The sequence below is a fragment of the Sciurus carolinensis genome, chromosome 9 (genome assembly GCF_902686445.1).
Source record: "Sciurus carolinensis chromosome 9, mSciCar1.2, whole genome shotgun sequence".
Lineage (NCBI taxonomy): Eukaryota > Metazoa > Chordata > Mammalia > Rodentia > Sciuridae > Sciurus > Sciurus carolinensis.
Genome location: NC_062221.1, coordinates 115,934,428 through 116,006,516, shown reverse-complemented (window position 1 = coordinate 116,006,516; position 72,089 = coordinate 115,934,428). Strand labels below are relative to the sequence as shown.

The 72,089-nt window shown below is 35.7% G+C and overlaps 1 protein-coding gene across 3 annotated transcripts; it reads left to right on the top strand.

Annotated features, from left to right (window-relative positions):
- The first annotated feature begins 30,796 nt into the window (after positions 1-30,796).
- On the top strand, positions 30,797-61,972 carry C9H21orf91 (chromosome 9 C21orf91 homolog). 3 transcript variants are annotated; one of them, XM_047564551.1, is made up of 5 exons: positions 30,797-30,815; positions 32,007-32,140; positions 53,899-54,432; positions 55,332-55,394; positions 57,318-61,972. In XM_047564551.1, exons 2-5 carry the CDS (start codon positions 32,014-32,016, stop codon positions 57,482-57,484), a joined length of 891 nt encoding a protein of 296 aa, XP_047420507.1. In that variant the 5' UTR covers positions 30,797-30,815; positions 32,007-32,013; the 3' UTR covers positions 57,485-61,972. The 3 variants fall into 3 exon arrangements, with proteins under 3 accessions (XP_047420507.1, XP_047420506.1, XP_047420505.1); XM_047564550.1 differs by lacking the exon at positions 30,797-30,815 and adding an exon at positions 30,861-31,101; XM_047564549.1 differs by lacking the exon at positions 30,797-30,815 and adding an exon at positions 31,116-31,572.
- Positions 61,973-72,089: the final 10,117 nt, after the last annotated feature.

The following is a 72,089-nucleotide window of genomic DNA, read 5'->3' as shown; positions in this document are numbered from 1 at the left end:
TATGAGCTCATGAAAATGGCCAAGCAACAGAGGAAACATGATTTTACAGAAGAGAGTCTTACTATTGATGTGATGCCCTTGAATCTGGAGGGGATGGGAGATGGAGGGGAGAGAGCTGATTTCAGCCTGGAGTATAGAGAGTCACCCTAATAAGAAAGTCAGAGAAGGAGGGCAAAGAGCAAGCAGTTGGGTAGCTGGGGCGGCAGAAGCAGACTGCAGGGATCTTTTGGTGGTTCGTATCATCCAAGTAAATTAGAAAGCAAGGTTTCAGTCAAGAGTAAAGAGGCAGGAGGAGGTACTGAGGAAAGAGAAGAAACAGGAAAATAATCTCTGGTCAATGAGTGTGTGCTGGACTAAGGGCAATACAGTGAGGTACCAGGCAGATTAAACATCAGGTTGTAGTTAATATCAATGCATTGAAAATGAGACAAATCAGCAAATTATATTTTCTTCTAGGCATACTTAGCCACAGAAGGGCAGACCCTGATAAACTGAGAGTTGTATTTAACCAGAGTTGGAATTTTGAAAATAGGGAAATACTCACAATTTTGCAAAAGAAGAAAGAAAATTTTACATAGAGCATGACTGTAAGTGCTTCCATGGGGGCAGGCAGTGAGGGACAGATGGAAAATTTATGGGTGGCAATGGATTAAGAAGCAATACTTATTTTCTTTTATATTCTCTAAGTTATTTGCAAAAATCATCTCATTCAATTTATCTTATGTAAGCCAGTATTTGAGACTACCTCACATAACCAAAGTCAGGAAGTAGAGTTGATCCCACAAGAAATTTAAATCTGAAAGCAATTAAAATTTTTAAAAAAATTTAAATAGACAATTCTGGGTCTTTCCCCCTCACTTGTATATATATTCCCTTCTGGGTTTCTGCATCATTGCCTTGAGTCCCTCTGCTTGCCAAACAAAGCACAGGACCCCAATGTGACTGCTCTTCTTTCAGCTTATAGTTCCAAAGACCATCATCACATGGCTGGGTAATTGTCTTAGATAAAACCCACAAGAGGAAAGTTGACTGACTCAACTTCAATCAAAACTCCTTATTTGGCTCAGTCAGTCACCCAATCCTACTTTTTCAGTGGAAAGTGGGGAAGAGACGTAACTGCAAATGAAATAGACCAAGCAGGATCCCAAATAGAACTCAAAGGAATACTATAATTATTATTATATAAGTAGTTTAAAATAAATATTAACAAGGAAGATGCCAAGAAATATTTTTAAAAATCATGGTTTCCCCACTTTTGCCAAAATATTCCTTCTTTTCTTCATGTAGCTTTCCATGATTGTGATTTCTGAAAATCTTCCTTTGAGTGCCTACCAGCACAAGTCATCATGTCCTTCACAGCATGGAATAAGCCTGACTGGCATAAATCATATTTAAGAGTAAAATTTACCTTTTTAAGTAAACATCAAAAAACTAGTGCAAAATGGATCTGTTTAAAACATCAGAAATTCTGAGGATTTCCTTCCTTCTTTTATGAATGTCCAGTGAATGATTACCACATATAATTAGGAAGTTAGATTGGAGACAATAGAAATAAGATAAAACTGAAACAATAGTTCATGCATGCATTTTATTTTAACGTTATTTTAGTTGCATAAATTACACATGATACATGTTTGTGTATTTGTAGGGAACATTACTTAAGCTTATTTGACAGCAGTCGCTGACACAATGGTTTAAATAAACCTAACAGTCTGAATGGAGAAACTGAGGAAATGGTAAAGACTCACCATGGATTGTAGGCCTTTGTAGTTACTGAGGCTGAGCTACAAGTTGAGGGAAAGCCTCACTCAACAGGCATCGCAGCAAACTGTGGTGTGAGCTTGCCTGCGCTGCCTCACCTCATGCTGTGTGCTGGAGCTTGACCTTCCCCCAGTCCTTTGTCTCAGACTTGTTGCCATACAGAACCACTTAGGGATACTTGGTTTGTTTACATTAGTACAACTATAGCTTACCTATAGGTTGATTCTGTTATGTTTTAACAAGCATCTTAAGCTGATTGGATAATGTGCCTTGTACATTATGTTTTAACAGCATCTTAAGCTGATTGGATAATGTGGATAATATGTCTTATACAATCATAAGTACAATTAGATCTGAACCTTCCGAGCCTGGTCTCCAATGTCTGTGTTTACTGGGAGACATCGCCATCCTCACCCCAGTGGGACCTCCATTTCAAATAACTACATGTATTTAAAAATTGAAATAAAAAATAAGCAAATAGAGATACAGAAAAGGTTCATTTAATCCTGTCTCCCTCATCCCTGACTATCCCCAATTCCTCAACCCTCTGCAGAGGAAAATATAGTTAACAGTTTGAGAAGAACTCTTTCAACTGTTTTCCTATTTAGGTTTATCTTATTATCCATTCTTCAGGTTTTCTTTTTCATTTTTAAGCTTGCCTTTTTTCTTTATGCTGATGACTTCCTGTCAGTACTCCTGGTAAGTTATATACTCTAATGGCCTTACAACCAGGAACATAAAGACCTTTCTAACAATACACAGATGATCTAATCTCTTAATACTCTCATGTTTCACCCACTTTTTAAAACCAAATGGTGAACTATGAAGAAATCATTTATAAATATACTTCTCTGAAGGCATAATCATTTTCTAGTATGTTCTTCCTTGAAAACAACTATAACTAGTCTTCCAGGAGGACAATCCTTTAAATCAAATCTTTAACAGTAAAACCACTCATGGCTATTTCAGGTACTGGGATCTATCCAGTCGGTGATATCCACTTAGAGGAACCATCTTGGTCATAAATGACTTGAAAATGAGATCTGCCCTACAGATTCAATAGTTAGTGATGAAAATAAGTGTGTTTACAAAATGTATTAGATATCAAGCACAATGTTCAATGTTCCTTTTTTAAAAATAGCATATCACATTCTTATAAGACCGTGTAGTGGTTTATGTTGTTACCTTGCTTAAACATGAAATTGTCTAAATTTCTCAAATAATAAGTAACATGCAATAAAGAAAAAAGTCTGCAGATTCTTTTCAAAGGAGAAAAATCCCTTGAAATATGTCTTTTGTGGACTTTGAGTCATATGTGTATATAAACAGACTCTATCACCTGAATTATATCACTTTGAATAGGCATTGGAGGTTTTCTGATTTTCAGTTTCCTCTTTAAATTGGAAATAATGTCTATTTTGCAGGTATTGCTGTTATGGTCTAAATATTTCTATCCCCCTAAAATTGTTTGATGAAACCTAATCCCCAATGTGATAGTACTAAGAAATGTGTCTATTAAGAGGTGATTAGGTCATGAGGGTAAAGCACTCATAAATGAGAATAGTGCTCTTTAAGGGACTGCAGGGACCTTGGTTTTTCCCTGCTACTATGTAAGGACACCTTGAGATTGTATCATTTTGTGAACCAAGATATGGAACCTCAGTAGGCATTAAATCTGTTGATCTCTTGATCTAGGATCTCCCCACCTCCTAATAACATGCAAGAAATAAGTGTCTGGCCAGGTGTGGTGGCACACACCTATAATTACAGTGGCTCAGGAGGCTGAGACAGGATGATTGTGAGTTCAAAGTTAGCCTCAGCAACAGTGAGGCACTAAGCAACTCATTGAGACCCTGTCTCTAAATAAAATGCAAAAATAGGGCTGGGGATGTGGCTCAGTGGTTGAGTGACCCTGAGTTTAATCCCCAGTACCAAAAAAATAAAATAAGAAAGAAGTTTCTATTGTTTATTAACCACCCAGTTTATGTCACTTTTTTACAAAAACCAAAGACTAAGACAATTGTATAATGTGCACACAACAGTGGTTTTGCCATGAGCCTGGCCTTTCATTGATTCCAATTCCAGAGAATGACAGAAAAATTCCATACATACTGGCAAAACAGCACCTCAAATGTCTGCTTCGTTTCTCAGCTTTTCTGCCTCAGAATTCATTCTGCAGGTATGATTCTTCTGCTTTATGCAGGACAGTCCAGAAACACGGGGGCATTAAGACGTATGAAAGGAACCCACAGTAAATGGGGAAGGGGAGTCAGTGAAAAAATGCCCCAGTCTTCTGTTCTTTGGAAGGACAATTCTGAAACCCATTATATAAAATTTCCTGAGGGGTTCCCATTAAAATTGAGCACCAATCATCCATAGAAATAACTGACTCAATAATGTACCCATAATTGGCTTCCTGGCTCATCTTTCAAATAACCTGCCTTCCCTTAAAGGTTTTTCTCAGGTTCAGCTATGAGAAAAAAGTAAATTAAGATGTTATATAAAGCACTTTAAACAAAGCTCAGTACAAAATTTCACAGTTAATTCATGATGCTGTCCTTCTCTGCATCTCTTCAGTAATGCTTGCTAGTGAATCAGCTTTCCAGTTTTTGGCAGCAACTCATTCTGGACAAAACAGTGCTCTAGAAATGGTAGTCTCATGAAGCTATTGAGGACTTGAAATATGCAAATCCAAATTAAGAGGTGCTGATAATGTAAGCTGAAAACATTTCAAAAAGTAAGGGGGAAAGATAATATAAATTATCTTGTGAATAATTTTTATACTGATTAGCTGATATGGTGACACTTTTGTTATTGGGTTGAATAAAATACATGATTAATCCCCCTTGTATCTTCTTTTCATAATATGGGCTCCCAAAAATTTTAAACTGATTTTAGTGATTGTATTATACTTCCATTGGATAGCACTGGATAGTCTTTGTGGAAAAGATTTATTATGTGAACAGACAGAGACAAAAAAAAAAGGAGAGAAAGAAAGACAATGAGTGCATGACTCAGCATATTCAGTAATTATAAGTCACAAAAAATTTAGGCTGATGTAAGCATGAAAGATTTTATTAACAATTAAAGAATCAGAATTAAAGGCTGCACAATCAGGTACAATGTTTTTAGACAGTTTGAATATGGCTGCAATTATTCCCCTTCCTATATCCAATCCCATGGGAACATACCTTTGAAGCCCCTCCTGTGTCAAAAGTTGAGTGCATTTTTTTTTTTTTTAACTCTGATTTGGGACTGGCCTTGTGACTTCCTTTGGTCAAGAGAAAGTAACAGAAGAGATCGCTGCATCAATTCTCAAAACAGGCTTCATGAAGCCTTTCCTTTTTGGAACTCTGCTCAGGTGCCATTTGAAGGAACCCAGGCTGGCATGGTGGTTGATATGGACATGAAATTTAGTTTTTCCTATAACCTCAGCTGACAGTCACCCAAACCACAAAAACAGAACTGCCTTGCTGACCAGCAGCTGATTTCAAACACATGAGTGAGCCCAGAGCTACTCAGATAAAACCAGTTCAAATTGCTGTTTCCACAGAATCATGAGCTAAACAGGCTACTAAGCTCTGAGTTGACATGTGTCAAAGATAAACCATCACAAGGGGGAAGAAGGTCCAGCATAAAATGAGCTCAACTGCAATTTGTGAAGAGGTAACTGAGCATTTTAAAAGGACAATGAGGTAGTTTTCCTAATTTCTTTTTCTGAAGATTCATCACTTATGTATAAAAATGCCTTAGATTTATGTGCATTGATCTTATATCCCGCTACTTTACTGAATTCACTAATGAGATCTAAAAGTTTTCTAGTGGAACTTCCTGGTTCCTCTAAGTATACAAACATATCATCAGCAAATAGGGATAGTTTGAGTTCTTCTTTTCCTATTCGTATCCCTTTAATTTCTTTGGTCTGTCTAATTGCTCTGGCTAGAATTTCAAGGACGATATTGAAAAGAAGTGGTGAAAGAGGGCATCCCTGCCTTGTTCCAGTTTTTAGGGGGAATGCTTTCAGTTTTTCACCATTTAGAAAACATTGTAAAGGCCATCTATGCTGAACCCATGGCTAATATCAACAACAGGTGTTGGCGAGGATGTGGGGAGAAAGGTACACTCATACATTGCTGGTGGGGTTGCAAATTAGTGCAGCCACTCTGGAAAGCAGTGTGGAGACTCCTTAGAAAACTTGGAGTGGAACCACCATTTGACCCAGCTATCCCACTCCTTGGCCTATACCCAAAGGACTTAAAATCAGCATATTACAGAGATACAGCCACATCAACGTTCTTAGCTGCTCAGTTCACAATAGCCAGATTGTGGAACCAACCTAGATGTCCTTCAATTGATGAATGGATAAAGAAAATGTGATATATATATATATATACACACACACACAATGGAATATTACTCAGCCATAAAGAATGATAAAATTATGGCATTTGCAGGCAAATGGATGAAACTGGAGAATATCATGCTAAGTGAGATAAGCCAATCTCAAAAAACCAAAGGACAAATGATATTGCTAATAAGTGGATGATGACACATAATGGGGGGTGGGAGGGGTTAGTGTTAGGGTTAGAGTTAGGGTTAGGGAGGGGGACAAGAATGGAGGAAGGAAGGACTGTATAGAGGGAAAAGAGGGGTGGGAGGGGTGGGGGGAAGGGGAAAAAAATAACAGAATGAATCAAACAACATTACCCTATGTAAATTTATGATTACACAAATGGTATGCCTTTACGCCATGTACAAACAGAGAAACAACATGTATCCCATTTGTTTACAATAAAAAAAATGTAAAAAAAAAAATAAATAAATAAATAAAATAAATAAAAGGACAATGAGGAAATAGGGGAGGAAGGGAAATGGGCAGAGACTTAGTTTGTTAATTGTTTAATTGGAGGGGAGGCAAACTTCTTTTGTCTTCAGGATAGCACACCTAGTCTTTAGAGCAAGGTACCCAAATGGCTGGGAAGTTGAGCAGGAGTTATTTCCTTAATATTTGCACTTCAAAGAGATTAGCTCTCATGTCCTTGAGAAGACAGTTATGGGTGACAGAAGATCTGCATCTCAATGGGGGATAAGAATGACCATACTTGCAAACTTCCTAGGGAAAGTGCTGCAAGAGCTGGAGTTCAGGTCCCATCTGTCTATTAACCAGGCTTGGGCTAGAACAGACAGTACTTCTCCTGGCAATCTTCAGGCTTCTCAGGTAGACACCTAAAGGGGTCCAGGGTCATTCTACTCTATGCCTGTGACTTTGAACTGGAAAGTATGTTGGTGTTTATTCAAGTCATTCAGTGTGTGAGTATCTGCATGCACGTGCATGGGGTGGAATGTGGAGTTGACAAAATCACATGCACTGGAGAATCTGCAATTTTTATAGGCCTAAGTTGACACCTTGTCAAAAAGAAGCCTGTCTAAAATTTTTTCAAAAAGATAACCTTGTAAATTGCCACTTAGTTTTGGGATGACTTATTATACAGCAAAATCTAAAGAAAATAATGTCTCAAATCAAGCCACAGAAGTGGCCCCGTGGAAACTTTACCACCCCTCCCTCTGAACCCAGAAACTTGAATTTGCACTGCTGAACCTCTGATGGTGGGCATAGCAGTACTACTCTTGCCCCTGCAAAGTGTTCGTAGCTCCGTCTGTCACTGCCAGGAGCACCATAATGAGCTGTGTGGTTCATGACATTTGGAATCACTACCCTCAATTTAAAGCCTAATGGATGGAGTCTAAGTCAAGTCCTAGCTTCACACTGGCATCTTAACTTTCTACAGTGCAGATGGGTTCTGTTCAACGAAACAGAATTCTCCAATACAAAGTGTGTTCAGGTCATCAAACAAAAAACAAATACTACTCCAGGTACCCTAATATGGTTTGCCTCCATAACTTACTGATGCTGGCCAACCATGCCTGAAACACAGTGTTCCTTCTCTCTCTTAACACCTCCTCTTCACCTTCCCTGGGAACTATTTCCAGACTTTCCTCTTCACCGGTCCTGACCAAATTATAAAAATGCATACAGGCATGAAACCTAGCAAAGTAATTAGAACTCCCACTGTTTCCTTAGGTCCTCAGATCACAGTTCTAACTATGAAGAATCTTTGAGTCACAGTGACTGAAATCTTTCATTCACTCCCCAGTGTCTGGCATGACGCCTGGAACATAGTAAGCCCTCAGGTCTTGCTTCTACACAAATAAACTAGAGATCAATTTTATAAAACAGGTTGGTGTCTGATTATGGAGCACGTCAGTGTAACTTATCTCAGGACAATATGGTTCCATTGAAGGCTTTTGTACTATGTATTAGAAGGACTCACATGGAGTCAGTGTGTAGGATGCAAGAAAGAGAGTGAGACTACAGCCTAGCTGGCAGGCTTTTGCAAAGTGTTGGGTATGTGAGTAGAAGAGGGTAGCCATGGCAATGGAAAAGAAGAGTTGGATGCAAATCATAAAACTAAGATGCTGGAATCTGATTAATTTTGGAGGAAAAAAGAAAGGAAGGACTATGTCATATGTCAAGTGACAAAAAGATGAAGTGTGTGTTTGTTTCTTTTCAATTGTCATAATGGTTATTTTCTTGTGGCCTTAAGACGATTTCCTCATTCCTTTTCAGAGGCATTTTCTAACTCAGGAAACATTACTGCAAAACAGAATAAAAGGATGCCATATTCTTTGCTTTCAGCTCAAAAGCAATGCTCTAGGACAGCAAAGACATTGGAAGAGTACTTGCAGAAAGAAGTCACAGGCTGGGGAGGTAGCTCAGTTGGTAGAGTGCTTGCCTCACAAGTACAAGGCCCTGGGTTCAATCCCCAGCACCGCAACAAAAAGAAGAAAGAAAGAAGTCACATTTCTCTCCACGCAAGCTCCAGTATCCAGCAGATAAGAGCCTTTTCAATAGGATGTGAAGAATTTATGGAGCAGCAGCAAAAGGCTTATATGCATATGCAAGAATAACTGAAAACTAACCCTGTCCTGGGGAGAAAGGTTGCAGGAGTGTTTGGTGTTTTGGGTCTACTGCATTAACTTGTTACTCCAGCATCAGGGCAGAAGTGGTAGTAAGGGGCTCTAAATAACAGTGACTTTGGGCCAATATTTAGATATAACTCTGCATGACATGAAGGGACAAAGAGACTCTGATGAGCTCTGATTGTACCTAATACTCATCAGTAAGAAGTGGACAAATAAACATTTCCTACTTCCACAAATAGGGCTTAGAGTTTACTTGGAAGATATGGCTGAAAAAGGACTTGAATTTTAAAACCAAATGCAAGCATGAAACTTTTATAATCTCAGAGACTTCAGGAGGTAGAAGATTTGAAAGAATGACAAATACCATGGCCAACTCCCTACAAGACCACCCTCACTCCCATGTCTCCATTCTTTCAAAAATTAAACTGGAAACAGGAATATCACCTTGAAGAAGAGAAAGGTAAACTCCAGAACTGACATGGTTTAAATCTTGAAGTGATCAAGAAAGCATGACAAAAGCTAAATTCACCTGGAAATGACTAGATTTAGTTTTTTTTTTTAATACCATTAAGGAAATAGGGCATATAACAGAAATTAAGTTCAATTAAGGGAAAATAAAATGCCTGTTTTGCATGTATGACTTTAGGGCCTATAAAAATGATACTTTAAAAAGGTATAAAGGAGTTTCCTAGATTTTTAAAAGGATTAAGGTCTCTCTTTGGAAAACTATGGTATATGTTATTTTAAAAAGAAAAGAACATAATAAAGCATTGTTTGAAATGCTTCAACACTAACTTGACATTAACAAAATGAATTGCTACTTTTCTCATTCCTGACCTACCCTCTGAAGCATATTCTAATTTTAATTTAATCTATGTTGTGTCATCAGGTGATTCTAGTCAATATTCTTTAGTGCATGGCAGTCCAAAGTTTTCAATCCATTCTTGGGTCAGCTGAAGTCTAGAGAACTCAGAAAAGATCCTTAGCTATTGAAATGGATGTGTTGTTAGGATAAATTCTACATTAGTCATTCTTAATTGGAGATGTGGAGCAGAGTCTGTTACCCAGGGGAGTGTCAGCAATAGCTGGAGATAATTTTGGTAGTCACAACTGAGGACATGCACTGGCATTTAGTAGGCAGAAACAAGAGATACTGCTAAACATCCCACAATGCACAGATAGCCCCCACAAGAAAGTATAATGGAGATAACATCACTATCCAAAATCAGGTTTCAAACAAACAAACTATACTATATTTACATGCTGGTGGTTGGACACTGGTACATACAATAGCACAGATGAATCAGAAAAATGTTAATACTAAGCAAAAGAAAACAGACCCAAAAGACTACTATACCAAAATACTTGAGATAATCAATTTAAAAAGATGAAAGGATTATTTTGGCTCAGAGTGTTAGAAGTTTCAGTCTCCCTGGTCAGCTGTCTCCATTGCTTTTGAGACTTTGGTAATGAAACTGGAGTTTGATACAAAACTCCACTCTCAGGACATACACAATTTAAATAGACCAATTTCAAGTAATGAAGTAGAAGAAGTCATCAAAAGCCTTCCAACAAAGAAAAGTCCAGGACCAGATGGGTTCTCAGCCGAGTTCTACAAAACTTTTAAAGAAGAGCTCATTCCAATACTTCTCAAAGTATTCCAGAAAATAGAAGAGGAGGGAACTCTCCCAAACTCATTCTATGAAGCCAATATTACCCTGATTCCTAAACCAGACAGAGACACATCAAGGAAAGAAAATTTCAGACCAATATCCTTAATGAACATCGACGCAAAAATTCTCAACAAAATTTTAGCAAATCGCATACAAAAACATATTAAAAAGATAGTGCACCATGATCAAGTGGGTTTCATCCCAGGGATGCAAGGTTGGTTCAACATCAGGAAATCAATAAATGTCATTCACCATATCAATAGACTTAAAGTCAAGAATCACATGATTATTTCGATAGATGCAGAAAAAGCATTTGATAAAATACAGCACCCGTTCATGCTCAAAACACTAGAAAAAATAGGGATAGTGGGAACATTCCTTAACATTGTAAAGGCCATCTATGCTAAACCCATGGCTAATATCATTCTAAATGGTGAAAAACTGAAAGCATTCCCTCTAAAAACTGGAACAAGGCAGGGATGCCCTCTTTCACCACTTCTATTCAATATCGTCCTTGAAACTCTAGCCAGAGCAATTAGACAGACCAAAGAAATTAAAGGGATACGAATAGGAAAAGAAGAACTCAAACTATCCCTATTTGCTGATGATATGATGGTATACTTAGAGGAACCAGGAAATTCCACCAGAAAACTTTTAGATCTCATAAGTGAATTCAGTAAAGAAGCGGGATATAAGATCAATGCACATAAATCTAAGGCATTTTTATACATAAGCGATGAATCTTCAGAAAGAGAAATTAGGAAAACTACCCCATTCACAATAGCTTCGAAAAAAATAAAGTATTTGGGAATCAATCTCACAAAAGAGGTGAAAGACCTCTACAATGAGAATTACAGAACACTAAAGAAAGAAATTAAAGAAAACCTTAGAAGATGGAAAGATCTCCCATGTTCTTGGATAGGAAGAATTAATATTGTCAAAATGGCCATACTACCAAAAGTGCTATACAGATTCAATGCAATTCCAATTAAAATCCCAATGATGTACCTTACAGAAATAGAGCAAGCAATTATGAAATTCATCTGGAAGAATAAAAAACCCAGAATAGCTAAAGCAATCCTTGGCAGAAAGAGTGAAGCAGGGGGTATCGCAATACCAGATCTTCAACTCTACTACAAAGCAATAGTAACAAAAACGGCATGGTATTGGTACCAAAATAGAAAGGTGGATCAATGGTACAGAATAGAGGACACGGACACAAACCCAAATAAATACAATTTTCTCATACTAGACAAAGGGGCCAAAAATATGCAATGGAGAAAAGATAGCCTCATCAACAAATGATGCTGGGAGAATTGGAAATCCATATGCAACAGAATGAAACTAAACCCATATCTCTCACCATGCACGAAACTAAACTCAAAATGGATTAAGGATCTCGGAATCAGACCAGAGACCTTGCATCTTATAGAAGAAAAAGTAGGTCCAGAGCTTCAACATGTCGGCTTAGGACCAGACTTCCTCAACAGGACTCCCATAGCACAAGAAATAAAAGCAAGAATTAATAACTGGGATAGATTCAAACTAAAAAGCTTTCTCTCAGCAAAGGAAACTATCAGCAATGCGAAGAAAGAGCCTACAGAGTGGGAGAAAATCTTTGCCAATCATACTTCAGATAGAGCGCTAATCTCCAGAATCTATAAAGAACTCAAAAAACTCTACACCAAGAATGTAAATAATCCAATTGACAAATGGGCTAAAGAAATGAATAGACACTTCACAGAAGAAGATCTACAAGCAATCAACAAACATATGGAAAAATGTTCAACATCTCTAGTAATAAGAGAAATGCAAATCAAAACCACCCTAAGATTCCATCTCACCCCAATTAGAATGGCGATTATCAAGAATACAAGCAACAACAGGTGTTGGCGAGGATGTGGGGAGAAAGGTACACTCTTACATTGCTGGTGGGGCTGCAAATTAGTGCAGCCACTCTGGAAAGCAGTGTGGAGATTCCTTAGAAAACCTGGAATGGAACCACCATTTGACCCAGCTATCCCACTCCTTGGCCTATACCCAAAGGACTTAAAATCAGCATATTACAGAGATACAGCCACATCAATGTTCATAGCTGCTCAGTTCACAATAGCCAGATTGTGGAACCAACCTAGATGTCCTTCAATTGATGAATGGATAAAGAAACTGTGGTATATATATACAATGGAATATTACTCAGCCATAAAGAATGATAAAATTATGACATTTGCAGGCAAATGGATGAAACTGGAGAATATCATGCTAAGTGAGATAAGCCAATCTCAAAAAACCAAAGGAAGAATGATATCGCTAATAAGTGGATGATGACACATAATGGGGGGTGGGAAGGGTTAGTGTTGGGGTTGGAGTTGGGTTTAGGGAGGGGGGCAGGAATGGAGGAAGGACTGTATAGATGGAGGGGAGGGGTGGGAGGGGAGGGGGGGAAGGGAAAAAATGGCAGAATGAATCAAACAACATTACCCTATGTAAATTTATGATTACACAAATGGTATGCCTTTACGCCATGTACAAACAGAGAAACAACATGTATCCCATTTGTTTACAATAAAAAAAAAAAAAAAAAAAAAACTCCACTCTTCACTTCTGCTGGTGGGTGTGGTCTTCACCCTTTAGTGTTAGCAGCTAATCACAGCAGGCCTACTGGCAACAATTTCTAGGGTCACAGATGGCAAAGCCAGATCTTCTCTGCTACTATCCAGCAGCATATTGCAGTTCTGTGTTGCAGCTCTAAATGGTGGGCTGTGCCCTCCAGTGTTGCACCAGACCCCAGCAGCTCAATGCCAGCTTGTTTCCAGGTTCTTTTCTCACAAATCTGGAGAATGAAATTCATGTGACAACAAAAGACAATAGTGACAACAAATTAACACCATGAAAGCAAATACCCAGTCAATAAATGGCTAAGGAACTGAACAGGTACTTCACAGAATAAGAAATATGAATGGTCAAAAAATTTATGAAAAAAATGCTCAACATCTCTAGCAATGAGAGAAATGCAAATCAAAACTACATTGAGATTCCATCCCAGTCAGAATATCAATTATCAAGAATATAAGTAACAATAAATGTTGGTGAGGATATGGGGAAAGAGGTTCACTTATACATTGCTGGTGGGGCTGCAAATTGGTGCAACCATTATGGAAAACAGTATGGAGATAGCTAGATTGTGGAACCAACCTAGATCCCTTCAACAGATAAATGGATAAAGAAACTGTGGTATATATACATAATGGAATATTATTCAGCCATAAAGAATAATAATATTATGGCATTTGTAGATAAATGGATGGAACTGGAGAATATCATGCTAAGTGAAATAAGCCAGTCCCCAAAAACCAAAGGCCGAATGTTTTCCCTGATAAGTGAATGATGATATATAATGGGGGTGGGGGGTGGGGGGGGTGAGAGAAGAATGGAGGAACTTTAGATTATGTAGAGGGAAATTAGAGGGAGGGGGTAAGAAAACTGGTGGAATGAGACAGAAATCATTACCCTATGTACATAATGATTACACAAATAGTATGAATCTACATTGTGCACAACCATAGAAATGAAATGATGTACCCCATTTGTGTACAATTAATCAAAATGCAGTCTGTAAAAATGAAAAAATAACAAAAAAAAAAAAAAAGAAAACTTGGAATGGAACCGCTATTTGACCCAGTTATCCCACTCCTCAGTTTATACCCAAAGGACTTAAAATCAGCATACTACAGAGACAAAGTCACTTCAATGTTTATAGCAGCTCAATTCACAGTAGTCAAGCTATGGAACCAACCTAGGTGCCCTTCAATAGATGAACAGATAAAGAAAATGTGGTATGTATATACAATGGAATATTACTCAGTCATAAAAAAGAATGAAATTATGGCATTTGCTAGTAAATGGATGGAACTAGAGACTATCAAGCTAAGTGAAAGAAGTCAATCCAAAAAAACAAAGGCAGAATGTTCTCTCTGATATGTGGATGCCAATTCACAAGAGAGGGGAAGTTAGAAGTTCATTGGACTACATAAAGGGGAATGAAGGGAAGAGAGGAGGGATGGTAATAGTAAAGACAGTAGAATGAATTGAACATATCTTTCCTATCTTCATCTATAAATACACAACATATTTAACTCCACATCATGTACAACCAAAATAATAGGATCCTAATTGGAATAAGTTATACTTATTCTATATCTGAATATTATTTCAAAATATACTCTATAGTTGGGTGCAGTGGCACATGCCTGTAATCCCAGCAGGTCACAAGGCTAGTAGGAGGATAGCAAGTTCCAAGCCAGATTCAGCAAAAAAGTGAGACACTAATCAACTCAGTGAGGCCCTATCTCTAAATAAAATACAAAATAGGGCTAGGGATGTGGCTCAGTGGTCGAGTGCCCCTGAGTTCAATCCCCAGTTTAAAAAAAAAAAAAAAAAAAAAAAAAATATATATATATATATATATATACACACACACATACACACACACACACACATACATACATACACACACTGGTACACACAATAGCAGTATGAAAAATGAAAAAAAGAAGGCAAGAGTGAAAGGCATAGGATTTATTCAATCATGAAGAATAGAAACAGAACTCTTCCAATGTCAAAAGGGAACCCCCATAAGTGTTGCCACCTAAGTGTGCCAGTCTAGGGGTTTACATAGGACTTAGGTCAATGCTATTGGTCCAAAATTATACTAATTAGGGTTTGGAAAACTGCTAACACTATGGGTCAAAATCTATGTCAATCAGGGTTGGGAAAAGTACTAATGCTATTATTGATTAACCCTTCAGTGTGAACTTCCATTCTGGTCTGCCCCATTTCTGTTTTTTCCCCGCTCATGGGGAAGCAGGAGGTGGACGTCATGGGATCGTGGATGCTCAGGGTTCAGGACTGTGGTGCTGTGTGGAGCAGGTGTCCGCACCCAGCCAGGTCAGACTGCCTCAGGGCAACAGGTAGATGTGTCCTGACTTGCTTCTGCCCTGGCTGACTGTGCTTCAGGCCCGCATCAGCATGGTGGGCTCCCCATGGACATAGCCTGTGTTTGCCACTTGCACTCCAGCCTGCCTGGGTCCACCACTCTGGAACAAGGGCTTGACTTCCCTAAGGTAGAACATCCTGGTGGGAACACTAGCAGAGGGAGCTCCTCACCTCATTGTGGCTGGAAAATGAAGGAGAGGAAGGAGCCAGTGTTCAAAGATCCGCTTCCCAAGCCTGCCCCTAGTTACCTAACTCCCTTCTACTAGGCCTACCTCTTCAAGGTTCCCCCACCTCCCACTAGAGCCACAGTTTAGTGATCAAGCCTTTAACACAGGACCTTCAGGAGTCACTTACCCAATCCATAGCAAGTACGCATTTAATGATTCCATTTAAATGAATTTCAAAATTGGTAAAACTAAATGATAGTGACAGAAATTAGAAAAATTATCCCAGGGTGGGGCCCAAGTAGGTAACAAGGAATTTGCTAAAGTGATAAAAACACTTTATATTTTGACACAAGTGTGGTTTACGTTGGTATTGGCAATGATGTGGTTTACATTGATTGTAAAGGTAATAGTGCATAATTTGTTATTGAATAGTAGACTAACAATCGGAGCATTTCACCACATGCAAATTTTACCTCATACCATTTTAACTTTTTAAAATGTACAGCAGTTGAGAGAGATGTACATTTTATAAACTTCAGGTATTAAAAATCACAAGGCATTTTGATGGAAAAAAAGTTAAATTGGGAGAAATTCTGTTGGGGTGTGCCATATTTCCTGTCTACCAAGAAAGATCTGTTCTCCCTATATCTTTTTAGATATGAATGCAGAGTCAAGATTATATGTGGGAGGTTGTTTCACTCAGGATCACAATGTTTCAACTCAGTGGAAATTCCCAACAGTGAGGTTCTTTCCTCTACTACCAAGAATTAAATCTTTCACTACCTGTAGTTGACTACCTGTATATTACAAAATTTTATTTAAGACAAAAATATTGGGAAATATTTGTTGTTAGTTATAGAATTGAATGTCACCCACTTCTTTTTTCTTAAGGTCCAAAGAAATGTGTCATTTAATGAATAAGTTCATCTGCTGAGTCTCAGAACATTCTAAGAGTACAAAAGAGACTGAATAACTGTGGGTAAAGGATTAACAAAATCTTTTGTCCTTTATGAACAAGCTTGACCTTGAGCTAACTTTATAGAACTGTTTCCCTGGAAACCTGAAAATGGTAAGTGGGAAGTGGTACTACTAGGCACCAATATTTCTTATGATAAAAAATGACAAATTGCATCTGGCAGGAGAGAATCTATATATGAACTATAAATACCTGGTGGGAAATCATAGCTTTGGGCTCTCTGAGTGCAATGACCCTTATAGCAAGGCTGCTTTCAAGGACTCTGGAATTGACACCTCAAGTGTTGTTATAAGAGAGAAACTTTTCTGTCCGAGAAAGGAGGTTTTTAAGCCGAGATGGACCATGTATATGTGTCTCATCTCCTTGCACTGAACTGTCAACTTGGCAGCCAGAGATTAGTCTCTTGGGTGGTGTGAGGATTCCTGAAAGAAGTCTTACTGAGGAACAAGGCATGATGCTGCCCTTTGGGCAAGCTGCATTTCCTGCCCTAGAAGCTTCTATTAGAATCTGATGCCAAATATGTCCTGTGGAAGTCCTGTGAGTCAGAATTTTTAGAGATACCCTGCTGGGCATTGCAATAACTCAGTCCACAACACAAATACTCATACAGAGTGGTGGGGAATGGATTTGCCTTTCGTGATTAATGGGGCATTTGCTGCTCTTGGAGTCATGTTTATATCTCTCACCATAGATAAGTTACTCAAAGTCACTCTTTAATGCCACAGTATAAAGCAGAGATGTCATCTGCTCTGGTACAACATAAGAATGTCACAAACATAAGGAATATATGAAGTATCTTTGATCTCCTTAGAGGAAAGTACCAAAAAAATCAAAAATATGGTTTGGTACAGGCAGGGCTGCTAGCATTATTTCGTCTGCATTTTTTACAATCTTCTGGGGTTTTTTCCCTACAGATATCATAAATGGTTACCCCTCCTAAACTAATGGTTTACATGTGTCAAAGGTGAATATCATAATTTCTCCACTCTATCTGGTTAACTCCGCTAGCCATCATCTATTGTATTTCACAAAATAAACAAACAAACAAACAAAAAGCAAAGGAAATGGTTAAATGCCATAAGACAACTTGGTAATCACAGCATAGAAACAAAGAATGGAAATGCTAACATCATTTTTCAACAGAGAAATAGAGACACTTAAGAGTTAAAAGTACTTGACACAAACTTTAAATACATAAAGGGACTGAAAAATTGCTCCTGAACATTTTCAAATGGACACATAAATTAAATGTACCTGGTAAGCTTTCAGAAATCACAGTACTACCCTGTCACTACTTTTCCTTAAGTTTTCTAGATAAAACTTTTCACTAGATAAACTGTTAATAAGCCTAATATTTAAAATAGGCCAGTGAATCTAATATTACATGACATACTTTTAAGAGATTAAGATTCAACTGAGCATTTGTCGTTGAACTTAAATGATCAAAAAAAAAGAGCTGGTACATTCAACTTCCCTTCTAGTTCTAAGTATAAAGCCCACATACTCATTTGGTACATCCAGTAGCTACTTTTCGCAAACATTGAACAGCTTTGCAGAGAAAATGGTGCAATATATCAATGACTAGATAGCTAATTGTGGATAATGAAGGGCTTTTTTTTAAACAAAAAATTACTAGTTTTTCAGATGATGAAATTGAAATCTTTAACTATCTACAATTGTAAATTATTTTCCAGACACACAAAAATTTACTAAGAGTCTACAGTCGCGTATATAAGCAGCTACAAATCAATTCATGCATTCTAACCAGAGTCACTTCTAGTTTCTGGGTGTTTAAGAATGGTCTATGGGGGATGTCAAAGAAAAAGTAAACCACTCCATTTTACCCTGTAATTTTCACCTGACTTTATCTTTGAATCTAGAAGAACCAAACCATATAACCACAATTACCTACATAGGCATCAACCCTTCTGTGGCAGCAAGACAGCCCCCTCAAATGTTGAATGACAGTCAAATCCATACACATCCATGGCAGAGATGATAGGATAAACTACCTATGTCTATCTTGATATTCCTAAAAGACTAGCAATTCTTCAAGTTACACTAAATTTGGATACTACTAAGCACTTGCTCTGTGATGATAGTGTGTCAGACAGATAACTTTATGATTATTTGTTTCTTTTCCCAATAATGAGGACATGCATAAACTATCTTATTAGTCTTTTTACATCTAGATTTTTCATAAAGACTGCTATGTCACAAAATTATTCAATAAATGAATAAGTGGATAGTAGTTGAATGAATAGAAGTACGGTAACCACCTAGTCTCAACCCCTACTAAAAATACTGCCTGTACCAGTTAGGATGTTTTCACCTGCAATCAACAAATAAAAGAATAGCAGACCAAAAATTGATTAAGTGAAGTAGACATTTATTATCTCAATTTAAAAAGAAGTAATTTCAAAGTTGGTGTAATGATTCAATTATGTATTAAGGGTCCAAGTTTTTTCTTTCTACTCTTTCAGTCTCACTATGTTAGCAATGTCTGACTTCATAATCATAAAATGACTACAGAAGCTGCAATATCACTTCATTGCAAGAATGAAATATAACCAAACAAGAGAGAAAGGGAATGAGTGGATTTTTTTTTTTTATTTTCAGAGGTCCTCCACACTACCATACTTTTGCTTACCTCTCACTAGCCAAGACTGCTTCTCTTGACCAACACAGAAGAATGGAATTTCCATAACCTGTAGAGAATAGCTATGACTAGAGAACAGAGAGAAGACAAAGATGCAATTCCTTTGCCCTACTCTACAAAATGAACAAAGTGGGAATTCTATTTGCATGGGAGAGAAATCATCGGCTATACCCTGCAGTATTTGCACAGTTAACTTACACCATATGTAGCAGATTGTGAAGTCAGCACTCTGAAATCATTCATTCATTTAACAAATATTTGTCGAGAATTCACCTTGCAGAAGTCACTGTTCTCTTTCTTCGGGAGATTTCAGAAAATAAAATACAGCTTCTAACCCTCAGTGAATTTACATTCCAGAGGAGGAAGACAGATAAAGAATATTTTGGGTGTGTATGTGTGTGTGTGTGTGTGTATAAGAGGTGGTATTGAAAAAAAATCAGGATAAGGCAGGAATCCAAATGGAAGTTTTACATGGAATGATAAGGGAAGATATCCTAAAAAAATGACAATAATTTGAAAAGGAAAAGGAAAAAGATTAAGCATTCCTCTATCTAAAAAGCTGATTCTGGATTTCAAATAAAGAAAAGTTCTTGCCTTATTATTCAGACAGCCACCATTAAAATAGAGCATGGCAGGATAAAAACATAAAAGCACAACTGAAATATTGTGTAGAAGATATCTAGAAAGAATTTGGGTTGTACTTAACAGCACAATGGAAGTAAACAAAGTAGGAGTGTACTATGACTAAGGAAATTGTTGAATAATCGAAGAACCTAAGAACCATATAGCCATGATTCTACAGGACTGTAAAGTGACCTGCAAAACATGCAACCCCTGATGGTAACAAATCCCAAACCCCTTTTCAGATGTGGTTAAGAGAAATAACAGACAAAGGTTCTTGCAGAGAACAGAAACAGGATCCATTCAAGAAATGTCCTCTACCACCAGGATGGAGGTCTTTGAGACTACTGTCTAGAGTTGGTTTCTATCAGTGGTGTGGACAAGTGATTTGCTCTATTTCTCATTCTTGCCTTGTGCCCATTCCACCATTTATTCTAGAGGAGAGAGAGGAGTGAAATAGAGAGGAAGGTATCTTGCCTTCAGTTGATAGGTTACCAGACAACTAGGAGCTACATGGGAACCTGAGTGAGAGGAGTGAACATCACCCAGGCATTGTGGACTTTGGGCTGGATGCAGTTAGGAGATGGAACTTTGAGTAGTCTCTTTTGGGGAAGGGGTAAAAGTGCCATTTGCGTCTTGCTTGGAGAAAAAAAAAATAAGTGTGAGAAGAAAGATACACATAGAAACTTGGTAGTCAGAACTGTAGACAATGGAAGAGACAGCTGACCATCCAAAAAAAATTCATCCACTCTTCATTCCTGGGCCCATAATTAGGCTACATTTCCCAGTGTCTCTTGTACACTCATGTAATCATGCTCAGCAAGGAAACCTGAGTTTGATATGCACCCATCTCTTAGGGTTGAAGCCTTTAAGAGAGTTTTGCCTCCTCTACACTGTTCTCCTTCACACTGGCTGAAATATGAATGTAATAGTCAACACTTGAACTTGCACCCAAAGTCCTAGAAGACGACAAAAGAATCCTTAAATCACCATGTATAGAAGAGCCACTACCAACCTGGAACACCGGTCCTTGAAAATCATTAAGTCACTGATTTTCTAAGTCTTTGTTTATAAAAACTTATTTACTCCAACACAGAAATTTAGTTACTACAGAAAGTATCTTCTATACATTTAAAGATGACCAAAAAGGATATAATACTCTTAAGAAAGTTTTTTTTCCAAATAGCTTAAGAGATTTTAGTTCTTAAACCTCATATTTTCCAGGCTTAAAAAAAAATAGTATGATAGAACTCCCCCCTTTAAAATTTAAATTAAATATATTTTAACTCATACATATAAACATAAAAATTCTACATATTTGTGGAGTACCATGTGATGTTTTGATACATGCATACATCGTGTAATAGTAAGTCAGGTTAGACAAACTTGTCTCCTCAAGCATCTATATTTCTTTATGAGAGAAATTTTGAAAATCCTTTCTTCTAGCTTTTTGAAATACAGTATATTATTATTGTCTTTTGTCATGCTACTGTGCAATAGCACATCAGAACTTCTTATTTCTATCTAGCTATACTATTTGTTGATCACTTCTTCCCATATTATAGATAATGAATTATTTCTATATGTAACATGTAAGATTTAACAAAACACTGAAAAAAAGCGGGAAAATAACAATGTTACTTGTCAGTGTGCTACTTAGACATCTTTATAGTGTTATAGCAATTAAAATGCAGTGTATTTTAATGCTATTAAAAACTCCATTCCAAATGTCATTACTTAATGCCTATCACTTACAAAAAGTGGTAAATTTCCCTAGAAAAAAAATTCTGTTTTTTTTCTTCTGTATAACACCTGACACAAAATCTCACATTTTATATACATTTGAATATATGATTTATTGAATGAAATTATTTAAATTTTAATTGATTTAATTTTTTGAAAAGGTATGATTTGTTCTAGAAATTCAAAATACAAAAACATTTCTTTTTCACTTCTTTTTCACTTACCCTTTCACGTTATCTTCTCTCACCAACAAATCTTTCTGAAATATAATAAACCTTAAATTTTATGTCTAAATCAATGGGTACACACCCATTTCAGTTAACTCTGAAATATGTCTGGATTTCAATTCTAGTTTAAATATTCCACACCCAGATATTTGATGTACAAAGAAATAGAAGATAAAACTCTGGTAAAATATTATGAAACAGACCCTCGTCTAACTTCAGATACATCAACCCTAAACTTCCCTTTTATCACCTTGAACATAACAGTGGGAATTGTACACATTACTAAAGACTGGATTTGGTCCCCAGTGGGAAAAGAAAGAAATCAATAGCAAGGCAGTTAACTTCCAATCTTTACCCAGAAATGCCAACACTGAATTTATCCACAGTCTGGAAATAGGTTTGGTTTGTTCTACTTATACAACAGGATAATGGATCAGCAGACAGCCTACTCATAATGTCAGCATTACTAAAACTATAAATGGTAAGTCCCTTTAATGCAAATATTTGTATCCCCAACTTTCCAAGGGATGCTTGTCTAAGCTTAAGAAAAGTCATAATTTTAACAGTGATATTTTCTGTAGCATTAAGGATTTCAAAAGAGCAGCACTTGACTCCCTGTATAGAATCCTGGAAGGATTAGATTTTTAGAAAATGGATCAACAAAACTGAAATAACCCTACCACACTGTTCAAGTCAAATGGAAATAAAATTCTAAAACATTTATTGCTTTCTTATTAAAATTGAGAAATAGTTTAAATAGGTATTTTAACCTCAAATTCATTAAGGTGATATTGAATCTATGATTGAAAATTAAGTCTTCATTCTTTATTAACCAAGTTTAATTTTAATATTGATTCATTCACTCACACCTTCATGTGAAAACAATTTGTTGAGCACTGCAGCAGAGATGGCTTATAGTCTCTTTCAATATCCATGTTCTCCCTCTTTTAGAAGCCCTGATTTTTAGCTGGACATATGGATGCCTGGAATAAAGTCATGATCTCAAGTCTCCTTTTCAGCTAGTCAGAGAAATTATGTGACAGCTTATGAGAAATATCCTTAAAAGGCAACGGGTATATGGTCTTTACCAGTTTCCCAGCCCACTGCCCCCCCGCCCCACACACACACTGCTGTTAATGCAGTTCTAGGGGCTGGGATATAGCACAGTTGGTAGAGTGCTTGCCTTGCATGCACAGGCCCTGGGTTCAATCCCCAGCACCAAAAATTTCTAATGAAAAGAACTACTTGCACACATAAATGAGACCCACAAAACCAGAGATGGCTGCACAGAAAACTAGAAGCAACAAATATGCCTGAGGACTGTGGACCAAAGTCACCATACCTACCCAGACTGCCCACACCTAGGCTTAAAGCAAGAGGAAAAAACAAAGTCTTGGCAGGGCACAAATGTGCACACCTGTAATCCCAGCTATTTAAGACAAGAGGATCACAAATTTGAGGTCAGCCTCAGCAATTTAGCAACACCCTGTTTCAAATTAAGAAATAAAAAGGGCTGGGGATATAAATCAGAGGTAGAACACTCCTGGATTAGAGCCCCAGAACAACAAATAAATAAATCCTATCTTTGTAAATCACTGTTCTTTGGGGGGGGGGGGGCGTTATATTAATTGCAGCAAAAGCTAATCCTAATGTTTTAGTCAGATTTAAGTTGCTGTGACAAATACCTGAGTGGGGGTAGGGAGGTGGGGGGGAAACAGAGAATTAAAGAGTTATTTTACCTCCCATTTTCAGAGGTTTCCGTTCGTGATCAGCTGCTCGCAAAGTGGAACATTATGGCTAAAGGGAGTCATGAAGGAAAGCTGCTCAGCTCATGACAGCCAGGAAGCAGAGAGACAGCTAGGAAGAGCCAGGACCCAAGAAATACCCTTCTAGGACATACCCCCAGTGACCAGCTTCCTCCAAGTAGGATTCTCCTCCAAAGCCTTCCCTGTCTCCTAGTAGTCCATTTAGCTATCAAAGGATTCATCCACTGATGAGGTCAGAACCCTCATGATCTAATCACCCCATCTTTGAATACTGACACTTGAGGACAAAGCCTTCAGTATATGAGTGTTTGGGGAACATTCCAGATCCAAATCATAAAACCTAATGATACAAGCAAAAATCATGAGATACTAAGTAGTACTAAAATTAATGCAAATGAATAAGGCAGTTGCTGCACATCTAACTTAAAATATAACAATGAACATTAATGTATACAGACCACCAGAATAGATTATGACATAGAGATTTTTTTCCTACTTATTACTTTTCAAACCAACATCCTTCCTCTGGTAACAATGACCACTTTCTTTGGGTGCAACTCTCCTTCCACATGAAAATATTGAATTTTAATCCCTATACATTCATTCCTGATCTAACTTTAGATATTTGGGGAGGGGGCAGAGGTGGAAAAATAATCAAGTCTGGCCAATTAAAGTAGGAGTCACTGTAATTAATTCAGGGATGAACTTAAACAAATTAAATTTAACCACTCAGAATCCCACTGTATCATTCAGGTATTGCTGCTATAAACAACCCACAATTCAGTGCTTCAGTAACAAACATCTATTGTGGCCCTAAAAGTCAGCTGGGTCTACCGAGCTTTAGGCTACAGATTGGGCTCTGGTCTGCCCCACATATACCCCATCCTCCTTGGACCAGCATACCTTGATGAAGTTTTTCTTGAGATGTGACAGGGACACAAGAATCCAAGCTTAACCATACAAGTACATTTGAGGTCTCTGCTCATTATTATGTCAATTATTATCCTTCCAGAATAAGGGAATATGATCTGTTCACTATAATGAACTGTAATATTACATTATAAACAGGGAATGAGGAAGTGGAAATGATAATGCAATTGATTTTCCAAAAACCTTGAGTTTCCAGTAGTTTTAAGGTCATGGTACTAGAAGGTTGTAAGCCTGGGTCTATATATGCCAATCTTCCTAGTTCAATGGAAGCAGTATGTCTCCCAAAAGGAAAGAATAAGATAACACATGAGAGAAGCAAAGAAATGAGTTATTAGTGAAAGGATACAGTGAAGATACAAAATTATTTTCTTTAAAAATGAACACTGCCATGAAAAAAATACCAAAAATAGTAGTAGCATCAGCAAAAGTTATGGAAATTCAGAAAAGTAAGAAGGTTGGAGAAATTTTTGTAGCATTCTTTCATTTGATTTGGACCTTTGATGAAGAGAATGATATTCACCATTACACAAAAGTGATTTTCAGACATGAAAATTGTATGACCTCTCAGCAGAGATTCTTGACTTATTTGCAAAATCTTACTTTGTGTCATGGTAACTGAAAAAGATACTCATTTTCCCAAAACCATTGTCACCAAAGGTCATACAACAGTTCCAGTGATCATATAAGCAAAAATCTACTATCTTCTTTCAGGAAAACCTTTCCTTCCTGGCAAAATCGAGAGATGCAACTTACCTTCCCCGCTTTTCTCATATTTTTTATCCCTGTCTCCTACCCTGGAAGAACACATGCTGCCTAATTGTAGGAGAGCAGCCTGGAAGGAAAGCCAGGATAGGTGCAGAGAGGGTAGTCTTGACAACAATGACAAATGCCAGCATTTTGTTCCCCTGATCTTGTTCTGTGAAACAGATAAACCCACACTTGATTCAGATACTGCTAACTGGTTTTTCTGTTAACTTGCACCTGAAAGGATTACTAGCTAAAATAAACCAAAAGGTAAGGTAATGTTTATATTAGGTCAAGAACTAATTATACAAATAATCTGTGTATACCACCTTACTTTTTATGATACATTTTTTGCACACTGCACTGAGTAATTAGATTAGAAAGGATTGTGGCTAAAGATAAAATTTTTGATTATCCAAGTAAATAAATGAGGCTTTACTAAAAAAGACAGTGAACTTGAAAGCTATTTGTAACTGCCTAAATGCTAAATAGATTTAAATATTACTATTATGAGAAGGACACAAAGTCGTCATGATTTTTTAGAAGAGTATGTCATCTGCATTTGTTTCAGATTGGATTCCAAGGAATGGACTTAAAAACCAGATAAAGATCCATTTACATAAGGGATTCTAGCCAGGATGGAATAAGAGGTACCAGAAAAAAAAACTGGTCAAAATATATGAAACACCAATTTTTGATACCAAAGCACAGGCCATACAAACATGTGATTCTTAATAGAAAGGAAAGAAATGAGATAAAACCCTACAATTGCACTGATTTTACGCTTAGAGGTATTTTCAGACTACGGCCCATATAAGGATATCCAAGAAATACTGTGATGAGGACAAAAAAGTTAAGTTTGGAGAGTATGAGGTGACTGGAATTTGCAATAAACAGTGCTAGAAAGGAAGAACTATACATAGAAATTTTCAGAATTTATGCCTTTGACTGAAATACTAACCTATGCATGTGTGGGGTAAGGCTCCAAGAGGGTGGGCAAAAATTAACCACAAGGGAAAGGGCAATTACTGGGGAACTGTGAACTGAACAACTACTGAAACCCACAGGAGCATGAGTCATTTGAATTTTACTCAGCAAGAGTGGAGAATCTTTATTGAACATCTGTGGTATACAACAGAGGAGCCCAGGAAGCCACTCCTAGAGGATAGGACTAAAATATCCTTATAAGAACACAACAGTCTAGACCTTTACAAACTATATTTATAAACAGGCTCAAGGGGTGGAGATGTAGACCGAGCTTGCTTAGCATTTGCAAGGGCTGATTTAAATCCCAGTACCACTAAATAAGTAAAATAAAAAAAAATAAAAACAAGACTTACAGAATTGATCACTATTAGAATAATAACCTCCAAACAAAGCCCAACACTCTTCTAATGCTGCTGTAACAAATTAACACAAATTTAATGACTTAAAACAACACACACTTATTATTTCACAGTTCTGTAGGTAAGAAGTCTAGTATAAAGTGGTTAAGTTGAATGTTTAGAATTTCACAAGGCAGAAGTCAAGGTGTTGGTAAAGTATTGGAATGAGCTTCCTAACCCTTTCACATTGTTGATTAAATCCAGTTCCTTGCAGTTTGAGATCTGAGGTAGAACTTTTCTTGTTGACTGTTGGGTAGAGGTCAGTCTTTGCCTAAGGTACAGGCAAGTCTTTCTCCTGGTGTAGATGCTAGTCTTTGCTCCTACAGCAATAAAGGTTCAATTCCCTCTAATGTTTCCTGCTGTTTTGACTTCCTATTCTACTGCTTCACTCTGACCTTGGTTAGAGAAAAAGCTCTTTAAGGATTCATGTGATTAGACTGGACTTTCGCCTTTTACTGTTATAAACATATTCATAGGGATTAGGGTATGCATATCTTTTGGGACACCAATGTCACATTTACAATGTAAGCATCCATCAAAGCATACCTGATAAGAAGCCAGAAAATATACCAATACCCAGGAGATAAAACAAACCTGTTCACAGAAATAGGGAACAGTGTTGAAGATGATGGAATTGGCATATAAGGATTCCAAAACAGCTATTTTAAATATATTTCATGGTTTAAAGAAAAACATGAAGATGCTGAAGAAAGAAATAAAAACTAACAGAACTAAATGGAATTTCTACTTTTGAAAAATATAATATTTGAAATGAAAATTTCACTGGATGGGTTATTAGCAGGTTAGATACTATAGAATTAAAGATCAGTCACTAAAGTACAGAGAAGAAACACTGAGAAATTAAACAAAGCCTGAGTAATCTCTGAGATGATCACAAACATACATATGTATAACTGCAATCCCAGAGTAAAATAAAAATGTTCCTAGATTTGATTAAAAACATACCCCATATCTGAGATGTTCAAAAAACCCCAAACCAGATAAATATAAGAAAACCAACCAAACTGCGTCATAATGAAATTAGCAATAACAATGATAAAAAAGAAAATCTAGTAGACAAAAAGATAAACAAAAGGACAAATACAAGGGAAAAAGTTAAGAAGTACTATTGACTTCTCATCAGAAACAGTACAAACCCAAAAAAGATAGAATGACATCATTAAAAGGTTAAAGGGGTGGAGCTATATTTCTAGAATTCTATAATTAGACAATGTAGCCTTTGAAAACAAAGGTGAAATCAAGGTCTTTTTAGATGAACAGAGCTGAAATTATTACTAGCAGAAATAATAATTTCTTTCAGCTTCTGTTTATCTGAAAGACCTTGATGATAAAGGAAGCCCTTCAGGTGAAAGAAAATGATAACAAATCAATCTGAATATACACAAAGGAATGAAGAAGACTGGAACTGGTAATACATGGGTAAATATAAGAGATTTTCATTCTCTTTTTAAATGTATTTAAAAGATAGTCAAATAAGAAAAATATAACAATATATTTGTATCCTATGATATGTAAAGTGAAACATGATAAAAAGTGAGAATAGAGAAAATAAAAATGCCATTGCTTCTTATATTTTACATGAAGTATTGTATTATTTCAGGTAGGCTATGATAATTTTTTAAAAAATGGATTAAACCCTATAATAATCCAAAAATAAATGGATACATTTATAAATACATTTATATATACCTATGTATACATATGTATATCCACATATATATGAAAAAGTTAAAAAAGGAGAGAAAATACTAAGAAGAAAAAAAATCTCAGCTAATATAAAGAAGGCAAAGAGAGGAAAGGAGTCATGTGCAGTGGCACACTCTTGTAAACTCAGAGATTTGGGAAGCCAAGGCAGAAAGTTCATAAGTTTGAGGCCAGCCTCAGTAATGTAGACCCTGTCTCAAAATGTGGTCACTTTATCAGTAATAAAGTGACCCTTGATAAAAATTCCAAGTACTGCCTAAAAAACAAACAAACAAAAACAAAACAAAAGAGGGTAGTTTATGCCTGTAATCTCAGTTACTTGGGAGCCTGAGGAAGAAAGATTACTTGAGTCCTGGAGTTGGAGGACAGCCTTGACACCTGGAGTGACGACCAGTCTTTTAAAAAAAAAAAAAAAAATCAGAGCACTTGCCTAGCATGTGTGAGGCCCTGGGGTTGAATACCCAGCACTGAGAAAACAAACAAACAAACAAACAAAAAACAAGACGAAACTATGTTGTCTACGAAAATATATACATTAATATACATTAATGAAAGGACACCTGAGAGTAAAACTAAAAGAATAGGAAAATACATAAGTAAACACCAATTATAAGAAAGCAGGAGTGTCTATATTAATAACAGAGAAAGTAGATTTCAGGAGAAGAAATGTTACCAGAGATAATATATTTATCTTTTTTAGTGACAACAGATCAATTAGTTGGGAAGACATTAACGATGTGTAAAATGATATAACCACTTTAGAAAATAGTTTTGGGGGAGCCCTTGCCTAGCAAATGTGAAACCCTGAGTTCAATTTCCAGAATTGTAAAAAAGAAAGTAAAATTAAACAAATACTTACCTTATGACCTATCAATACTACTATTTACCCAAGAGAAAAACATTAAGTACACAAAACGATTTGTACATGAACTTTCATAGCAGTTCTAGTCCAAAAACTTAAAGCTCTTTCCCTCTCTGTCCCTTCCCCCCACCCCCACACACACACAGTTTAACTTCATGAAGTTCTAGAACAAAGTAAAAAATTTTTAGTGATATGAATTAGATTCGGCATTGAGGGAGCTTGACTAGGAAGGAGGAGAAAGAAATTTCTGGATTGTGAAAATGTCCTATATTTTGATTATGGTGGTGGTTACTTAAGTGTATTCTTTAGTCCAAGCTCATCAAACTGTGTTTTCAAAATGGGAAAATTTCATTTCTGTAAATCTATTATACCTAGAATTTTTTTCGAAAAAGACAGTTTTAAAGAGAGCAAGTGAACTGTAAAATGACAAAAGAGATGACTAAAAGAATCAAAAACAACTTCAAAAGAAATAAATTACTAAAACTTTTGGAAAATTTTTATTCGATCACTTTTTAAAAAATCACTTTTACTGACAAGATACATAAAATCCAGCATGAAAGATTCACAGTCACGTTGACCTACAATGAGAAATTCAAATAAAAAATCATAGACGTTTCTATTTCAGTTAGTGCCTTTCGAACTTTAATGAGCACAGGAATAACCTGGGAATCTTGTTACACTGAACAGTCTGATTGAGGAAATTTGGGGTAGGACCTAATATCCTGCATTTGTAACAGGATATCTGGTGATGGCCATGTTGTTTCACACTCTTGATCACTTTCTCTGGTAGTTGAGACTTTTATCAAGTGTCGGCTTGGTCCAGATGTTTCTAAAGTGTATGGAATTCACTACCTCTATCAGTTCAAGCATACTTACACGTAAATGTCAACCCAGCTCCCTTTCCTTTTGTGAATACAAACCGAGCAGGTGCTTGTGATGCTGTTGAGGGCAGTGGTCTTGAGTTTGAGTTCATATCCCAGCTCAGGATGTAACCCTGACGACTTAGGTTAGTCACTGTAGGCTGCAAAATGAGAGAACAGTTCCTGTTTTTTCCTTCCTAGGCTGTTGTGAACACACAATAAAAAACGTACGCCCAAGTATTACATGAACTGTAACCTTTAAAAAAAAAAGAAAGAAAAAAAAATTTAACAGTCCAGCAGAGTTTGAGAAAGGGGCGGCACCTAAACAAGGAAGTTGGGACTTCGGGATTACCCTGGGGTTTGTAAGGAATGTACCATATTGTGGGAAAGGGGCGCCCCATCAAAAATAATATTTAACAAAGCATCTTCTGTACTTAAACTACGCTTTACTCAAGACACATAAAATACGAACTTTTCCCTCATTATGTAAGTCAACGGGCATCTAATTGGAAGCTCAGGGTAGTATTTCGCTTCAGTCTCCTGATTTCCAATCGAGTCCCACTACCCACGCATCTCGGTCCCTTTCTCCCACTCACCCGTCACTTTCCTACCCCCGCTCGCTGCAGCTCGCGCCCCAGGGCAGTAGTTTCCACTACACTGATGGGGGAGGTAGTAACGGGTTCATCTATCTACGCACTTCCAGGAGGGGGGTGTGAGGAGCCACGTCCCACTGAACGGTGAGGAACCCCGGCCAGGAGACGCAGAATCACTATAAAACTCAAGGCACGGGTGCGCCGTCGCTGTAGCAGGGTTGCGGCGGCCCGACGGCCTCGTGCAAGCGCACGGCTTTACCCACGCCGCGCCTTTCTTCCCCGCAGCTTGCCCCGCATGGCGCTGGCGGGTGAGGGCGGGGCCCGGCGTGCGGCGGCGGCTTTTGCTGGGGCCGCCTCCGCTGCGGCCGGAAACAATAGTGGAGGAGCCCGAGCCGCGCGGAACGGCAGCGGCGGCCCACGGAGCCGGACGGTAAAGACCCCGCAGCCCTGCCCCCGCCTCTCCTGCGCCCCGGTCCCGGTCGTTCCGCTCCCTCGAACCCCACATCCCGTAGCCCTTAGTGCTGCTGCGCGCCCAGTGCCTCGGAGGACCGAAAGACGGACGCGGATCCGCGGCTGTCTGAGGGACGGGCATGAGCCCCCAGTGCTGGAGGCCGGATGCGGACCCGGCTCCGGAGACGCTGGGACTGACAGACCCGCGGCCGTGGCCCTCGAAGTCTTCGGGAGGAAGCCAGGGGCGAGTGGACGGGCGCTCCCGGCAGCCGGGCTCCGATACCCCTCGCCGGCCCTGGCCCAGGCTCCGGCCCCCCTGCCGTGCCTCACCGTTCGCCGTCGGGCTTTGGGTGCGGGCGCCCGGGACGGGGCTGGACGCCTTCCCCGGGTATTCACCTTCCCACGTGCATTTCCCTGCCGCAGACCTTCGATGGGAGCCTCGCTACGCCAAGTTAGCAAAACACATCTAAGGTTCCCACAGTGAAGTTGGCAAAGCAGTGTCTGGAGCAGGGTCCTTTTTCTGCCTTTAATAGCGTTAAGTTGGTTGACAGAACCCGGCGGCTGAAAGGCCTCGCTAAGCTCCTTGTGCCTGATTAGGGACGAAGGGAGAGGACTAGAATACCGGCAGACCTCTTGCCCTCGGATCCCCTTAACCCAGTGAAATACGGGGGAGGAGGGATTGGACGTAGTGTCACCTATGGCCAGGCTTTTGCTTAGCTTTGTGTTTTTCCATAATAAAAGTATGATATTGAACTACAAGTATGGAGATGCTTGTTTATTGGGGCTGTGGGGAAGATCACCTTTCTTGTTTCCTAGAAGTTCTCAGATATTGCATGCCATAATGGCAAGTTCTCAAAATTGTGTAACTTTCCTGTTTCTTAATAGGGGCAGTATGAACGAAGAGGAGCAGTTTGTAAACATTGATTTGGATGATGATAATATTTGCAGTGTTTGTAAACTGGGAACAGACAAAGAAACACTCTCCTTCTGCCACATTTGTTTTGAGCTAAATATTGAAGGTAAGGACATAGTATAGATTTAACTTTATGGCATGAATTTTACACAACTACTTCATGTTGAACTGGTTGTAAGGTAAAATTAATATTTCTTGAATGATTAGAAATTATGCTAAGTATGAAGCGTGGAGATTGTAAGGGAAATGCAGCAGGATGATGAATGTTAAGAGAGATCTTTGTTTTTAAACACCCACATACTAATCCCATTTTTGCTAATTAAAAACAAGGTATGGATGTTGCCCTCTAAACATGTTTTCTGGTTGAGATCTTATTAGGTTTTCAGATTTTAATAGACGTGTGTGTGCATTAAGAACTAGCATGCCATTTAATTGATGAGCAAATGTAATTAGGACCTAGCGTGCTAGTATCTGAATGAAGTGAGCCTGAACTCTTTTCCCCTAGTGTTTCTATCATCTGGAAAAATGTTTCTAAATTTTGTTTGTTGCCATCTGTGCTCATGCACCCTGTTTCTGAAATTTTTGATAAATTCTTCTCAGTGATTACACAGTTATTTTTAAAAACTAAAAAGGTTTATGAAATTTCTTAATATTACTAAAATACCTGAGAAAAAAGTTCCTCAGAGATTTAAAAATTTTTTTACTGAAGGTAATTGGGTGGATCCACAATTAATGGGTCTACGGATATCAATAGTTTGCTTCCAGGAAACATGTGGGATGTTTTCTTAATCTTGACATTGTCATATTAAAATTTTCAGACCTTTTAGTATTTTTGTGTTGCACTAAAAAAAAAGAAATCTTAATGTTTCTGCAGAAAAAATATTTTGCCTATAATTAGAATTTTGAGTTATAAACTATCAGTGGAAAGAGTTTTGTTAGACCTTTAGATTGTGAACTATTTCTAAACAGCTGTTCCTTTTTCCTGGACTGTATATTTGAAATTTTTCATGATCTTTATTTCTTCTGTTTATTAAGAGATATGAAATGTTCTTATACTAAACACACACACACATACACACTGTGATTATGTACCTTGAAATTCCTGTTAGGACTTGTTATTCAGAATGGTTTTAGTCACCAGATAGTATGTGATGAGCATCATGGATTTCCTGTGAATTATATAGACTACCTATAACTTTGGCTTTAATGATGGTAGTAATTATAACTAATTTCAAAAGGAAAGGATGATGTAAAAGTAGTCTTCTGTACCATTTAAATTACCATTTTCTTAATCACACTATAGTAAAAAATATATAATAAATGTTCTTTGGAAATAGAGTTGACCCTGGATATACCAGTATGTTGTAGAATTTCACATTTAGATAGGCAGAGACATTAGAAATTATCCAACCCAAACTCTGTATTTTACATCTAAGGAAACTGAGGGCCAGATAGTTGGAACTGCTCAGGATTGCTGTAGTGGTGATGGTAAACTGTTGTTTCATGCCAGCCATTTACTGTGAAAACTTCTGCACCAGGCATTGTACTAAGCACCTTACATGGATTATCTTATTTAACTCAGAATAGCTCTGGAATGACTACTGTGATTATTCATTTTAAATATGATGAAACTGAACCTTAGAGACCTAAGAAATGGACTTTGAAGTCACATAGCTAATAATTGACAGTCCTGCAATGACCATCTGGTTCTAGTGTATATGATCTTAATTCCATTAATCTACTGTCAATAGTTATTTTAATTGTAAGACTGATGTTAGAAACCTGTCCTCCAGAATTACAGTTGGTTATCCTTGCTGTTTGTTCTGCCAGCTTTTCCTAACCAGTGCTTCCTATGAATTCATCATTAGAGAGGTTCACATTATAATAGAACTTTTTTGCAAAACCTAAATTTTTTTAACTGATTTTTTGACCTTTTTAAATATCTTAACTGGTTCTCATTCATATAGATAATAGACAAACTTTCCTCAGGTGTCATCTTTGTAAACATTTCGGCTTTTGATATGTAAGCATAAGTCCTGTGTTTTTGAAGTAATAGTTGTATTTCAGTTTGAAAGATAAAAAGCATTCTCAATTTGAATTTAAACTACTTCATTTAATATTCTATGTGCATTTTAGATTTTGTGTATTAAAGTGTCAGTTTTTGTAAGAAAAAATAGGTTAAATATCTTCTCAAGTTATCTAGTGTTTGTTTCCAGCTCTATAATAGCATTATGAGATTATTATAGGAAAAAGGAGGGAAAGGAGCACACTACATTTCATAGACTTTCACTTTTCATTTTGCAGGTTTTTAAAAATTAGTGAAAAAAGAATGTTATAGCAATCATGTACCAGGTGATTATTGGTTATAGTCTTCATTAGGACCCCTTCATTGGGGGCTGGAAAAGTGGCTCAGTGGTAGAGTTTGTCTAGCGTGGTCAAAGCCCCAGCACCACAAAATAAAACAAAAAAAATGTACAGTGGAAACCTTTTTGAAGTGTTCTTTCCACTACCAAATTCTCAGCCCAATGCCAGTCAATAGCCTAAAATGTAAGAGTGACTTTTAAAACCTGACATTAACTCTACTAGTTGGTATAATTTTCTTTGTAGTATGGTAATATTGTAGTCACCTGTTTTCTTGGCTTAGAACTGCTAAATTTATGCTAAACCATTCTGCTTTTCGTTTTCCACGATGAGGTTTAGTAAAAATAAATTCTCTTGAGGAATAGCAACAGTTAAGATAATTTTTGAGTCTACATATTTGTAATAAATAAAAATATACTTTTTCGATTTATATCAAATTAGACTATTCTCCTAGTAATCAACTGGCTTCTTGTTTAAAAGCTGTGTGTTTGCATATGTTTATGAAGCAAAAACAAAAGAAGAAAAGAAAAACAACAAAAGACAGTCTAATCTTGTTACAGAGATTCTGTATTCTGGGCATGACTCTAAGTTGTCTTTGTTTCTGTGACTTCACAGTAGTTAAAAGAAATATAACTTACATACTTCCAGCCATAGATGATATGCTTCACAGAACTAAAAAATGGATTTTAAATGTTTTTAAATGTTCTCAAGGTTGATTTTTTTTTTTTAGCCAATAATTCATTCTTAGCATAATTTGTCAACTTTTAAGATGAGGAGACAGATGCATGAAGTTCTTAATCCCTGTGGCCTAATCTTGGCACTAAGAGGCTATAAGTTTCCTATTTCCTATGAGCTAACCTTAACTTGAGACACTATATTTTTTTATACATGTTAATGACCATATACACATCTAGATCACTGTGGTAAAATCTCTGAAGCTATTCACTTCCATTCCCTGAGCTGAGGCAGAGAGCAAGACAGCCCAGAATAGTCAGCAGCCAGTAATAAAACTCAACTGTAATATAACAATCAGAAGTGTTCTATTTTCATTTTGTGCCACAAAATTGTGCAACTAGTTCTTAGATCATTTTTACCTTCTCTGATAATTAACTTGCTTTCTTTTCTTTGGAGAAAATCCCTTTTATAAGATTGGACTGATTGCTATTACACCAAGTAAACAAAGTTTTCAGTGTAAGTTGACTTTGCTAGTTGATGAGTAAGCATATGCCTGGCCACTCTCTGTGTAGACAATCTTGAACTTTTATTTTAGTTTAGTTTATAATTTTATGAATTTATTCCTTAAAATTTTGGTCTAGTATTTTTTGGACTTCTTTTTTATTCTAAGTGTTCTTTCCAGGAAGCAGAAGCAAATTCAACTCCTTAGGAATCTTTTCAGCAATAAAAGTCTAGGTGTTTTCTCTTGGTTAAGGCACAGGTAAACACATTGTTTACTTTTTTTTTTTTTTTTTAATTTTTATCATTTTGGCAGTGCTGTGGATTGAACTAAGGAGCACTTTACCACTAAGCTATGTCCTTAGCCCTTTTATTTTTTACTTTGATATAAGTTCTAAGTTGTCAAGGCTGACCTGGAACTTGTGATCTTTCTGCCTCAGCCTCCTGAATCTCTGGGATTACTGGTATGCACCAGTACACCTCACAACTTTTATTATTTTTCTTCCTTACTTCTCTGTTTTTGACTGTACACTAGTCATGGTCAGTGGTCAGGGATCAGTTTGAATCTTAGTGTTAAGTTTGACTTAGTATGGAAGTCAGAACTAGTTATTTACTGATTAAGATCTATGAGTCTTCCTCTGTGTTCTGTTTCTGACATACCATCTTTGCATCAAAGTAAAAGGGTCCACCCCAAACAGCAAATTCAGTCTTTCTCTTGTTTCTTATCATATAATGGCAACATTATGTATTAACTAAAAGCAGCATTTTTAATATGAAACCTAACATAACTTCTGAACTTTATCTTAGTTTTCTTTGATATACTTGGAATTAAATACTCAAAAGATTATTATTTTCCCCCTTTACTGCCTATGATTGTCACTTTAAATACATATGAGTACATTTTAAATGGTTCTAATAGTAAAACCTGATTACACAGAAGGGATAGAAGTGGAAAATGGACTTAATTGGTGATAAGTTTAAATTAATAAATTATTAAATTAGAATAAAACAAGTTTAAATCATACACAAATTTTGGTTTTGAAGATATACCTATTAGGAATTAGGTCTGACTGTATGTAACAGGAAATCCAAATATAATGGTAAAATAAATTGATATTTTTATTTCTCATATAAAAAGAAGTTGAGTTAGGCAGTCTAGAGTTGATTTAGCAGCTTCATGATCAGAAAGACCCAAGCTGCTATTTTTCTATTCTTCCTTCCTTTAACACCTGGTTTCAATCTTTAAGGTCACCTCATAAGGCAGTGTGGCTATGGACCTCCAGCCATTGCTTCCTTATTCCCAGACAGAAAAGAAAGGACATGTCAGCATTCATTCCGGCACCTAAGAGAAGCTTTTCCTTAAAGTCCCTTGTGATTTCCTGTTCATTTCACTGCTCTTAATATTCAAGAGAAGCTGCTCCAAATAAAATCAGTGTTTTACTAAGAAGGGAACAATGGATATTGAGTAGGGAACTCACAAAATGGGCAACAAAGAGACCTTTTGAGTAATTAAAAGTTACACTACATTGGAGGCAAACTATTTGAATTATGATTAAGACCAGCAATAAATACTGTAATGAATCTTTTATTTTTGAAGTTTTAACTGCAGAGGTCTTAGCAAAATAAGGGATTATATTCTGAGAATGAGCATGCATCCAGACCTTATGTGAACTTGTTGCCAGAAAATTGTAAGAATTTTTAAATATTTAACCCATCTCAGTACATAAAATATAATGATTAATGCTATTGCCCATTAAGAGACCCCCCTTTTTTTATTGTCAAAAACTTTTGTAATTAAGCATAATTAAGTTAACATATTTTATAAAATTAGAAAATTTCTTCCCTAGTTTCTCCTAGCCTCTATTGATGATAGTTAACACAGTAATTCCACCTTCCTAGGTACCTTTACAGGGAAGATTGCTTTTCTACAGCTAGATATTCCTGCCACTATTCTGTTGCCACTCTGGTGTTTAAGCACATGGGCCAGGTCTTGTTTTTTGACCTTGTCATTTACTAGTTGGATTCCACAGGATTCCTAAGCTAATACTGTCATACTGGTTCCCAAAAGTTATCGGTAAGGCAGCTTTATATTTTGGCTTCTATTATCATTATCTTTATTATTACTATTATTAACATTAATCATATAGGTTCACTGTGATATTTTCATACATATCACACAGTATTTTTACTTCTTAATCTTGAAATTATTGTGCCTGAATCTAATTCATAAGGCTCAATTCTGGTTGTTGCCATTTGATCCAATAATACCTGGCAGTCTAAACAGTGGAATTCAGATATTTTTGTTTCTCTTGATACTCAGAATAAAACTCAGAGTACAGGCTCTCAGTTCTGTACTTTGAGGTCCAAAAATTCTAGATAGTTGCATACTCCAGAGCCAGACCTCTCTCTTCGGATTGCCAGTTAACTGTGTGACTTTGAGCAAGTTACTTAAATGTATTATTCAGTCAGGTTGGCTAGAGGTATATGCCCATCTAATTTTTCAACAGGAAATGATAACGTACGGTAAAAATGCCTGTAGAGATAAACAGAAAGGTTGAAAACACTTACTCTATAAACTGATTTTTAAGTATAATTGATCATTTATCATAGCTCACATATAGAGCTCCCCCATCAAGGCTAAGAAGTAAGAAAGAATATTATCCTCATTTATATGTGGTAAAATGAAGGCACTAAGACAAGTTGTAGACCACTCCCTCTATGAGGGTGGCATCCACCCATTGGTTTTCTCAATGCCTCTGATTAGTCCTGGTTTCCTTAAAAGATTAAAAAAAAAAACAAAAAACGTAATATTGGCAAGTTCTGTCCTAGGTCTTCCAGACTCACTCTCCCTGGTCTTTTGTGGCCTTGTATATATGGATATCTAGTAGATCACCTCCTACTTCCATCTCCCCCTCAAGCTATAATTAATATATGCAGTTAACTGTAGACATCTTCACTGGTGTAGTCCATGAATACCTCAATGTACATGTCTAAATTTAAATTATTATTCTACCCACTCCATGTTGTCATTTTGGAACGATTAAAATAAGTGAATCCCTACTTCCCAGAGCCTTGAAGCCCAAAATATTGAGGTTAAAAATGACATATGGAGAAGGTAGTTACCTAACATATATATACAAGGGGTAACTCCACAGAATGAAATCTGCCATCTTGATTCTTGCCTCCCTATCATTCACTACTCCTTTCTCCCAACACTATTATCTACCCCCAATATTCTTTTCTTCATAACACCCTTTTCTTCATGGTACAATAATATAGTATAATAATAAATAGTATTATAATAAATTACAATTTATTGTTATACTAATTTTCTTACACGTTCATTTAATGCACTCTCCCCTCTGGTGTTTGCAGTTTCAAAGTAAGTAAGGATATGGATTAGAGTCTACTTTATGTACCTTATATGATCAGCCATGGTGCTAGGACTGTCAGAGAGTAATGAGTGACTATTTGATAAAGTAATTGATCTAAAGGAGACTTTAGAGAATTACCATTCTTTATGGTTCTTCCTTTAAACTTGGCCATGATGAAACTCTTTGTTCATTCCCCAAATTCCATGTGATTTTTCTAGAATCTGTTAAGTTTTGTGAACCTTACTAGTGGAAGAGCTTTTTCTCATAATGTAAGAAAAGTATAATAGCAGCTGGTAATGATACTGACTTCTATTACTGATACCTGGTTACCTTACTTAATCGGGAGAATAAAAAACAGTATTTTGCCCCAGGCATAGAGCAAATAATTTTGGCAGGGGTGTCTTTAGAGTGAGTTTTCTTAGATTCATTTGACACACTGTAACTATTTCTGGACACCACAATAGAGTAATATATTCCCATAATGATGACTGAGGTATTTAATGATCCTGAGCTTTTAAAGTCTGTAATAATAATGTTTTTTAAATAATTGATTTAAAGTTGAAACAAGTCACAGAATATACAACCCAGAATAGGTGTTAATAAGAATATCATAATTATAAATATTTATTCAAATGTGAAAAATGACATTCTGGTTCAAAATCATAGTTTATTCATTCCCGTATTCTGGCAAAAAATGAAAAAAATGTTTTATGAGATATGTGAAAACAGATTATATCTAGATTGAAAGGCTTTAATACTTGAGACAGAATTATTCCCAGAAAAGGATACAGTTTTCATGATTGAAGTAATTTATGATAACTGTTCCTGGAGAATTGACAAAGAAAAATTAGCTGCTCAGGAATAAAGGGTAATTTCTCAATGACATGTAAATGACAATGGCCCATGGAGAAAGAAGGCAAAGGTTTATCTCTAAAGGAAGTGAAGTGTATCACCCTCTAGTTGGGAGAAGCTACTCCTAATCTGTTGCTCAATAAATACTGAAGGAATTTATACTTTAGATAAATGCCTTATCCAAATCATAGTGCAGTAATGTTGGCTATGTATTATATACTTCATATTCATTATTTCATTTCATGTTTAATACAGTTATATGAGACAGGTGCTATGTTATCCCAATTTGATGAATAAGGAGTGTGAGCAGAACTAGTTCAAAATTACAGTGTAGTCATTCAAACTCAGGGTCTCTTGATTACAGAAAGTCCAGGGACTTAAATTATTTTAGCTCCCAAAGAAAATTTCATGGGCTCTCAAGAATTTCAGAAGTAAAGTGTAGGCAGAATTGAAAATGAATTACACAAATGTGAGTAATGAAGTGCGAACAAAATTTGGGTCCTAAAAAGTGCATAATTTTTAAATAATTTCTACCAGTGCATTTATTTAATTAATGCACATTCTATGGGATATCCAAAAATACTCATTTCTAATGACCCAAGAGAATGGTGTTTTAGGGTCCCCATATAGATTATAATCTAAGTAAACAATTATCTGCCAGAATTGTGTTACCTAGCATATTCCTCAAAAGGATGATTAGAGTGACAAAAATGCTCATGAAAAGAAAAGAAAAAAATCAAGGGAAAAATCTTTCCTTTTCTCCCCTTAAACCATAATACTTGAAAGAGCATTGTTCAGTATCTTCTTTCTGTCCTCCCAACTTAGTCTTCGGCCTCCTATAATTTGTCAGCCTCTTGCTTTCACTGGTAATCTCCTAGCTATCAACACATAAATAGTTTTCATGTTCTTGGAGTTTTCAAAGTCTGACATTGAACATTTCACTCGTTCTTGAAATACAGGACTCCATGAGTTCCATTGTAAAGTAGCTCTGGCCTCTTATTTCTCTCCACTTTTCTGTTGTTTTCCCTCATTCATTTCCTAGGTCCTTCTTTGAATTCTGTCCTTGTCTTCTCATACAGTAGTCATATTTTTCTTTTACTGCCATGGCTTCAAGTATACTTCTACAAGCATGGTGAAGCTAGCTGAAATGCCACAGAGTTGTTTTGCTAGACAAGTAGTTCATCTAAGCACCAGACCTTTATGTGCAACCTCCTGATAGACCTCTCCAAGTAGATATTTTATAGGTGTCTTGAATTTTAAGTTTCTCAAACTGAATGTATCTCCTTACCTCTATACCTGCTTGCATTTTATGTTTCCTTTATTATCAGTTCACAGGGAGCTCCATGCTGCATCTCCCAGAGATTTTGATTCATTTGAAATGTAGAGTTGACTTTAGGAATTTGCATTTTAACAGGAATCACAGCAGACACTTACACAGGTGATGTATGGACCAGGTTTTTCAAGACTTAACATGTAGATTTGTATAATAGTGATGAGTTAGGTAGGGCTGAAATCTATTCTAAGCTCTGCTTTTTAAACTGTGTACATTGGCAGAGAATGGTTTTCTCGTTTGCAAAAGCAAATTTTGATGTGGAATAGCAGCAGCCCTGTCTCCCTCACTCTTTCCCTCCTGCTTACCCTTTCCCATGTAATCTGTCTCTGACTCTTGATTTTCTTCAGTCTACTCCCTAAGTATTATTTCTTCTGCTATACCTCAATATAGGGCATTATTCCTTCTTACCTGGATTATCTAAACAACCACTTGTGCTTTCACTGACTTTATCTTCTCCCCCTTACCCTACCTAACATGTTTAGGTTCTCTCACTATAATCAGAAAGGTCTTTAAAATATAATTCCGATCATGCCATTCATTTTCTTTACCATTTTCTTCAGTTTAAGCTGTTAACTCCCTAAAGAGGCCCGCCTTCATCTTTGTTATCCCCCACAATGATACTCTATAAACCATTCATGCCCTGGTCTTTTCTTTCTTTCTGTCTGTCTTCTCTACCTTTGGTTATCTAGTTCCCTCTCTCCTAAACATACTTCTGCTTCATCCTCATATGTAACTGCTTGGTTTTGGAGTATGTTATTGAATAAGAAAGAATCATAAATAAGACCATTACTTAGGTCACAGGGCTGCTATAAAGATGAGAAAAGATGATTATAGGTACCCTATATATAGGTGTATATATAGTATGTAAGGCAAATGTTAGTATTTAAATCAAAGTATAGAAGAGTTTTGGTCTTGTCTAAAAAGATGAAATACTACTGAAGGTATTGCTATTATTTGGTTTATATATTCAACAACTACTCCATCAGCAAAGTTTTGGACATTGAGGAGGTTTAAATTGATGTTGAGTTGGCCTTTTGTGCTGTGGTTTTCAGCAGGCTTTTGTGCTCTAGTTTCCTTCATTTCCCTCCTTTAGCAGGTACCCAGCAAGTGCTTACACCAGTTTTTTAATTGAACAATGATTTAACATTGTTTCCCCTTCTACTCCTGCAGTCTTTGAGTATCCAGCAAGAATTGCCAGATAAAGCCATACTGTGTTTGTGAGTTTACTTTGAAGGAGGGGGACTGCTTTCACCTGAGGGTTAACTATTTTTCTTTGGTAGATACATTGTTATGCTAAACAAATTCTCACACTCAAAAATAGATTTTAGGATATTTTAATTTTTTTTAGGATGTTTTAAGAATGCATGTCTTGTACTGACTCAGTATCTCAGTCTTTTTTGTTCACTTCATTCACTGGAGCACACAGTACAGTACCTAAAGCCTATTTTCTCTTGGTCTAAGGAACAGTCTGTTCTTTGCCAAACCAAAATGTATTTCTTTAGGGGCACTTTAGTAATGTTTTAAATTTTCACAGTTTAAAACGATGAAAGATTTTGTTTTCCCCAAATAAAGTTTCCTTATTTATATGGAAAACACAAAGTTTACCTATTACATGACAATCAAAATACAGGATGCACAAAGAATATAGAGGTTCATAATCACACTTATTTACTAATAATCTCAGTATTTTTGGTGTGTTCTACTTCTAAATTTTTTGCCAATAAAGCATGTGAAGAGGAGGTAGATTATGTTTAAAAAATAAAATTAATCATTTATACCATTAAATAATCAACTTTTTCGTTTAATACATTAAGAACATCATTTTTATGTCAGTAGGTAAAATTTTACATCAATTTTTTATAAGGTTGCATCTCATTCATAATTTTTTTAACAGTATTCCATTGATGATGTCTGTTTAGCTTTCTTCCAGTTTACCAGTACTAAAATATTCTTATACAGTATTTTTTGCTTGTCTGATTGAATTCTTACTGTTTTATGGCTTAAATTTTCAGACTAGGCTTATGGGTCATAGACATATTCCAGTTTACGGGCATCATTTGTTTTGGTGTCTTCTATTACTAGTAAATTAATAGCATGTAATCTGTCATTTAAAAAAACTATTCATTGCAAATCTACCAAATTATCCTTTGTCCACATATGAATATATCACAATGAATCTTGCATGCATATATATAAATACATAATTACTACGTGCTAATTGAAATAAGAATAATAATAATAATAATGATAGAAGGGAGAGAGCAGCATGTGGGAGGGGAGAAGGAGAGGGAAAGAATGTATTGGGGAATGATGGATCAAATTATGTGCATGTACAAATATGGCATAATGAATCCACTATTATGTATAATTGTAATTACCAATAAAAAATGAGGAAAAAAGATAAAAAGCTATTTGTTTTGTTATGGAAAATACTGCATCTCAGTGTTCTAGTCTCCTCATTTAAATCAAAGTTCTTTTTACTCTAGAATTGCTATGATACAATTATGATAAAAGAGTCACAGTATTTAAGAGCATTAATGCCAACTAAAAGTAGAATTCAGGTTCCTGGGTATGAATCAGTATGTTATTGCCCCAATAATAGTTTCATATCCTTGTCTCTATATGTAGGTAGTGTTGTTAAAAGAAATGCTTATAAGAATGATTGAAATATAGATCAGCTAAAGTATATGTTATTAAAACATTTCATTTCTGTAGTTTACATTGGCCTGCACTGCAGTTTCTTATTTCTATTTTAGCTTTTTGCAATGATTCCTCAGTTATTGATTTTTCTTTCTTTAGCTTTAGTTTTCTTTCTCTGTGTGTGTGTGTGGGGGGTACTAGGGATTGAACTCAGGGATACTCAACCACTGAACCACATCCCCAGCCTGTTTTGTATTTTATTTAGAGATAGGGTCTCACTGAGTTGCTTATTAGCACCTTGTTTTTGCTGAGGCTGGCTTTGCAATCCTCTTGTCTTAGCCTCCTGAGCACCTGGGATTACAGGTATGCACCACCACGCCTGGCTAACTTTAGTTTTCTTATCTAGTGGTTGGTAAGTTGTAATGATTCTTTTCAAATTAGCCTTAATTTTACTATTTATTACCTAGAATAGTACTTTAATTACAAGTGCCTCAAATTCACTAGCTGATATGTCTCTTTATTAAATGCTATTATAAAATATTTACCTAAAGAATACTTAGCTAGAATTTCAGGATAAGTGATTCAAATATATGTGAAGAAATTGAATTAACAGTTTTGGGTCGACTTTTCATTTTTTTCTCTTATCTGTAGCAAACTCAGTTTCTTAGAATATTAACTTGGCATATAGCAGTTGAGGAGATAAAAGACAAAGAATTCATCCAGTTGTTTCTTGCTTTAGAATCCATAAATTTACATTGTCATGTTTGTTTAAATAACATTTCTTTTTAACTTTATTTATCATTAATAAATTATTGTTTTTCCTGTAAGTATCTCTGTATGTCACATGTAAGTGGATATTTACAACTAGTAAATCAGTCCTATCATAGTTAATTCGAGTAACTTTTTAGGAGTCTTTTATGGCAACTTTGTGTTAAAATTATTTTTAGAATAAGTATCAGTGCATCGAATTAAAATTACTTAATGGAAAAGTGGAATATAGAGAGGGTTAGGTCAATTGAATTATTGGTTTATAAATTGTATGGTATAATTTAAATTATTATACTACTTAAAAATTATAGTCTAAATTTGATGTATTTTAATATTATAAAAAATATTTAGCCTTTTATATTCTGTGCTACTAAGTGCTTAGTATATTATTCTATCAGTAGGCTTCTAAAGAAATGGTGATGGTTTCCATCCATGTTCACTGTCCAGTAGCCTTTTGTTTATCAGTTAATGTAGACAAGCTGCTCTGTCCAGTTTAGTAGCCTAGCCAGGATGTGGTTATTTAAATTAAATTAAAATTGGAGTTCCTAAGTCACACTAGCTGTATTTCAAATGCTAAATAGCCACTTATTAGTGGCAGCTACTTGGTCATGTCTATCATCACAGAAAGCTCTATGGACACTGCTGGTTAAAAACAGGTAGCAAAATTAGGGAGTAGAATTGAGTATGGATTATTTTTTGTACCCTTTTAGTAATAAGAAATCAATAAAATGACCTAGTTCTGTGGCTCACTGGCATTGACCTTTACAATTCATTCATTGGATTAAACTGATTTAATTAACCAATTAATCCTTCTCTTGCTACACACAGAAACTTGAACATAGTATAGACATCCCTAAGCTGAAATCTTCCAAAGACCACCTGTTGGCATATCTTCTTTAAGGCAATAATTGTCAAATATGGAAAAGCAAGTTGCTGAACCCATCTGTGTGCTGGCTTAGTGTGCTTGCCAATAAGTCCATCTGCTACCAGTGCAGAAAAAAGCAATACCTTTTACTTTCAAACAGTATGTTGGATACTTAAACATGGCAGACTCTATTTAGTCATTTAAGTGGCTCTTGAGTTAGTAGAGGTCTGAAGGGAAAAGAATGGGGTACTCCTTTACCGTAGTACTAAGTAGAACAACTGATAAGATTTTCCAAGAAGCATAAACCTATCTTATTGTGGATTTAGGAAGTAGGCATTCCAATCTTGCCTTCCCACCTTTGGTCTGCCATATTGTCTATCCTTGATGGGATAGACAATTTGAACATCATCCCACTAACAGTAGATGAGATGATAATAGCTCTTCTTGAATCATGGCTTGACTACTCCTTGCTCATCAGATGCATAGTAGTTTAGTCAAACTGAGTAACAAAGCATCACTCAGACAAGCAGTGTTTACACTGCAGCAATCCAGAGAGATGTCAGTATATAATCCTAGTATATAGGTCAGGTGGCCTGGCATGGCTCATGAGCCCATGAGATCATGCTTACATGCCATTCATTAAAGGAGTGATAAGAACTGTTTTGAGGTTTTTGTTTTGTTTTGTTTTTTAAATTTTTTTTTTAGTTGTCAATAGACACAATATCTTTTCTTATTCATTTTCATGTGGTGCTGAAGATCCAACCCAGTGCCTCACATATACGTGGCAATTGTTCTACCATTGAGCTACATCCCCAGCCCAGCTGTTTTGAATTGAAGAACACATGCTCTATTTTCTTTTGGTAGCTGCTCCTCAGTTTAAGCCATTTGCCACCAGATCTTCTGATTTTGATTATAAAGTGAAAACGAGAAACTGAGAATTGCATATGAACCTAATGTTATTTTCTTTAAGATACTTGGAGGCCAAACAAAACTTGTCTGCAGTATGGACCCAGTCTACAGGATGTGGGTGTGCTACCTCTACTTAATAGGGCTTTTTCTGTATTCCTTTTATAAGAAATGGTTATCTGCTCAAAAAACTGAAGTAATCTTTCAGTCCTTTTAGTCTTTCCTAGTCTAACTGTTTGACCCTCCTCCCATTTTTATAAATAATACTTGTTTAGAGAAAGCACAGTAATATTTCATAATATGGGCAACCTTTCCTAGCAATCAAGATAAGATTATCACAAAAAGAAAAACACCTCACTTCTTGGGAGATTATTTAAGCCGGGTAAAATGTGAATTTCCTTATAAAAGATTTTGAAGCAATTAATTCTAATGAATTGTACAAATGTTTGTAAAATTTGATGGCAGTATATTTAAAACTTTTTCACAGCATGTTAACATCCTGGAACTTAAAGCACAAGTTAATTTTCTTGCCATGTTTAAACATCAAGGAAGAACATACAAACCCACTATTTGGAAAACCCATACTGCCAATTCTCTAATCTGTTCAAAGTTTGAGGTTAAAGTTGAAGTGCTTGCTCTCTCTGCTGTGAAACATGTGTCTTACAACTTTCCATCCAGCTACTGGTTATATTTGTTCTACCTATGGAGCACCAAGATATATGAAACTATTCCTTTGATTGGAAAATAGAATATGTAATCAAATTCAGAATAAAGTCTGGTTGATGACAACTAAATATGCATATGGCAGTCAGATGGTGTGATTCCAGAACGTGAAGTATAAAGCTATGCAGCATCAGTGTAGAGACAGTGCTGAGAGAGTGCCATTTGACAGGACCAGCTGGTGAACCATCAGGAAAACATTGCTTTTGCTTACTTTATTACCACCATATCATAAATAATATCTTTAAGATATTAGGGATAAAAGCTAGAGGATAATGGGATATCTGATAGAAGTTTTTAAGTGTTTTTGTATTTATGACTTTTTTGTGCTATTTGGAGTATCATCTTTATTAGGAAAAATTAGCATTATTGCAATAGGCAGATTAATTATAAGCATAGAAACACTCTTATTTTAAACGGTGACAATGTAATTACAGATAAATGTCTGCATTTGAATAACCTTTGCTTTTCTCTGGGTTTAACCAAGTTTGCATAAAACAATTTACCTTAGAGAGTTAAAGAATAAAAGTGTGGGGATAGCATGCCAGATGGGTTAGTGGGAGGGTTTTCAGAGTATATAAGTGGTTTATATAAAAAAATCTGGGATAAAAATGGGAAAAAATAAAACTTTTTAATAGGAACAGCTTAACTTTGTAAAATACCACTTTTTATACAAAAATTTCTAAATATCTTCTGTCCAGAAGAAACTAGTACTTTACACCTTTTTTTTTTTGGGTGCTGGGGATCGAACCCAGGGCCTTGTGCTTACAAGGCAAGCACTCTACCGTCTGAGCTACCTCCCCAGCCCCCTGAAACTAGTACTTTAAAAAAAAATAGCAGTTATGGTTGCCAAGTAAGGCATTGGTTCTCTATTAGCAGTGACCTCTTCACTGAAAAAGTGACATGGGTGTCTTTCAGTCATGTTTTAAGGACATTTTCATAATAATCAGTATGTGACATTGGCCTCCAAAATTTGTATTTGTAAAGAAATCTTTGAACTGGTTTGAAAATTCCTTATAACTCAGTTCTTCAAAAGTATCAATTGATTTAATTACATTTAAATTCATTCCCTTTCAAAAACTACTTAAAAAACAAATTCGTGCTGAGAGCTATTTACACTTGTAAATGCAATTAAAATAGAAAAGTAATTTGGGAAACTCACTGAGATTGCTCTTAATAGCAATGGTTGTTTCCCATATGAATTTGAAATGGTGAAGTAGAAAAACTTGCTTCAAGAATTTAAAAAGTGACATGTATATTACTGTTGTAAATTAAGCTACTCACATATTTTCTAGATTAAAAAGTAACTTGTTATATGAAGTAATGTATTTTTAAAAATTTTGTTCTGTTTTCTCTGCTGCATGGGATATTTTAAAGTATATTTATAAAATGAACACATCCGGGGCTGGGGATATAGTTCAGTTGGTAGCATGCTTGCCTCGTAGGCACAAGGCCCTGGGTTCAATCACCAGCACCACAAAAAAAAAAAAAAAAAAAATCCAACTTGAACTTTAAAATTACGTTGTTTGAAAATGTTAGTATAATTGACTTAGCTAAAGAAGTTAGAGGTGCAGATCTCAAAGAATGAATTACACTTTACATAAAACAGTTCTCTTTGTAAATTTCTATTTAAAAATATATAATTGAGTAGAAGTTTGTGATTTTCTTGACAAATTGATGCCACAGGAATGCCGTTTCTGAATTTAGTGGTACTTATCGTTTTCTTGGAGTAGTAGCCCATTAGACTAAACATAGGTGTACCTTCACTGAAAGATAGTCTTAATTATTCTCTGAGCAGCCTAGTAGAACTGCACATCCTGGTTCCCTTGCTAGTACTGGCAAAACTGCATTGTAGTAGACTGCAAATGATAATTGGTAATAAGGTTTGTTTAGGATTTTTTTAAATATAGTTTTAATTTTTTCTAATAGAATTACTTGAGTATTTTCTTGAGTATCTGCCATGTGTCAAACAGAATAGCACTGAGGATGAAGATGCATATGAGGAAAATAGATATGGTCCCCTTTTTTAAACAGAACTTTGCTTGTAGCAAGAGACAAAAGCTAATAAGGAGGCAGTTGTTAATATTAACTGTCCAAGATGTATTGATTAGAGACAGATTCTTAGAGAAGGTAAGAACTAGACAGATGATGATGATTACTCTGATTTGCAGTGAGAATGTAATGGAGGATTTAAGATGTTGCTAGATTTCATGGGAGAAAAATCTATTAGGGTGGACAGAAAAACATCTTTTAAAAATGTTTATATTGTTGCATTATAGTCATATAGTGGGGTTCATCTGGACATAATCATACATGCATAGAACATAATTTGCTCTATTTCAGTCCCCAGTACTTGCCTTCCTGCCCACACCGTTCTCCTTCCTTTAGATATGCATAAATGTGGAATTCAATGTAGTATGATCATAAAGGTACAGAGTATAATTTGGTCAATTTCATTCTACAATTGGTCATTTTTTTTTCTGTCCCGCCTTCCTCCTTCTGGATCCCCTTCCTCTACCTCACTGATCTCCCCTCTGTTTTCGTGGACTGTGCTCTCCCTAACCCCCCTCCACACACTATTTTCCCTTATTTTGCCCTAGCTTCCCTGTAATAGAGAAAACCTTTCAACCCATAACTTTCTGGATATGGCTTATTTCACATATCATGATGTTCTCTGGCTCCATCCATTTACTAGCAAATGCCATAATTCCTTTCTTCTTTATGGCTGAATAAAACTCTGTTGTGTATATATGCCACATTTTCTTCATTCATCTGTTGACAGGCACCTTGACTGGTTCCATAACTTGGCTATTATGAATTGCACTACTGTAGGGGGCTGGGAAGATAGCTCAGTCGGTAGAGTGCTTGCCTTGCATGCACAAGGCCCTGGGTTCGATCCGCAACACCGCCAAAAAAAAAAAAAAAAAAGAATTATGAATTGCACTACTGTAAACATTAATGTGCCTGTATCACTGTAGTATACTGATTTTAGTTCTTTGGGATAAATATGGGATAGCTGGGTCATATGGTAATCCTATTCCTAGTCTTTTGAGGAATTCCCACACAACTTTCTGGAGTGGTTGTCATCAATTTGGAGTCCCACCAGCAGTATATGAGTGTATCTTCCCCACCCCCATCCTTACCAGTATTTATTATTATTTGTATTCTTGATGAATGCCATTCTGACTGGAGTGAGATGAAATCTCAGTGTAGTTTTTATTTCAGTTTCCCTGATTCCTAGGGATGTTGATCATTTTTTCATATATTTATTGGTCATTGTATTTCTTCTTTTGGAGAAATATCTGTATATTTAATTTTCCCATTTATTCATTGGTTATTTATTTATTTATTTTAGTTCTTTATATATTTTGTTTTTTAATCCCATGTTGGAAGAGTAGCTGGCAAAGATTTTCTCCCATTCTGTAGACTCTTAATCATTTCCTTGGCTGTATAGAAGCTTTTTGATTTATTATTGGTCCCACTGAATGATTTTTTTGTTTTCTTTCTTGAGCTTTAGGAGTCTTGATAAGGAAGTTTTTGTCTGCACTACTATGTTAGAGTGTTGACCTTACGTTTTCTTCTAGCAGTTGCAAAGTTTCTGGGCTAATTCCTAGGTCTTTGATCCACCTTGATGTGACTTTTGTGCAAGATGAGAGATGGGAATAAAGTTAATTCCGTTATATCTAGAGATTCAGTTTTCCCAGAATTAAAAGTTAAAAAGGCTATTTTTTTTCTCTACTCCCTGTTTTTCACAACTTTGTTTATTGTCAAATAACTATATCTATGCAGATGTCTGAGTCTTTCTTCTATTAGTCTTCATGTTTATTTTGATGCCAGTACCATGTTGGTTTTGTTCTATAACTCTGTAGAATAATTTGAGATCAAATATTGTGATACCTTCAATGTCACTATTCTTGTTCAGTATTGCTTTGGCTATTGTGGGTCTTTTATTCTTCCAAATGAATTTTAGGACTACTTTTTCTAGTTCCGAGAAGATTGTCATTGGTATTTTGATGGGAATTGTATTGAATATATAGATTGCTTTTGATAATGTGGCTGTTTTGACTATTAATTCTACTTAATAGAATGTGGTAGGTCTTTCCATCTTCTAAGTTTCCTTCAATCTTCTGTAGTTTTCATTGCAGAGGTCTTTCCCCTCTTCATTCCCAAGTTTGTTTTGTTTTTGAGATTATTATGAACAGATAATTTTCCTGATTTCTTCCTCAGCAGATTCATTATTGGAATATAGGAAAGCTATTCATTTGTGAATGTTGATCTTTTGTATCCTGCTACTTTGCTGAATAAGGGAGGAGCTCATAAGAAGACGATTTAGGTTTCTTCCTTGAGCCGTTGGTAGTCCCAGACCTAGTAGGAGGTTGGGGTTTAAAATAGAATGAAGGCAGAAGAGTTCCATTTAGACAGAATGAATTTGAGGAGCTTCTAGGGACATTTATGTGGAAATGTTCAGTAAATGGCTTTACAAAATATGTATTCAGAACTCTTCTTGCCCATGCCAACTTTTTTGTTGTTGTTTTTGTTTCTGTTGTGTGATTTTTATACAGAATTTTTCTCCTGCATGTCTGAAAGAATTCAAAATTTATTTCACACTACGTATTTGCATAATAAATTGGCTACTGGAGTTGTATTATTTGTTGTTTGTCTCAACAAATTACTTAGTATAAATAGTCTTGATTGTCTTGGTTCCTATTTTTGATTTGGGGATTTAAGTAGAGGTTAAGAGAAATTATTTATGGAAAAAAAGAAAAGCTATATTGCAAAGAAGCAACATTGAATAAAAAAAATCTTTAAAAGTCCACATTATTTTATTGATGTATTATTAAAATGAAGCTCTGGGTACATGAGGAAATTAGTTGTTTGATACACTTAATTACTTTTTAGTATAGCTTCTGTATAAATATCAAAATCTCCATATTTAATAGTAAATATTATTTTCTGTAGCCTACTTTAGAACTTTTTCTTTAATTAGCTATAGACTAAAGGAGAAACTCATAATTTACTATATTCAAACACAACTAAATTGTTGGTATATATTAGAGCTGTGGCAGTGGACTGAGAAGGAAACCATCTACTTACTGTTTTGGTGGAATAGCTAGCCATCTATTGGCAACAAGACCTTAAAGAATTTTCAGGGCTGGGGAGATAGCTCAATTGGTAGAGTGCTTGCCTTGCATGTACAAGGCCCTGGGTTTGATCCCCAGCACCACAAAAAAAAAAAAAAAAAAGAAGAAGAATTTTCAGAGCGTAAGGAAGTTCTTTAATAAATTTTGTAAAGTTAGTAATGTAAGCAAGCTTTTAAGTTTCTTTGTGTACCTGTATTTCTCAAACATACAAGCTTTGGAATAAAACAGTAAAATGGAACTATTTCTTGTTTGGTCTATAACTGTGACAGCTACCTTTTGTCTTATTTATGATCTAAAACATAATAACAAAACTTTAATATTGTGATAAAAAAAGACTTGTGAATTTCCTTTTTATTTTACTTAGTTTTGAATGTGTACACTGTTTTATCAAATAGAGTTTGAGATTTTGCATGTAAATATTCTGAAGGTGTTGGAAACTTGACCTGACCATACAATAACTGATAGAAATATACATATACACAATTGCAGTACAAATAGCAAAGTAGTAAAAAAAACTTGTACTTGCAGTATAAGTAGGAAAGTCTAAATTATTTGTAACAATTTTTATGCACATTGGAAGAAACAATGTTCAAATGTTCCAGTGTACCTCCTGAGAACAAGCTGTTCACATATGCCTGTAATAATAGTGTTCAGGAGGTATGCTTACATAGCTTAAGGTAACTTGTGAAGGAACTGATAGGCAATTTAGCATATGATTATGTATTTGTTATATGTTTGAAAATGTATTCTAAATTTTTAAAAATCAAGTTAGAATACTTAAACTCTTAGTAAAGTGGAATATATTTTCATTTTATGGTGTGTAGTGAATTTTTGTGAGTTGAATTGTACTGGTTACTGAATCTTGGCAGATTGGGCTTCTGACTTCATAAATAATATATTTCTTCTACATGATGAGATTATCTTGATAAAGTTTTATATAAAAGTGGAAATGTGAAAAATATTAGATGCTTTCATTTTTCTTTCTTTTTTTTTAACTTGACAAATAGTTCATTAACTTTTTGAGACTTCTATTGTATATTTTCTGGTACTGGTTATTTCTTCCTAATAAAAATATAACTAGTAACTTAAGAACATGATTTACTTTTTGTTGTGGAGGGGGACTTAAGCATTTCTGATATTGAACCTTATAAAAAATTTTTTGCAGGTGTGCACTTCAGGAAGATTTGTAAAGAAAGCATTGATGTAAAAGCCAAGAGTCAATAAATTTCTGGCCAGGCAAGGTGGCGCATGCCTGTAATCTCAGTGGCTCAGGAGACTGAGGCAGAAGGATTGCTAGTTCAAAGCCAGCCTTAGCAACTTAACAAGGCCCTAAGCAACTCACCGAGACCCTGTCTCTAAATAAAATACAAAAAAGGGCTGGGAATATGCCTCAGTGGTTAAGTACCCCTGAGTTCAATCCCTGGTATCAAAATAGAAAAAAATAATTAATTTCTGGGTTCAGTAATGTTTTTTGTAATATGTGACTCTTGGTGGACCTGGATTAACATTGAATCAAGTTCTTAGAAAGGTGTTATTATTTATATTACTGAATATATAGTTAAATTGAAACAAATTATTAGGCCACATTATAGTATTAATGCCAATATCCATTATATTTTTTCCTCTAATTTAAAAACTATGACACTATTTTTACTAAGATTTGTATATTCTTAAAGTACCTTATAAACATAAATGTTTCTTAGATCTTTTTTCTCTCTTTCTTTCCTATAGGAGTACCAAAATCTAATCTTTTGCACACCAAATCATTAAGGGGCCATAAAGACTGCTTTGAAAAATACCATTTAATTGCAAACCAGGATTGTTCTCGATCTAAACTTTCCAAAAGTACTTATGAAGGAGTTAAAACTATTTTGAGTAAGAAGATAAACTGGATTGTACAGTATGCACAGAATAAAGACCTAGAATCAGATTCTGAATGTTCTAAAAACCCCCAACATCATCTGTTTAATTTCAGGCATAAAACAGATAAAAAATTACTCCCACAATTTGACTCTCAAGTACCAAAATATTCTGCAAAATGGATAAGTACAGGTGCCATCTCAAACTGTACACAAACAATTTTGGAGCAGAGGGAAAATACAGACTTTGGGCTTGCTATGTTACAAGATTCAGGTGCCACCTTATGCCATGACAATGTGTTATGGCCTCATAGTCACAACCAGGCACAGAAAAAAGAAGATACTCTCTCTAGTCCAGAGGCTAATAATGTCCAGAACCAGAGTCTACATTACAGCAGAGAGGAACGTAAGTAAAAGGGGAAGAAAGGTAAACAGAAGTCTGGGGCGGGGGCATTGTTTGGTCGTTTTTTTTTTGGGGGGGGGGGGTTGTTTTTACAGTTTTATATATGTGTGAGGTGCCAAGAATTTTGATTTAGAACCACAGATTTGTTGAGCATATTAAATAAAGAGATTCACCTTAGCAAAAATGATACGTCTTAAAACTCTGTGCTTTAGAATACTCCTGAGTATGTCCCACATGTTGACATTTGGGAGTCCTCTATCATTTGTTCTGCCATTTTAATGATTAAATTGAATGGAATAAGCAAAGTCAATTGGAAAGTTCAGGGTTCATATAGTTCAGAAGTATAGCCTCAACTATCGACTAATACACATTATCACATTGCTAATTGATACCAGACTGATTGGGAATGGCATTGAAAAGCAAAAATCTGGCATTTTTATGAAAGTCTAAAAAGTAATGCCAGCGTTTATTGAAAAATTAGAAAAAGCAACTCTGTATCTGTTTATATCACAGAAACCAAAGTAATTTTTATTGACTTTAAATCAGATATTTAGAGTCAGAAGGGACTTGATGGGTAAAGACTAGCACCTTTTTAAAACCTGAAATAGAATAGGAGATACCAGAATTCAGCAGACCTACTATTGAGTATTTTTTTTGTATGTGAAACTTTTGTTTCTGGTGGAGGGATTATTACTGGTAGAGATGGTTATTGTGACTAGCATTTGAAAAGTTCTCCACACTATCAGAGCTAATAAACGAATCCTGGCATACTGTTTAATGTTGTGTTGGCAGATAACTGCAATTTTTTAAAGTAGGATATTGTATTAGATAACTCAGATCATATTATTATATTAGACAAATTAGATTATAGTGGTAACAATGAATGTATTTTCATGTTTCAGTGAATTTGATGACTCTTGGTGAGGTAGAGCAACTGAATGCAAAGCTCCGGCAACAAATCCAGGGTAAAGAATCATTCTCAATGTTTTTTCACATGAAAATTTTGATTCAGAAATCTTCTGTGACAAGACACCATTGGCAGCATTTAAATTTGGAAAATAAAAATTATAATTTTTTATTTTCCAGAGCAAGGAGAATAAGAGAATAACTCGTTTATGAACTGCAGGGAAAATAGGTCTTTTTCTCTTCTAAGTAAAAATGGAGACTAGAGTTTAATCTTACTAACATTTTACTGATTACATTTTACTGATTATGTACTACTGTGGCAGGGACTGTGGAGTTGCTCCCTGAGAGTTCTTTAAGGCAGGTACTTTTAGCTCTGATTTTTGTTTAGTTTTGTTTTGTTTGAGGTACCAGGGATTTAACTTAGGGTGCTTAATCACTCAGCCACATCCCCATCCCTTTTTATATGTTTTTTTGGAGACAGGGTCTCACTAAGTTGCTTAGGGCCCTACTAAGTTGCTGAGGCTGGCTTTGAACTCACAAGTCTCCTGTCTCAGCCTCGCAAGTCCCTGAGATTACAGAGGTGTGCCACAGTGCCTGGCTTGTTTATTTTTATTTTTAAATTACAAACAATTTAAAACATATAAATGTAGTGACACTAATATAGTAAACCTTTACCCATCTATTACAGCTTCGACTATTATCAGTGCATAGATAATTTTTCTTCTTTTTTACTTGTATCCATTCCTCTTGCCCACCTCCACACCAAGAATGGATTATTTTGAAACAAGTCCCAGACAACATATTGTTTTGTCCATAAACATTCCAGGATTTTCTCTAAAAGATAAATTTTATTTAAAAAAAAAAAAAAAAAACAACTTCTTATCACACCTTTTAAAATGCTAATAATTCCTTAACATCATCATGATGCTAACACCAAGAGTTAATAGTTCAAATTTCCCCATTATCTTCTTTTTTTTTTTTTTTTTTTTTTTTATAATTTGTTCCCATTTAGGTGAGGAAATTGTACTTTGGAGACTTTAAGTCATTTTGCAAAGCTATGTCTTCAGTCAGTAACAGATCAAGGATTCTAAACTATTTTTAACTGCAAAGTTAGTGCCTCTACTTTCATGTACAAACAGAGAAACAAGATGTATCCCATTTGTTTACAATAAAAATTAGACTAAGAATAATGATGATGACGATAATAACAGCAATTTATATTTATCAAGTACTTTTTCTATGAACTTTACAAATATGATCTTATTTAATCCTTGTAGTAACCCTGTGTGGTGTTGACTTTTTTTTTTTTTTGTACCAGGAATCGAACCCAGGCACTTAACCACTGAGCCATATCCCCAGCCCATTTTATTTTTTATTTTTATATAGGATCTCACTAAGTTGTTGAGGCTGCCTTTGAACTTGCAATCCTACTGTCTCAGCCTCCTGAGCTGCTGGGATTACAGGCATGAGCCACTGTGTCCCAGCACTATGATTTTTAATCTTAAACATAAAAGAAAATTGAAATAGAAAGCTTTAAATTCCTTGAGGCACATAATAGTAGTAATAAGAATTTGAAAATTTAGATAATCTGGTTCCAAAGCCTCTTAGAGGAGTTTCCAGATCTGGCTACTAATGGACATTTCTTACGCATACATAAGTTATATTGCTTATTGACGAAACCTATTTAGAAATCCTAATTAAGAAGTGACTCAGTGGTAAAGGTAACCACCATTTCTGTTGTGTCTATAGTTGTTGCTTGTGACTCTTTTTTAAGTTTTAAACTATAGAGACTTCTCAGGATGATCAGAACTGAATAGGCTTTGAGAACCTAGCTGTTTCCTCGGACTCAATTCAATTTCATTGCTTAAATTCACCCAGTGCATTCATTTCAGTAAGAGTACTAATATACACTTAAAATATAAATCATAGGATTAGCTTTAGTTTCTGTGTACTAAAAATGAAACTTTTTAAAACCTCTACAGAAGTATTTGAAGAGTTAACACATCAAGTACAAGAAAAAGATTCTTTATCCTCAGAGCTCCATGTCCGTCATGTCGCCATTGAACAGCTTCTCAAGAACTATTCCAAGTTACCATGCCTACAAGTGGGACGAACAGGAATGAAGACACACCTACCCATAAACAACTGAACTAATTTTTTTTTTTTTTTTAATCAGTCTGCCAAGAATGCAACTTTGAAGACGTTTTAAAGAAGGTTATGGTCCATTTTTCTATGGTCATTAAATTTGCAAAGCTTAAGGCAAAGTATTTAACATCTTTGTCTAATAAAGCAGATCATTATACTCTAGTCTTCTAGGATTAGTCATTTGGCTTCATTTTGGGAATCTTTTTGTCATAATCACTAAAATGCCCCTCCCTAACTTTAGTCACATGTGTCAATTTAAATATACTGTTACAGTGTGATTTTATTGTCAAAAGAATAGATTAACAAACTCCATATATTATCCTGAATTACTAAAGATAATTTTAAGAGGGAAATGTAATTCATAATAATCACCTCTTATTTATTATGAGCAATATTTTAATACAAAAAATTTTATATATAAAAATGCTATTTTAGGTACCTTTTCATTCTCTTTGTAAATGTGTATTTGAATGGCTTTGTGTATTTATACTTTTATGTGTACAATATGCTCATCTGTATTTCAGATCACTTCATTTTATTCTCTTAAATATAATGTTTTTATAACTGTTATCTTGCTCTCCAAAGATAAATGTATTTTGGAGTAGAAATCTATCTAGTTGAATTGTTTTAACTTCTAATAACTTAGAAATTAATAACTTTTGAAAGCAAGTATCCAAGTATATAAAATACATTATTATTTTCTAACAAAAGCAGTTCTGGGTTAGCTTAGGAAGAAAATACTAATCTAAATTTTGCCTCCATAGAAGTAAAAACCTCTTCTACTTCATTATTACTTTCATTTTAATGATTTTGATGTGTTAAAATTTGGACAGTAAATCAAGCCTCACTTCCAAATCAAAAGTAATATCTTCAATTCGAAGTGTCCTATTTTTGGGAAAAACTTTTGTTTGCCACTTCAGATAGTTTTAAGAATTCTTATACTGTCTGAATTCTCTTATCAATGTCATTGAAATTAGTGTTCCAAGAAAGCATTGTAAGGTGTTTTTCTAAACTTTAGAATCTAAGATAATGACAACATTACTAGACACAAGAAAAATGAAGCTTCTAATTCAATAATCCCATGTTTAGATTATGTTTATAAGCTGCCTATGATGTTTCCAAAGAGTTGTTAACTAATAGATGTTAAAACTGTCAAGCAGCCAGTTTTAATAATGCATTACAGCATATACCATAACCAATGCAAAATACCAGAGGATTCTAAATTCTATTTTCAGCTGGTGCTTAGAATGTATTGATGAGGTAGGTCCTTTGGTTGAAAGAATCTGCAGAAAAGTCTATTCACTTGGCAGCCTCACGCATAAAGATATGAATGACTTCTGCTTAAATTTGGCAGCTTATCCTAGGTTGGTTCAGATGTTAGTCTTAAACACAAACAGTATTTGAGTAAGCAAAGATACCTTTCAATCTCATTGAAGGTAACTTTCTATAATGCTAAGATATATGAAACTGGACTGAGGATAATAATTGCTAATCCCATAGATTTTTTTTTCATTGAAATATGGCATAACTGTCAAGCTTTTTGTAGAGAGCTTTTGAAATATTCTTTAAGTTTCTCTCAATTCTTTGAGTCATCCAAAATGAATTTAAAATCCAGGGAGTAGGAATGGATGCATTGCCTTAGTTTTAATAAGCTTTAAATTGAATGTGTGCAATATGAAAATATCCAAATGTATAAATTGACTAAAGACTTGTGCTGATTATGCCAATAAGTATTTTAGTGCTTAGTTGTTATGGTTATATTTTCAAATTTGATTTTACTCTTTTTTGGCATAATTCATTAAAAATGTTACCAGCCAGTGTGATTGCACATATTTGGGCTTCTGTTTAGATGATTTAGGGACAGTCAAAAAAGTTTGGAATGTGTTGCATTTGATATCAGTAGTAGCATATTTCCAGAATATGAGCCATATGGTGCAGTCCTAAATGCAGTAGTGTTATCCAAAGACAGTGTTTGCTTATCCCTTAGAGTTTTCTGGCAAATATGTAGCTTTACTAATGAGTTTGGAATAATTGGGTGGGATTGTGCATATACTAAGGTCTTAATTAAGGACTCCTATTTATTCCATCTAGATAGTTCTGCTTAAGCTTGTTTTCAAGGGTGCTCCTAAACTATCTATGGTGCTGGTATTCACACTAGTACTTACTCAGATGAATTTCTAGGAAAAAAATTTGAAGTATTTTGCATAGCAGTCTATCCAAATATTTGGTTAACCTATATATTCTCAACCTTTGTTGATTGAATATGCAGTTATTGTAAATGGTAAAATAAGGTTCAGGAATGGAGTTGAATTAAAACTTGAGAGAACATGAAATCACAAATTCCATATTTGGCTGTTTTGTCTAATTGTTAGTACATTTTGAGAAAGTTTAGAAAAAATATATCAATATGCTTCAGTTTCAAAAATGGCAAAAAAACACTGCTAGTGACACATTACTAACATTTTCAGAGCTTATATGATTAAGGGGAATGAAATAAAACTAACTTTTTTTAATAGTAGTTTCATAACTAGACAAGTTAAATTGAGTTTTAGAAAATTGGAGTCAAATGTGGTAATAAGGCCCTGGGTTTGATACCCAGCATCACAAAAAAATAAGTAACTAACTAAACAAAGTTTTTAAATTGTTCAATGTTGTAAAATTTATTTACATCATCGTATTCATTGATCCTAGATTAATATCTAAGTTCTTTGAAAAAGGCATACCAATAACAGGTGATTCAGGCAGCCAAATGTTGTTCTATTCCATTATGTATTGTTCCATGTACTAATGTTGGAGCAAAGAGATGTTCTTAGCTTTTGAAAGTACATGTTCATTTCACCATAAAGTGCCCATTTTTATATGAATTTAAGGGTTATTTTTAAAATACAAAGTTCATGTTGGAAAGTTATTAAAAATATATAATTAAAATATATTTTATTGTCATCTTGATAGATATATTGAGATTTCTTGGTTTTGTTTTACAGTATTTCTGCCATTGAAAATGGTTTAAAGTGTTTTGGATTTTTTAAAATAATTGTTTACCTAGGTGTTTACACTGTTGAGACTTGTCAATTTTTGCTAGTTTTTTTAAAGTAAGCTTTTTAGATCTATTTTTATGTGTTAATGTTTACCTATTTGAGTTTTATTTTGTTGCATTTTAGAGGAAGTCTGCTTTCATTGTTAACATTGTAAAATGTCATACAAAATGTATAAACTCTAAAGTAGGAATTTTAAATTATTTGTGTACCTTATTAGGTTCAGATTAGTAACTATAAAAATAGGTTACATATACGTGAAAACTTTTAAATGGTATAGTATAAAATTCTTGTAGTGTTTTATGACTTTTGCCAATTCATTTATTGACATGTTATTGCTTATGCTAAAGTAAGATATTTGAGTATTTTAAGTACATATTAAGTTTAATACTCTATAAAAATTTTCAGATACCTTCTGGTCAGATGTGACTGTAAAGTAAAGGTAACTGATTTGATTTCAGTATATGATTGCATTTTTTACTTCAGATTTGTGGAAATGATGGAAATCATTTTCACAGGTTTGAGGAAATCTGTGGTGAAATTAGTAAGAGATAAAGCCCTCAACAAGTTATTCTTGCAAAGTTAAGTGGTAATAGGATAAAGGAACATTTATTCACCAGAATAATAAGATAATGGGGATTTGGCACAATGGAGGAGAGGACTACAATTCTGTGTTTGGTATATTGAGGCTTCATCTTGCATCTCCATATTTTCATTTTACTTCATCCTTTCACATTTGCCATTGTTGTGGTATAGTCTGACCTATTAAACAACTTCAGGCTGTGGTTACCTTGCTATGAACCATATTATAACAAGTTGGTACCATTAATTTTTTTTAACACCTAGTTTATAACATATACTTTCTTTGCTGTTTTTAGTTTAAAAGAGTTCATATTAGAAGTACATCTCAGTAATTTTGAATTTTAAGCTTACCAAAGTGCAACAAAAAAAATCATGGAGATGAATATTACCCTTTCCCCCAAAAAAGTGTTATTTGAACTTACCCCAACTGCACTAGAGTATTTTAATAGACATTTGTTCCTTGCTTCCTTTAAACATGTCTAATGTTTTTTCCCCTATCCTACTACCTCCAAAAGAGGCAATTTAGAAAATATTCAGTAGTAATTTCTATTGAATGCCATTTCTACTTTTATAATGTGTGTATGTGTATAAATCTTGCTTTAAATCTGAGTAACATATACTGTGATCATTGGCTTAATCTTGCTTTGATGTAACAAATATATTTTGCAAAATTGTGCAGAGATATTTAGAAAAAGAAAATGAAACTGCTGTGGTTAAGACTCAGTTTGTTTCAAAAAAATTTAGACATTATTTGGTTGTTATATTTTCTTTGAAAATTGCAATAATTTATATATTTGTATTCTGCTTTGGAACTGTATATATGCTTGTCTACTATTTTTAATTTTACAATAAAATAAATATTTTGTTATCTGCTAGCTTCAGTGGATGTATTTAAGAGTACCTTCTTTTTTTTAAATAGTTGACTTGTAATAAGAATTTTGTTTCAGGTTTAGGGAGTCTAACTTAGAATTGCCTTGCTGGATACATAGTTCAACATTAGAGTGCTTGCCTGGCATGCACAAGCTTAAGGTCATGGTCTCGATCCCCAGCACTGCGCAAAAAGTAAAAAGAAAAAAAAAAAAAAGTCTTACAAGACTCTTAGGTTATCTTTTTATTTCTTATGTAGTCTTTAATACTTCATATCCCCTGTGTCCCAAGAGTCCAGAAGCAGGAAATAAAGAATCTAAAGATTCCTGTGACTTACTGGATATATGTGTAACTTTTTATTAAATTGGGGTGCAGGCCTCAGGGAGAAGTTCAGTGGAGAGTACTTGCCTAATAATGTGTAAGGCAAGTACTCATCAACTGCTAAATAAATAGAGGTGTAACTTATATACAGTAAATATACAGGTTTTAAGGACATCATCTGAGTTTTAACAAATGTATATAGGTATACAGTTATCGCTCCCTTTGGTCCCCTTTCCAATCACTTCACTCTCCATCTCCCACTCACAGTTATGATCTCTTATCACCATTATTTGCCTGTGTCTGCCTTAGAATTTTATCTAAGTGTACTCATACAATATGTACTCTTTTTGCCTTTGACTTTTTTGAATGCTTTTTAAATTCATGTTAACTCAGAGATCAATAGTGCATTCCCATTTTTTCCTGACTGGTGTTCCATTGTATGAATGTATTGAAATCAGTCTGCTTATCCTCTCTCCACTCTCATGTTCATGGACGTTTGGGTTATTCCACTGTGAGCTACTAAGAATAAAACTGTTAGGAATTTTTTTTAAACTGACTTTTAAAGACTATTAAAAATAGGAAAATAAAATATTTGAGACCTTGATCTCAAGTTTTTATTTTCGTATTTTTAATGTTCTTTATGTGGTTATTAGCATTATGAATCTAAAGAGTTAATAAATTACCCTTCTTTTAAATATTTAAAGTTATTTATAAGATGTAACAATTTAAAACTAGGTAAACAACTGCAAAAGATCAGAGGCAGATTATGAAATAATAAATATTTAAGAATCAAAACATTATAATAGAAAAGGTACTTTTTATAATTATGAACACACATTAATTATACAAATTAATAGGTTTCACTGTAGCATTTCCATGCAAGCATATATCATGCTTTACTCATGTCTATCCTCCCTTCTATCCTCTCCTGTACCCCTCCCACAACCCTTTTCCTAGTCCCTAAGAGTCCCTTTGCTACTTTTAGGTCTGTTTTGATTGATTGTTGTTTTGAGGGAGAAAACATGCAGAACTTCTTGGTTTATTTGACTTAACATGATGTCTTCCAGTTCTATCCATTTTCCTGCAAATGACAGAATTTCATTGTGACTGAATAATATATCACTGTTTATACATACCTTTTTTCTTTATTCATTCATCTGATGGATACAAAGGCTGATTGCTGATCTTGGCCATTGTGAATAGTGACAATAAATATGGATATACAGGTATCACTTTTATATGCTGATTTCATTTCCCTTGGATATATAACCAGGAGTGATATAATTGGATCATACGATAGTTCTATTTTTAGTTTTTGAGGAACCTCCACATTGTTCCACATAGTATATATATTAATTATCACATTTCCATTCTCACCGACAGTGTATAAGGATTTTTCTCCAAAGCCTTGTCAGCATTTGTGATTTGGGAGGTGGGGGGGCAGTTTTAGTAATAGCCATTCTAACTAGAGAGAGATGGAATCTCAATATAGTTTTTGACTCACATTTCCCTGACAGCTAAAGATATTAAGCATTTTCCATATTTTTATTGACCATTTATACTTTTGAAACATGTCTATTCAGATCATGTTTTAGTCAGCTCTTTCATTGCTGTGACCAAATGACCTGTCAGGAACAATTAGAGGAGGAAAAGTTTATTTAAGATTCAGTTTCAGAGGTCTCAGTCCCTTAGAGGGCCAACTCCACTGCTTTGGGTCAGCTTATGGCAGAAGGGCATGGCCAAGAAACAGAGCTCTGCTCACCAGAGACAAAATATAAACCTCAAAGACATGCCCCCATTGATCCACCTCCTTCAGCCAGACTGTACCTGCCCAAAAGTTCTTACCCAGTTAATCATGACCTGTGCCAATCTTGAAGTGTTTCCCCTATGTTTTCTTGCTAGAAGAATCTTAACATCCTGGAAAATCTCTCCGAAATCTTTAATTCATAGTACTTTGTTTTTCAGGATATGGAGACCAAGAGAGTCTAGTTTGAAAAAAATGTTGATAGGATACCAGACCACAAAGCTCTGTTTAGCTCTAACTACTTTGTGACATTAAGAAATTCAGCTTGACTTTTCTAAGCTTGGATTCACTAAATTTTGTTCCTGTTCAGTTTCTCAGCCTTCTAGAGATTTTCAAAACTATTTAAAAAAAATATTTTTTCATTTGTTTAGTGTCATTATTACTCAGAATTTTTTGTAGGTGTCTTAGAGGTTGACAAGCACATACAAGTTTGAATAAAATAGGAGGGGCAGCTATAAGCAGAACGCCCTGGATATTCTAAATTGGTTTTTAAAAGGTATTTTGAGGGAGTTTACTTTTGGAGTCTGATCTAAATAACATGTTAAGTTCCTTCTAACTTGAAAATTGCATATGACCTGCAAGTTTACATCAGTGGATTTTTCTTAATTAAATAGTAATGATAATAACCATTCCTCCACATATGAATCCCATTCCAAAGTTTGGGATGGCATAAGCCACCAAACCACCTCTAGAAGCAAAACTTTGCTATCTCATCCTCCTTTGCATCTGGGGTACCCCTCCCTGTCTGGTGAAGAGGGGAAAAATGGATAAGGGAGGGTCCATGTTGAAAGCATCAGTTTTAACTATCAATTGGGCACAACAGCCATTATCCACATTCAGTGAGGCTACAGGTGAGCTGGCATCTGGTGTTGAATAGTAGCCATTGCTGGGTGTAAATTTGACTATGAACCTAGTAACTGATTAATTGCCTTTGTTCCTGTGGTTTCCACAGCTTTCTGATTGATCTTTATCCATTGATTAAATTCCTTTTCAGCCTAAATCAACAACTTGACTTTCTCTAGCTTGCAGTCGAGAGTTCTGGTCTATATCTAGTGCACTCTCATAGAGATCTTAGGAATTTGGTTTGTAGACGTGTACTGCTGAGAACCACTATCCCTTAGGATACCTTAACTGACCCTCAGCACCTCATGACTGTCTGTTGGGTCAGCTGAAACTTTATGAAGAAAAATTAAACCTCTTGGTAATGTAGATGTTAAGTTTGGTTGTTGAGTATTCTGTGTTCTCAGGAGATGTAACTTAGAGAAGCCTCTCTGCTACTAATAACTCAAAGTGCTGAGTATCTATAAAGATCTTGGAAGGATTGGTCTAATAAAACAGTGATGATCATGCAGGGCCTGTGTTCTTGGTAATACCAAGTCTCCCAGTAATCATCTATTGAATGAATGAGTGAATGACAGATTTCATAGCACCAGGGTTGCATGTCCTCTAAATCCAAAAAATGTCTGAGCCCCTTATTCAGTAAGTGGTTAATTTCTACATATTCTCTGCACATACATCACTCTCCATTCCACCTTCCTGACTTTTGATAACCATTTTCATTTCTCCTCCAGACTAGTGATTCTCTAAATTTTGAGTTTCATCAAACATTCACATTAGTGGGCCTCACCTCCAGAGTTTCTGAATCAATAGGTCAGGGTTGAAGCCCAAGAATTTTTCATCTTACAGGTTCCACACAGCACTTAGCAAACCATTGCTTCAAACCATCCATTGCCCTACACGTTCCAGAAGAATGTGATGCTTCTTTTCTATTCAAAGATCTTTTAAGGAAGATATTATAACCTTTGCCATCTGGCATCCATATATTTTCCCATTTTTATTCTTTCATCAAAGCATCATGTGCCAAGAACTCCACCAAACCCCACAAACTTTGGATCCAGGGGACATAGAAGCCAATAAGACTGTTGGTCAACTAAAAAGGATTCCATCAAAAAATAAAAAATAAATCACAATTGAAAAATGTGCATTGGATTTAGCAACCAAGAATTTACTAAGAACAATTTTAATAGGTCTTTGGGAACAAAAATTGGATCACAATGGATAGAAGTATGGGTGCAGGAGGCTGGGACTGTGGCTCAGTGGCAGAACACTTGCCTAGCATGTGTAAGGCATTGGGTTCAATCCTCAGCACCATATATGAAAAGAAGCAAATAAAATAAAGGTACACTGTCCATCTACAATTACAAAAAACATTTTTTTAGAAAGTGTGGGGGGCTTGGGGTTGTGGCTCAGTAGTAGAGCACTTGCCTAGCATGTGTGAGGCACTGGACTCGATTCTCAGCACTACATATAAATAAATGAATAAAAGCAAGAAGGTCTATCAACATCTAAAAAATATTTTAAATATATATGTATATATACATTTATATATATATATATATAAAAGTATAGGTACAGGTGATCTCTGGATTTGGGGTGTGATCACTTTAAGAAGTTTAGCCAAAGTAAAGTTCAGGCAGTCAAGATGAGGGTTCAAGGTTTTTGCTTTTTTTTTAAAGTTGGAAAATACTGAAGCATGCGTAAATACTAAGAGGACAGATACAGTAGAAAGGCTAAAGATGAAGAGGAAGCAGTAGTCAAAATAGCCAAGTCCTGAAGAGCCGGATAGGACATCCCCCCTAGAATGACTTGTCTTTGAAGAGGATTAGGATAGCCTCAGGCTTTGACCCCAGTACCCACCTTTGGGAAGAAGGTAAAATTGCGGATGAGTGTATCTGAAGGAAATTCACTGGAGAGAAGGTTGAGAAAATCCTTACCTGATTGTCTTTATTTTCTGTGGCAGAGAAGAAGAGCTAATGGGGTCAGAGGCTCAGGGAAATGGTGAAGGGCTAAACAGCTTCTTCGCGGGGAATGAGAGGGGTCCAGATGACCATAGGAAGTGTTGCTGTATTGTTTAGAAAAGGTGGGTACTGGGGTCTATAAATCGCCAATAGATGAAGATTTCTGAATTTGCATTCAGATTTTGTTGCTGTAAATACGGAGAGGGTGTACTTTTTTAAATTGGAGTAATCTAAACAGAGTACTACTGAAACTAGAATCTGAAGCTCAGATAAATGTGTGGCTTAAGAATATCCACAAAAACCCTACTCAATAGATAAAATTTCAAGTGCTGGAAAAATGAAAATTTTGAAGAGCTAATACAAATTGTGTGTGGAGAAAAATCAGAAATCTGTAGCCTTAACTTATTCTTTTCAAAGAATAATTTCATTTGCCCTCTCAGTAATAGGTCCTAGAGGCTAGAGTGGACTAAAATATTTCAAAAGTCAAGCCCTTATAGGTCAGTTAATATCAAGCTTCACCAAAATAAATTCTGGAAAATTTTGACCTAGATGGAGGAAGGTTATAAGATGATAGATCAGCATACAGAATGTGGAGAAAGCCAAGACATAGCCAGACTCAGAATTTCAGATCTGTAACTTCAAAGAAAAAGCAATGTAAAATGAGATGGCCTATTTTAGGGGGAAAGGGCAATTGAATTGAAAAGGGAGAAGGTAGAAGAGGAAGTTCTAATGAGCATGGGAATTGCCAGCCTCACACTTAGGAAGTTGGGTCTAATTCTTCTCTGCCCACTGGGCACCTTTCTACCTCTTTTAGCTTCTGTGCTCTCATCTACTGAAAACGGAAGTGAACTTGATCCTTAGGGGAACTTCCAGCAATCAACATTCTACAGATATTTTGAATGTTAAGAAACTTGGCTCGGTGTGGTGGAACAAACTGGTAATCCCAGCGGCTCTGTTTGGGAGACTGAGGCAGGGGGATTGAGAGTTCAAAGTCAGCCCCAGCAACATCGAGGTGCTAATAAGCAACTCAGTGAGACCCCTGTCTCTAAGTAAAATACAAAATAGGGCTGGGTATGTGGCTCAGTGGTCGAGTGCCTGAGTTCAATCCCCAGTACCCTTTGCAGTGGAAACTCACCCCAGCACCTGCAGGAACAGCAGTACTGAGCCACTAAAGCACAAAGGAAGTGTGGTTTCCTTGAAGAAGCTTGTTACAGCAGGATCTTCCTATTATCAGCTATGGCAAAAAAGACAGCTGAGTCAACCTGGTACAGAAGCTACACTATTCTCCACATAGTTTTTTAGAGCATCTAGGTTGCAGAAAGGGAAGAAAAAGCACTATAAATGTTTTGATGACTTGTTACTCTTCCACATTCTCTTACCAGGGGAAACTATTTGAAGTGAATGCTTTCTCAGGAATAAACAGTGGGATGGATGATTCTCACACACAATCCGAAGCTGGGTCCCCAAGAGCACAGTTCCTAATGGTTGGTTCAGTGACATTCCTACTTGTGCATGGAAAATGAAAAATGTGAAGGTGGTATGATGAGCTGTTTAGTGAAACATACTTTACTCTATCAACAGAATTGTCCTTTATTCTGAGAATACATCTTTCCTATTATGGGGAAGATGATCATAGATGGTAGGTCTTCATTTTTTTATTTGGTTTATTATTTTGGGTTTTAGATTTTTTAAATCCATACACACCATATACATATATACACATATATATGGAGAGAAAAGAGAGAGAGAGAGAGAGGTTCATACTGGCAAGTCTCAAATCTGCAGGCAGGATGGAGATTCCAGCAAGCAATGATGTTGCAATAATGAGTCCAAAGCAGTCTGGAGGCAGAATTCCTTCCTGTGTAGGGTAGGGACCTCAGTGTTTTTCTCTAGGTCTTCAACCAACTAGATGAAGGCAACTGATATTATGGAGGGAAATCTGCTTTTTTCAAAGTTCCCTGACTTAAATGTTAAGCATGTCCTTTTTAAAAATTTGTTTTAATTAGTTATACATAACAGTAGAATGCACATTGATACATTGTATATAATGGACTATAATTTCTCATTCTTCTGGTTATATATAATGAGAATCCTACCAGTCATATAGTTACATATGTACATAGGATTAAAAATGTCTGATTCATTTTACTCCCTTCCTGTCCCCATACCCCTTCCCCTCCCTTCAATCCCCTCTACCTAATCTAAAGTAATTCTATTCTTCCCTAGCCCCCCGCATTGTGAATTAGCATCCCCATATCAGAGAAAACATTTGGCTTTTGTTTTTTCAGGATTAACTTATTTCACTTAACATGATATTCTCCAACTTCATCCATTTGCCAGCAAATACCATAATTTTATTCTTCTTTATGACTGGATAATATTCCATTATGTATATATACCATGGTTTCTTTATCCATTCATCAATTGAAGGGCATCTAAGGTTGTTTCCACAATATAGCTATTGTGAATTGAGCTGCTATAAACATTGATGTGACTGCATTACTGTAATATGCTGATTATAAGTCCTTTGGGTATAAACCGAAAAGTGGGATAGCTGGGCCAAATGGTGGTTCCATTCCAAGTTTTCTGAGGAATCTTCATACCACTTTCCATAATGGTTGCACCAATTTGTAGTCCCACCAACAATGTATGAGTGTACCTTTTCGCCACATCCTCTCCAACATCATGTCTTTTAAAAATACTTTCATGCAAATCTAGACTGATGTTTCGACCAAACAGGTGGGCACCACAGTCTAGTCTACTTGACACATAAAATTGATCATCACAGTCGGTCTTTCTTTTCAACTTTAATACTCCACAAATTGGACAAGTCTGTAAACCACAGATCTGGCACTACTTATTTTAGACAGCTGTCTCTAAGCAGCACTCCCCACACTCTCCATCAGACTTCATGATCTCTAAAGAAGGAAATGTATTCAACAGATTCATACTACCCTGAATTTTTCTATATCTTCTAAGATTGCTTCTTGTTATTTTTTAAACATTTCCTCATTAACAAACACATAAGACATTTATCTGATTATTCTTTTTTCTCATGTTCAGTACTAAATTATTTGAAGTCTAGTTTTATATATAAAAAGTAACGAATATACTGCTCTAAGTAGATCAATATCAAAAAATTTTAGGTAAATTATCGAAAGTTGTTCATACTAAATATTTGATACGTTCATCTCTTACTCCTCCTTACCTCCACCCCACAAACAGCACACAGAAGAGAGTTAGTCTGTGTCAAATAAAGATACTATTCATTCCCAACCACCACCAGCTCAAAGCACACATTCCCTTGAAACAAATCTACCCAGTCTTGGGTGTTAGAAGAGCTCCAAAAACTCCCCAAATCTCACTGGGTAAATAACTAAGTTGCTGGCAGTCTCGCTGTGAGTGCCTTTGTTCCTTACAGTCCTGATTAGATAGCTCTGAAGCTAAAAGAGGCAGCATCTGGGCCTCCTGCTAAGTTTCCCTCCACTCTTGCTTGCAAACTGCTCTGCACAAAAGCAACAGAAAAATGTGGGGGCCTCGTGCTGCTGCTACTCAGAGATCAAAGAAGCTTGCTTCACTTAAAAGAAAATGCAGGAGAGTAGAACTAGTGACATGCAAAACCACATTTCTTTAGTTGCTTCTGTCTCTTCTCATCTTCATAACTGGTGTGAACCACACATGGGGCAGTAGACCCACATCCGATAGGACTACGCTGCTTTACATCAAAATGGAAAGAATTTCTTTCCCAGATTGACGCATTGGTCTCATCTCACAGGACACAGTAAACTAGCATGTAAGATACATAAATATCACAGGAAGCCACTAACTATGTAGAGCTAGAGAGGTCTTTCAGAATTTGTGACTCTGAATTGATTCAAGAAAGGCACTGGCCTTTCTTAAAAGAATATCTTTCAGACCTACTACTACGTAATACATATGAAAATAGAGCTATTGCTGCTTATTTAAAAGAAAAGGGAGATTCCTGGGGCAAAGACCCCTTCAAATTCCTCTCAGTGACTATCCTCCCCATTTGCTGACCTGCCACCAGGAGCCACTGAGATAAATCTGAGAGACCCATTGTGCCCTGGGTGCCTACAAAGCACAGTTTAAAAATACTTATCTACTTTAATACTCTAAGGTGGCCTAAGTCACTTAAGAAACTTTCAAACATTCTACACTGTGAGTCACAGAGATAAGACAAAATCCCAAAATCTCCTGATTCTATTTCCAGAACTCCCATGACATGAGACCATCTCCAACTGGGTTTCTAGTTTTTATTTTTATCATACAAGATCTTCTGCTAATGGAATTGCAGTCTATTTCTCCACACTGTTGAACCACAGAAATAGTCAAGAGAGGCAGTGCAAGTTTTGTAGAGAATCAAGAATTATCTTAGCTGTCTATTATGAAGGCAACCAGGAAGAACTATGGGAACAAGTCAAAGCATTAGAACCTGAATACAGTAAGTGCCTTCCTTACATAAAAAAGACAGTTTCAGCAAAATTCATAACAAGGAAATGTTAAAGTGTATGAATGTCCACTGTTATTACCTAGAGGGAAGAAAAGAAAAAAGAAAACACATACCCTGCTGCTCCTAACTGGTCTCCAAAACAGAGGAGTTACTATCATTACATTACTGTAGTTGTATGTTCAAAGACTTGTGCATGGTGTGGTTAAAATTTCCTGTGTCAACAGAAGGAAATTACAATGATTTGTACAAAAGTCCCAAGTGTCTCTTATTATACAAGCATCTCTTGGGCAGAAATGATATATTTCTATACTGCACCCTGGAACTAATGAAAAGTTTAAGGTAGCTGGCCAACAAAGAAGCTCATTAAGAAACCAAATTCAAATTCATGTGAATGAATTTGCAATGGGAAACCCAGTTAGATACACAGAACTTTAAAACAAGATCTGAAAATCTTAGGTAAGTAGCCCTTCTCTTAGTCATTACCACTAACTCAATGCTCATTAGAAATGAAAGGAGGACCTATCCAACTACCCACTGCTTGGTTTCCTGTTGTGCTAATGAGCTTAGTAAGAATTCACATCTGTATGCAGCTTGTGGTTTGGCCACATGGCTGGGTGTGCTGAGTGGTTCTCATCAGCTGACCTAGGTAAAATGTCATTACTGGAGATGTCAGAAATAGCATCAGCAAAATACCCTCAGAAAACCCCAAACATTTATGCTGCTCATTTCCT

Bases quoted from the DNA above. Each gene is read 5' to 3' on its own strand.
- C9H21orf91 (XM_047564549.1), top strand. From the start codon at position 31,262: ATGAGCCCCCAGTGCTGGAGGCCGGATGCGGACCCGGCTCCGGAGACG. The intron at 54,433-55,331 runs GTAAGTAAAAGG...TTCATGTTTCAG, and splicing joins ACATTACAGCAGAGAGGAAC to TGAATTTGATGACTCTTGGT. The intron at 55,395-57,317 runs GTAAAGAATCAT...AAACCTCTACAG, and splicing joins GCTCCGGCAACAAATCCAGG to AAGTATTTGAAGAGTTAACA.